The sequence below is a fragment of the Oncorhynchus masou genome, chromosome 27, assembly GCF_036934945.1.
Source record: "Oncorhynchus masou masou isolate Uvic2021 chromosome 27, UVic_Omas_1.1, whole genome shotgun sequence".
Lineage (NCBI taxonomy): Eukaryota > Metazoa > Chordata > Actinopteri > Salmoniformes > Salmonidae > Oncorhynchus > Oncorhynchus masou.
In genome coordinates, this window is record NC_088238.1 from 62,792,537 (window position 1) to 62,857,536 (window position 65,000).

Here is a 65,000-nt window from a genome sequence, read left to right on the forward strand (position 1 = left end):
AGGCACACCTGTTAATTGAAATGCATTCCAGGTGACTACCTCATGAAGCTGGTTGAGAGCATGCCAAGAATGTGCAAAGCTGTCATCAAGGCAAAGGGTGGCTACTTTGAAGAATCTAAAATCTAAAATAGATTTTCATTTGTTTAACACTTTTTTTTGGTTACTACTTGATTCCATATGTGTCATTTCATAGTGTTGATGTCTTCACTATTATTCTTCAATGTAGAAAATAGTAAAAATAAAGAAAAACCCTTTTGACTGGTACTGTACATATAGACAGTGCTGTCAGAAAGTCTTCACAACCCAGCCTGAATTTGTCACACACACACACACACACAACGGGCCAACTGCAGGAGGTTAAACGATGGTGACAGCGTTTGATTAAGCAGAAAGGTAATCTAATGTTACAGTCACTCCCAGGCACCGTACAGCTAGAGACTGTCTGTCTGTCTGTCTGTCTGTCTGCCTTCCAGCCTGTCTGTCTATCTGCCTTCCAGCCTGTCTGTCTGCCTTCCAGCCTGTCTGTCTGCCTTCCAGCCTGTCTGTCTGTCTGTCTGTCATCCAGCCTGTCTGTCTGCCATCCAGCCTGTCTGTCTGTCTGCCTTCCAGCCTGTCTGTCTGTCTGTCTGTCTTTCTGCCTTCCAGCCTGTCTGTCTGTCTGTTTTCCAGACTGTCAGTCAGCCTGTCTGTCAGTCTGCCTTCCAGCCTGTCTGTCTGTTTGTCTGTCTGTCTTCCAGCCTGTCTGTCTGTCTCTGTCAGCCTGTCTGTCTAGCTTGTCTCTCTACACTGACCTGATAGCAGCTAGCTTGTCTCTCTGCACTAATCTGATAGCAGCTAGCTGGTCTCTCTGCACTGACCTGAGAGCAGCTAGCTTGTCTCTCTGCACTGATCTGATAGCAGCTAGCTGGTCTCTCTGCACTGACCAGAGAGCAGCTAGCTTGTCTCTCTGCACTGACCTGATAGCAGCTAGCTTGTCTCTCTGCACTGATCTGATAGCAGCTAGCTGGTCTCTCTGCACTGACCAGAGAGCAGCTAGCTTGTCTCTCTGCACTGACCTGATTGCAGCTAGCTTGTCTCTCTGCACTGATCTGATAGCAGCTAGCTGGTCTCTCTGCACTGACCAGAGAGCAGCTAGCTTGTCTCTCTGCACTGACCTGATTGCAGCTTGCTTGTCTCTCTGTACTGACCTGATAGCAGCTAGCTTGTCTCTCTGCACTGATCTGATAGCAGCTAGCTTGTCTCTCTGCACTGACCAGAGAGCAGCTAGCTTGTCTCTCTGCACTGATCTGATAACAGCTAGCTTGTCTCTCTGCACTGATCTGATAACAGCTAACTTGTCTCTCTGCACTGACCTGATTACAGCTAGCTTGTCTCTCTACACTGACCTGATTACAGCTAGCTTGTCTCTCTACACTGACCTGATTACAGCTAGCTTGTCTCTCTGCACTGACCTGATTGCAACTAGCTCATCTCTCTGCACTGACCTGAGAGCAGCTAGCTTGTCTCTCTACACTGACCTGAGAGCAGCTAGCTTGTCTCTCTACACTGACCTGATTACAGCTAGCTTGTCTCTCTGCACTGACCCGATAGCAGCTAGCTTGTCTCTCTGCACTGATCTGATTACAGCTAGCTTGTCTCTCTAGTCGACCATTCCCCAAACAAATCCCATCCACACCCTATATAGCCCCCTCCCCCCATACAAAAGAAATTGGAAATACAGACATTGTCATCATACAAGAAACATGGTATAGAGGAGATGGTCCCACTGGTTGCCCTCTAGGTTACAGAGAGCTGGTAGTCCCATCCACCAAACTACCAGGTGTGAAACAGGGAAGAGACTCAGGTGGTAATATGCTAATTTGGTATAAAGCAGACCTAACCCACTCTATTAAATTATTTAAGACAGGAACATTTTACATCTGGCTAGAAATGAATAAGTAGATTATCTCAACAAAGAAAAATGTCCTTGTGTGCTACTTATAACCCCAATAGAATCCCCATACTTTAACTATGACAGATTCTCCAAGACAGAGGGGATATCAACAATTTCCAGGCAAACACCAACCTGGAGGTGATAGCCCCCCCCCTAGACACAACTATGGCAAAACAACCAAAAACGGGTCACAAAACGGGTCACAAAACGGGTCACAAAATGGCTCAAGCTACATTGGTGTTAACTTCTTGCACCTACCCCGTTAGCGGGATCCTTTTCATCAACACCCGCTGAATTGCAGAGCGCCAAATTCGAATTAAATCACTACAAATGTTTCATTTTCATGAAAAAGAAAGTGCAATATAGCAAAACACAGTTTAGCTTGTTGTTAATCCACCTGGCGTGTCAGATTTCAATAAAGCTTTTCGGTGAAAGCATTACAAGCGTTTATGTTAGGACATCTCTCTCAGTAGACAAAACATTACAAACAGCTAATAAGAAAAGCACTGAACACTATGAAACACAAAAACAATAAACGAATACGTGAAATAACCAAACCGAAACAGTACCGTGTGGCGACAAACACACACACGGAAACAAACACCCACAAACCAACAGTGAAACCCAGGCTACCTAAGTATGATTCTCAATCAGAGACAACTAACGACACTTGCCTCTGATTGAGAACCATACTAGGCCGAAACATAGAAATCCCAAATCATAGAAAAACAAACATAGACTGCCCACCCCAACTCACGCCCTGACCATACTAAATCAAGACAAAACAAAGGAAATAAAGGTCAGAACGTGACACACACACACACACACACACACACACACACACACACACACACACACACACACACACACACACACACACACACACACACACACAAACACACACAGCTGGTGTTCACCAACAGCTGGAAAAGGCAGTCTCATAGCCATCAGCTACATTTCATTGAGGATGTTTTAGGGAACCTTTTCCATTACCAGGAGACGGTTGATAGTACATTAGCATCATCGCTAACCGCTACACAAACTGGTAGACAGACACGCACACATTCCTGCAGGGCATTCCTGCAGGGCATTCCTGTGGGGCATTCCTGCAGGGCATTCCTGTGGGGCATTCCTGTGGGGCATTCCTGTGGGGCATTCCTACGGGGCATTCCTGTGGGGCATTCCTACGGGGCATTCCTGTGGGGCATTCCTATGGGGCATTCCTGTGGGGCATTCCTGTGGGGCATTCCTGTGGGGCATTCCTACGGGGCATTCCTACGGGGCATTCCTGTGGGGCATTCCTGTGCCGTGACCTCCAGAAAGTTTAAGGAAAATACGAATCACTGATGCATTCTGTCTTATGATTCACCTCGGCAAATAAATACATGTTATACTAAGTTCAATACATTTAGTTGATTCCCTACTAAGTTCAATACATTCAGTTGATTCCCTACTAAGTTCAATACATTTAGTTGATTCCCTACTAAGTTCAATACATTTAGTTGATGCCCTACTAAGTTCAATACATTTAGACGATTCCCTACTAAGTTCAATACATTTAGTTGATTCCCGACTGAGTTCAATACATTTAGTTGATTCCCTACTAAGTTCAATACATTCAGTTGATTCCCTACTAAGTTCAATACATTTAGTTGATGCCCTACTAAGTTCAATACATTTAGACGATTCCCTACTAAGTTCAATACATTTAGTTGATTCCCGACTGAGTTCAATACATTTAGTTGATTCCCTACTAAGTTCAATACATTTAGTTGATTCCCGACTGAGTTCAATACATTTAGTTGATTCCCTACTAAATGTAATACATTTAGTTGATTCCCTACTAAGTTCAATACATTTAGTTGATGCCCTACTAAGTTCAATACATTTAGACGATTCCCTACTGAGTTCAATACATTTAGTTGATTCCCGACTGAGTTCAATACATTTAGTTGATTCCCTACTAAGTTCAATACATTTAGTTGATGCCCGACTGAGTTCAATACATTTAGTTGATTCCCTACTAAATTCAATACATTTAGTTTATTCCCTACTAAATTCAATACATTTAGTTGATTCCCTACTAAATTCAATACATTTAGTTGATTCCCTACTAAATTCAATACATTTAGTTGATTCCCTACTAAATTCAATACATTTAGTTGATTCCCTACTAAATTCAATACATTTAGATGATTCCCTACTAAATTCAATACATTTAGTTGATTCCCTACTAAATTCAACACAATTTTGAATAATGTAGAATTCCGTTTAAAGTCTAGACTCCGTGATTCTGTCAGTTCTCATCAACACAGGTTTTACAGCAACCGAGCTATGGGGGACCATATCAAATGTTGAGTTTAAGCCCCCTCTAGAGTAAATAAGGTACTATTACAACTATAATGGTCGAAACCAAGTGGGCCGGTTTCCTGGACACAGATCAGTGTTTCTCCAGTCCCCTAGTCCACCCAACAGCCCAACTCCAGTCCTCTAGTCCCCCCAACAGCCCAACTCCAGTCCTCTAGTCCCCCCAACAGCCCAACTCCAGTCCTCTAGTCCCCCAACAGCCCAACTCCAGTCCTCTAGTCCCCCCAACAGCCCAACTCCAGTCCTCTAGTCCCCCCAACAGCCCAACTCCAGTCCTCTAGTCCCCCCAACAGCCCAACTCCAGTCCTCTAGTCCCCCAACAGCCCAACTCCAGTCCTCTAGTCCCCCCAACAGCCCAACTCCAGTCCTCTAATCCCCCAACAGCCAAACTCCAGTCCTCTAGTCCCCCCAACAGCCCAACTCCAGTCCCCCAACAGCCCAACTCCAGTCCTCCAGTCCCCCAACAGCCCAACTCCAGTCCTCCAGTCCCCCAACAGCCCAACTCCAGTCCTCCAGTCCCCCCAACAGCCCAACTCCAGTCCTCTAGTCCCCCAACAGCCCAACTCCAGTCCTCTAGTCCCCCCAACAGCCCAACTCCAGTCCTCTAGTCCCCCAACAGCCCAACTCCAGTCCTCCAGTCCCCCAACAGCCCAACTCCAGTCCTCCAGTCCCCCCAACAGCCCAACTCCAGTCCTCTAGTCCCCCCAACAGCCCAACTCCAGTCCTCTAGTTTCCCCAACAGCCCAACTCCAGTCCTCTAGTCCCCCAACAGCCCAACTCCAGTCCTCTAGTCCACCCAACAGCCCAACTCCAGTCCTCTAGTCCCCCAACAGCCCAACTCCAGTCCTCTAGTCCCCCAACAGCCTAACTCTAGTCCTCTAGTCCCCCAACAGCCCAACTCCAGTCCTCTAGTCCCCCAACAGCCCAACTCCAGTCCTCTAGTTTCCCCCAACAGCCCAACTCCAGTCCTCTAGTCCCCCAACAGCCCAACTCCAGTCCTCTAGTCCCCCAACAGCCCAACTCCAGTCCTCTAGTCCCCCAACAGCCCAACTCCAGTCCTCTAGTCCCCCAACAGCCCAACTCCAGTCCTCTAACAGCCCAACTCGTCGCCCAACAGCCCAACTCCAGTCCTCTAGTCCCCCAACAGCCCAACTCCAGTCCTCTAGTCCCCCAACAGCCCAACTCCAGTCCTCTAACAGCCTAACTCCTGTCCTCTAGTCCCCCCAACAGCCCAACTCAGTCCTCTAGTCCCCCAAGCCCAGTCCAACAGCCCAACTCCAGTCCCCCAACAGCCCAACTCCAGTCCTCTAGTCCCCCAACAGCCCAACTCCAGTCCTCTAGTCCCCCAACAGCCCAACTCCAGTCCTCTAGTCCCCCAACAGCCCAACTCCAGTCCTCTAGTCCCCCAACAGCCCAACTCCAGTCCTCTAGTCCCCCAACAGCCCAACTCCAGTCCTCTAGTCCCCCCAACAGCCCAACTCCAGTCCTCTAGTCCCCCAACAGCCCAACTCCAGTCCCCTAGTCCCCCCAACAGCCCAACTCCAGTCCTCTAGTCCCCCAACAGCCCAACTCCAGTCCCTAGTCCCCCAACAGCCCAACTCCAGTCCTCTAGTCCACCCAACAGCCCAACTCCAGTCCTCTAGTCCCCCCAACAGCCCAACTCCAGTCCTCTAGTCCCCCAACAGCCCAACTCCAGTCCTCTAGTCCCCCCAACAGCCCAACTCCAGTCCTCTAGTCCCCCCAACAGCCCAACTCCAGTCCTCTAGTCCCCCAACAGCCCAACTCCAGTCCTCTAGTCCCCCAACAGCCCAACTCCAGTCCTCCAGTCCCCCAACAGCCCAACTCCAGTCCTCTAGTTTTCCCAACAGCCCAACTCCAGTCCTCTAGTCCCCCAACAGCCCAACTCCAGTCCTCTAGTCCCCCAACAGCCCAACTCCAGTCCTCTAGTCCCCCAACAGCCCAACTCCAGTCCTCTAGTCCCCCCAACAGCCCAACTCCAGTCCTCCAGTCCCCCAACAGCCCAACTCCAGTCCTCTAGTCCCCCCAACAGCCCAACTCCAGTCCTCCAGTCCCCCAACAGCCCAACTCCAGTCCTCTAGTCCACCCAACAGCCCAACTCCAGTCCTCTAGTCCCCCAACAGCCCAACTCCAGTCCTCTAGTCCCCCAACAGCCCAACTCCAGTCCTCTAGTCCACCCAACAGCCCAACTCCAGTCCTCTAGTCCCCCCAACAGCCCAACTCCAGTCCTCCAACAGCCCAACTCCAGTCCTCTAACAGCCCAACTCCAGTCCTCCAACAGCCCAACTCCAGTCCTCTAACAGCCCAACTCCAGTCCTCCAACAGCCCAACTCCAGTCCTCTAACAGCCCAACTCCAGTCCTCCAACAGCCCAACTCCAGTCCTCTAACAGCCCAACTCCAGTCCTCCAACAGCCCAACTCCAGTCCTCTAGTTTTCCCAACAGCCCAACTCCAGTCCTCTAGTCCCCCAACAGCCCAACTCCAGTCCTCTAGTCCCCCCAACAGCCCAACTCCAGTCCTCTAGTCCCCCCAACAGCCCAACTCCAGTCCTCTAGTCCCCCTCAACAGCCCAACTCCAGTCCTCCAGTCCCCCAACAGCCCAACTCCAGTCCTCTAGTCCCCCCAACAGCCCAACTCCAGTCCTCCAGTCCCCCAACAGCCCAACTCCAGTCCTCTAGTCCCCCAACAGCCCAACTCCAGTCCTCTAGTCCACCCAACAGCCCAACTCCAGTCCTCTAGTCCCCCAACAGCCCAACTCCAGTCCTCTAGTCCACCCAACAGCCCAACTCCAGTCCTCTAGTCCACCCAACAGCCCAACTCCAGTCCTCTAGTCCACCCAACAGCCCAACTCCAGTCCTCTAGTCCCCCAACAGCCCAACTCCAGTCCTCTAGTCCCCCAACAGCCCAACTCCAGTCCTCTAGTCCCCCAACAGCCCAACTCCAGTCCTCCAACAGCCCAACTCCAGTCCTCTAACAGCCCAACTCCAGTCCTCCAACAGCCCAACTCCAGTCCTCTAACAGCCCAACTCCAGTCCTCCAACAGCCCAACTCCAGTCCTCTAACAGCCCAACTCCAGTCCTCCAACAGCCCAACTCCAGTCCTCTAACAGCCCAACTCCAGTCCTCCAACAGCCCAACTCCAGTCCTCCAACAGCCCAACTCCAGTCCCCCAACAGCCCAACTCCAGTCCTCTAACAGCCCAACTCCAGTCCTCCAACAGCCCAACTCCAGTCCTCTAACAGCCCAACTCCAGTCCTCCAACAGCCCAACTCCAGTCCTCCAACAGCCCAACTCCAGTCCTCTAACAGCCCAACTCCAGTCCTCCAACAGCCCAACTCCAGTCCCCCAACAGCCCAACTCCAGTCCTCTAGTCCCCCCAACAGCCCAACTCCAGTCCTCTAGTCCCCCAACAGCCCAACTCCAGTCCTCTAGTCCCCCCAACAGCCCAACTCCAGTCCTCTAGTCCCCAACAGCCCAACTCCAGTCCTCTAGTACCCCCAACAGCCCAACTCCAGTCCTCTAGTCCCCCAACAGCCCAACTCCAGTCCCCTAGTCCCCCAACAGCCCAACTCCAGTCCTCTAGTTCCCCCAACAGCCCAACTCCAGTCCTCTAGTCCCCCAACAGCCCAACTCCAGTCCTCTAGTCCCCCAACAGCCCAACTCCAGTCCTCTAGTCCCCCAACAGCCCAACTCCAGTCCTCTAATCCCCCAACAGCCCAACTCCAGTCCTCTAGTCCCCCAACAGCCCAACTCCAGTCCCCCAACAGCCCAACTCCAGTCCTCCAGTCCCCCAACAGCCCAACTCCAGTCCTCCAGTCCCCCCAACAGCCCAACTCCAGTCCTCTAGTCCCCCAACAGCCCAACTCCAGTCCTCTAGTCCCCCCAACAGCCCAACTCCAGTCCTCTAGTCCCCCCAACAGCCCAACTCCAGTCCTCCAGTCCCCAAACAGCCCAACTCCAGTCCTCCAGTCCCCCCAACAGCCCAACTCCAGTCCTCTAGTCCCCCAACAGCCCAACTCCAGTCCTCTAGTTTCCCCAACAGCCCAACTCCAGTCCTCTAGTCCCCCCAACAGCCCAACTCCAGTCCTCTAGTCCACCCAACAGCCCAACTCCAGTCCTCTAGTCCCCCAACAGCCCAACTCCAGTCCTCTAGTCCCCCAACAGCCTAACTCCAGTCCTCTAGTCCCCCCAACAGCCCAACTCCAGTCCTCTAGTCCCCCAACAGCCCAACTCCAGTCCTCTAGTTTCCCCTACAGCCCAACTCCAGTCCTCTAGTCCCCCAACAGCCCAACTCCAGTCCTCTAGTCCCCCAACAGCCCAACTCCAGTCCTCTAGTCCCCCAACAGCCCAACTCCAGTCCTCTAGTTTCCCCAACAGCCCAACTCCAGTCCTCTAGTCCCCCAACAGCCCAACTCCAGTCCTCTAGTCCCCCAACAGCTCAACTCCAGTCCTCTAGTCCCCCAACAGCCCAACTCCAGTCCTCTAACAGCCCAACTCGTCGCCCAACAGCCCAACTCCAGTCCTCTAGTCCCCCAACAGCCCAACTCCAGTCCTCTAGTCCCCCAACAGCCCAACTCCAGTCCTCTAACAGCCCAACTCCAGTCCTCTAGTCCCCCAACAGCCCAACTCCAGTCCTCTAGTCCCCCCAACAGCCCAACTCCAGTCCTCTAACAGCCCAACTCCAGTCCTCTAGTCCCCCAACAGCCTAACTCCAGTCCTCTAGTCCCCCAACAGCCCAACTCCAGTCCTCTAGTCCACCCAACAGCCCAACTCCAGTCCTCTAGTCCCCCAACAGCCCAACTCCAGTCCTCTAGTCCCCCCAACAGCCCAACTCCAGTCCTCTAGTCCCCCCAACAGCCCAACTCCAGTCCTCTAGTCCCCCAACAGCCCAACTCCAGTCCTCTAGTCCCCCAACAGCCCAACTCCAGTCCTCTAGTCCCCCCAACAGCCCAACTCCAGTCCTCTAGTCCCCCAACAGCCCAACTCCAGTCCTCTAGTCCCCCCAACAGCCCAACTCCAGTCCTCTAGTCCCCCCAACAGCCCAACTCCAGTCCTCTAGTCCCCCAACAGCCCAACTCCAGTCCTCTAGTCCCCCAACAGCCCAACTCCAGTCCTCCAGTCCCCCAACAGCCCAACTCCAGTCCTCTAGTTTTCCCAACAGCCCAACTCCAGTCCTCTAGTCCCCCAACAGCCCAACTCCAGTCCTCTAGTCCCCCCAACAGCCCAACTCCAGTCCTCTAGTCCCCCTCAACAGCCCAACTCCAGTCCCCTAGTCCCCCCAACAGCCCAACTCCAGTCCTCTAGTCCACCCAACAGCCCAACTCCAGTCCTCTAGTCCCCCCAACAGCCCAACTCCAGTCCTCTAGTCCCCCAACAGCCCAACTCCAGTCCTCTAGTCCCCCAACAGCCCAACTCCAGTCCTCTAGTCCCCCCAACAGCCCAACTCCAGTCCTCTAGTCCCCCAACAGCCCAACTCCAGTCCTCTAGTCCCCCAACAGCCCAACTCCAGTCCTCCAGTCCCCCAACAGCCCAACTCCAGTCCTCTAGTTTTCCCAACAGCCCAACTCCAGTCCTCTAGTCCCCCAACAGCCCAACTCCAGTCCTCTAGTCCCCCAACAGCCCAACTCCAGTCCTCTAGTCCCCCCAACAGCCCAACTCCAGTCCTCTAGTCCCCCAACAGCCCAACTCCAGTCCTCCAGTCCCCCAACAGCCCAACTCCAGTCCTCTAGTCCCCCCAACAGCCCAACTCCAGTCCTCCAGTCCCCCAACAGCCCAACTCCAGTCCTCTAGTCCACCCAACAGCCCAACTCCAGTCCTCTAGTCCACCCAACAGCCCAACTCCAGTCCTCTAGTCCACCCAACAGCCCAACTCCAGTCCTCTAGTCCACCCAACAGCCCAACTCCAGTCCTCTAGTCCACCCAACAGCCCAACTCCAGTCCTCTAGTCCCCCCAACAGCCCAACTCCAGTCCTCCAACAGCCCAACTCCAGTCCTCTAACAGCCCAACTCCAGTCCTCCAACAGCCCAACTCCAGTCCTCTAACAGCCCAACTCCAGTCCTCCAACAGCCCAACTCCAGTCCTCTAACAGCCCAACTCCAGTCCTCCAACAGCCCAACTCCAGTCCTCTAACAGCCCAACTCCAGTCCTCCAACAGCCCAACTCCAGTCCTCCAACAGCCCAACTCCAGTCCTCTACCAGCCCAACTCCAGTCCTCCAACAGCCCAACTCCAGTCCTCTAACAGCCCAACTCCAGTCCTCCAACAGCCCAACTCCAGTCCTCTAACAGCCCAACTCCAGTCCTCCAACAGCCCAACTCCAGTCCTCTAACAGCCCAACTCCAGTCCTCCAACAGCCCAACTCCAGTCCTCCAACAGCCCAACTCCAGTCCTCCAACAGCCCAACTCCAGTCCTCTAACAGCCCAACTCCAGTCCTCCAACAGCCCAACTCCAGTCCTCTAACAGCCCAACTCCAGTCCTCCAACAGCCCAACTCCAGTCCTCCAACAGCCCAACTCCAGTCCTCTAACAGCCCAACTCCAGTCCTCCAACAGCCCAACTCCAGTCCTCCAACAGCCCAACTCCAGTCCTCTAACAGCCCAACTCCAGTCCTCCAACAGCCCAACTCCAGTCCTCCAACAGCCCAACTCCAGTCCTCCAACAGCCCAACTCCAGTCCTCCAACAGCCCAACTCCAGTCCTCTAACAGCCCAACTCCAGTCCTCCAACAGCCCAACTCCAGTCCTCCAACAGCCCAACTCCAGTCCTCCAACAGCCCAACTCCAGTCCTCCAACAGCCCAACTCCAGTCCTCCAACAGCCCAACTCCAGTCCTCTAACAGCCCAACTCCAGTCCTCCAACAGCCCAACTCCAGTCCTCCAACAGCCCAACTCCAGTCCTCCAACAGCCCAACTCCAGTCCTCCAACAGCCCAACTCCAGTCCTCCAACAGCCCAACTCCAGTCCTCCAACAGCCCAACTCCAGTCCTCCAACAGCCCAACTCCAGTCCTCCAACAGCCCAACTCCAGTCCTCTAACAGCCCAACTCCAGTCCTCCAACAGCCCAACTCCAGTCCTCTAACAGCCCAACTCCAGTCCTCTAACAGCCCAACTCCAGTCCTCCAACAGCCCAACTCCAGTCCTCCAACAGCCCAACTCCAGTCCTCTAACAGCCCAACTCCAGTCCTCTAACAGCCCAACTCCAGTCCTCTAGTCCACCCAACAGCCCAACTCCAGTCCTCTAACAGCCCAACTCCAGTCCTCCAACAGCCCAACTCCAGTCCTCCAACAGCCCAACTCCAGTCCTCCAACAGCCCAACTCCAGTCCTCCAACAGCCCAACTCCAGTCCTCTAACAGCCCAACTCCAGTCCTCCAACAGCCCAACTCCAGTCCTCTAACAGCCCAACTCCAGTCCTCTAACAGCCCAACTCCAGTCCTCCAACAGCCCAACTCCAGTCCTCCAACAGCCCAACTCCAGTCCTCTAACAGCCCAACTCCAGTCCTCTAACAGCCCAACTCCAGTCCTCTAGTCCACCCAACAGCCCAACTCCAGTCCTCTAACAGCCCAACTCCAGTCCTCCAACAGCCCAACTCCAGTCCTCCAACAGCCCAACTCCAGTCCTCCAACAGCCCAACTCCAGTCCTCCAACAGCCCAACTCCAGTCCTCTAACAGCCCAACTCCAGTCCTCCAACAGCCCAACTCCAGTCCTCCAACAGCCCAACTCCAGTCCTCCAACAGCCCAACTCCAGTCCTCCAACAGCCCAACTCCAGTCCTCTAACAGCCCAACTCCAGTCCTCCAACAGCCCAACTCCAGTCCTCTAACAGCCCAACTCCAGTCCTCCAACAGCCCAACTCCAGTCCTCCAACAGCCCAACTCCAGTCCTCCAACAGCCCAACTCCAGTCCTCCAACAGCCCAACTCCAGTCCTCCAACAGCCCAACTCCAGTCCTCTAACAGCCCAACTCCAGTCCTCCAACAGCCCAACTCCAGTCCTCTAACAGCCCAACTCCAGTCCTCTAACAGCCCAACTCCAGTCCTCCAACAGCCCAACTCCAGTCCTCCAACAGCCCAACTCCAGTCCTCTAACAGCCCAACTCCAGTCCTCTAACAGCCCAACTCCAGTCCTCTAGTCCACCCAACAGCCCAACTCCAGTCCTCTAACAGCCCAACTCCAGTCCTCCAACAGCCCAACTCCAGTCCTCCAACAGCCCAACTCCAGTCCTCCAACAGCCCAACTCCAGTCCTCCAACAGCCCAACTCCAGTCCTCTAACAGCCCAACTCCAGTCCTCCAACAGCCCAACTCCAGTCCTCTAACAGCCCAACTCCAGTCCTCTAACAGCCCAACTCCAGTCCTCCAACAGCCCAACTCCAGTCCTCCAACAGCCCAACTCCAGTCCTCTAACAGCCCAACTCCAGTCCTCTAACAGCCCAACTCCAGTCCTCTAGTCCACCCAACAGCCCAACTCCAGTCCTCTAACAGCCCAACTCCAGTCCTCCAACAGCCCAACTCCAGTCCTCCAACAGCCCAACTCCAGTCCTCCAACAGCCCAACTCCAGTCCTCCAACAGCCCAACTCCAGTCCTCTAACAGCCCAACTCCAGTCCTCCAACAGCCCAACTCCAGTCCTCCAACAGCCCAACTCCAGTCCTCCAACAGCCCAACTCCAGTCCTCCAACAGCCCAACTCCAGTCCTCTAACAGCCCAACTCCAGTCCTCCAACAGCCCAACTCCAGTCCTCTAACAGCCCAACTCCAGTCCTCCAACAGCCCAACTCCAGTCCTCCAACAGCCCAACTCCAGTCCTCCAACAGCCCAACTCCAGTCCTCCAACAGCCCAACTCCAGTCCTCGTGCTGCTTTTTGATACTGAGTCGCAGCTTTAGCAAGCCGCACGTAACACCCTGGACCAGAGCTGGAGATTAGAGTGATGTGGACACTTTAGTCAATAACAAATAAAGTCTACATCCCAAATGGGCCCTGGTCTAAAGTAGTGCACTAGATAGGGAATAGGGTGCCAGCCCTGGTCTAAAGTAGTGCACTAGATAGGGAATAGGGTGCCAGCCCTAGTCTAAAATAGTGCACTAGATAGGGAATAGGGTGCCAGCCCTGGTCTAAAATAGTGCACGAGATAGGGAATAGGGTGCCAGCCCTGGTCTAAAGTAGTGCACTAGATAGGGAATAGGGTGCAAGCCCTAGTCTAAAATAGTGCAGTAGATAGGGAATAGGGTGCCACTTGCCTGGTCCCAGATCTGTTTGTGCTGTCTGGCCAACTCCTATGGTCATTGTCACACCTGAGTTGGCCAGACAGCACCAACAGGTCTGGGACCAGGCTAGACAGCATGTATATTTTAATTTCCCCATAACACAATATAATGGACCAGTAGTCTCTAGGGGCGGACTGGGACCAGAAATCGGACCGTGCATTTCTAAAACACCGGCCCATTTTCTTCATTAAGGCTCCCATTTTTAGACAAATGATGACACATTTGAACAAAACCCCCAAAAACTATTTAGACAGGCCCAACTGGGCTAAAAATGGACCAGCCCATCTTGCATTTGCCTGAACTGTCCTGTTCGACACTGGCCAGACTCAGGCCGCTGTGCATGCTGGGAGAAGAGACGAAGAATGAATCGGTGGCTTGTCTCTCCTCTCCAACTATCCTGACACAACAATGGTAGGTTATATAATCAATGATCACTGTGTGAAAAGGGCGGAAGACAGAAACAAATGGGTCAGGCTAAATTAATTAACACACACACACACACACACACACACACACACACACACACACACACACACACACACACACACACACACACAAATCAAATCAAATCAAATTTATTTATATAGCCCTTCGTACATCAGCTGATATCTCAAAGTGCTGTACAGAAACCCAGCCTAAAACCCCAAACAGCAAGCAATGCAGGTGTAGAAGCACGGTGGCTAGGAAAAACTCCCTAGAAAAGCCAAAACCTAGGAAGAAACCTAGAGAGGAACCAGGCTATGTGGGGTGGCCAGTCCTCTTCTGGCTGTGCCGGGTAGAGATTATAACAGAACATGGCCAAGATGTTCAAATGTTCATAAATGACCAGCATGGTCGAATAATAATAAGGCAGAACAGTTGAAACTGGAGCAGCAGCACGGCCAGGTGGACTGGGGACAGCAAGGAGTCATCATGTCAAGTAGTCCTGGGGCATGGTCCTAGGGCCGCGGTTCAGTTGAAACTGGAGCAGCAGCACGGCCAGGTGGACTGGGGACAGCAAGGAGTCATCATGTCAGGTAGTCCTGGGGCATGGTCCTAGGGCTCAGGTCCTCCGAGAGAGAGAAGGAGAGAATTAGAGAACGCACACTTAGATTCACACAGGACACCGAATTGGACAGGAGAAGTACTCCAGATATAACAAACTGACCCCAGCCCCCGACACATAAACTACTGCAGCATAAATACTGAAGGCTGAGACAGGAGGGGTCAGGAGACACTGTGGCCCCACCCGAGGACACCCCGGACAGGGCCAAACAGGAAGGATATAACCCCACCCACTATGCCAAAGCACAGCCCCCACACCACTGGAGGGATATCTTCAACCACCAACTTACCATCCTGAGACAAAGCTGAGTATAGCCCGCAAAGATCTCCGCCACGGCACAACCCAAGGGGGCGCCAACCCAGACAGGATGACCACATCAGTGAATCAACCCACTCAGGTGACGCACCCCCTCAGGGACGGCATGAGAGAGCCCCAGCAAGCCAGTGACTCAGCCCCTGTAATAGGGTTAGAGGCAGAGAATCCCAGTGGAAAGAGGGGAACCGGCCAGGCAGAGACAGCAAGGGTGGTTCGTTGCTCCAGAGCCTTTCCGTTCACCTTCCCACTCCTGGGCCAGACTACACTCAATCATATGACCCACTGAAGAGATGAGTCTTCAGTAAAGACTTAAAGGTTGAGACCGAGTTTGCGTCTCTGACATGGGTAGGCAGACCGTTCCATAAAAATGGAGCTCTATAGGAGAAAGCCCTGCCTCCAGCTGTTTGCTTAGAAATTCTAGGGACAATTAGGAGGCCTGCGTCTTGTGACCGTAGCGTACGTGTAGGTATGTACGGCAGGACCAAATCAGAGAGATAGGTAGGAGCAAGCCCATGCAATGCTTTGTAGGTTAGCAGTAAAACCTTGAAATCAGCCCTTGCTTTGACAGGAAGCCAGTGTAGGGAGGCTAGCACTGGAGTAATATGATCAAATTTTTGGTTCTAGTCAGGATTCTAGCAGCCGTATTTAGCACTAACTGAAGTTTATTTAGTGCTTTATCCGGGTAGCCGGAAAGTAGAGCATTGCAGTAGTCTAACCTAGAAGTGACAAAAGCATGGATTAATTTTTCTGCATCATTTTTGGACAGAAAGTTTCTGATTTTTGCAATGTTACGTAGATGGAAAAAGCTGTCCTTGAAATGGTCTTGATATGTTCTTCAAAAGAGAGATCAGGGTCCAGAGTAACGCCGAGGTCCTTCACAGTTTTATTTGAGATGACTGTACAACCATTAAGATTAATTGTCAGATTCAACAGAAGATCTCTTTGTTTCTTGGGACCTAGAACAAGCATCTCTGTTTTATCCGAGTTTAAAAGTAGAAAGTTTGCTGCCATCCACTTCCTTATGTCTGAAACACATGCTTCTAGCGAGGGCAATTTTGGGGCTTCACCATGTTTCATTGAAATGTACAGCTGTGTATCATCCGCATAGCAGTGAAAGTTAACATTATGTTTTCGAATAACATCCCCAAGAGGTAAAATATATAGTGAAAACAACAGCGGTCCTAAAACGGAACCTTGAGGAACACCGAAATTTACAGTTGATTTGTCAGAGGACAAACCATCCACAGAGACAAACTGATATCTTTCCGACAGATAAGATCTAAACCAGGCCAGAACTTGACCGTGTAGACCAATTTGGGTTTCCAATCTCTCCAAAAGAATGTGGTGATCGATGGTATCAAAAGCAGCACTAAGGTCTAGGAGCACGAGGACAGATGCAGAGCCTCGGTCCGATGCCATTAAAATGTCATTTACCACCTTCACAAGTGCCGTCTCAGTGCTATGATGGGGTCTAAAACCAGACTGAAGCATTTCATATACATTGTTTGTCTTCAGGAAGGCAGTGAGTTGCTGAGCAACAGCCTTTTCTAAGATTTTGAGAGGAATGGAAGATTCGATATAGGCCGATAGTTTTTTATATTTTCTGGGTCAAGGTTTGGCTTTTTCAAGAGAGGCTTTATTACTGCCACTTTTAGTGAGTTTGGTACACATCCGGTGGATAGAGAGCCGTTTATTATGTTCAACATAGGAGGGCCAAGCACAGGAAGCAGCTCTTTCAGTAGTTTAGTTGGAATAGGGTCCAGTAAGCAGCTTGAAGGTTTAGAGGCCATGATTATTTTCATCATTGTGTCAAGAGATATAGTACTAAAACACTTGAGCGTCTCTCTTGATCCTAGGTCCACGCAGAGTTGTGCAGACTCAGGACAACTGAGCTTTGAAGGAATACGCAGATTTAAGGAGGAGTCTGTAATTTGCTTTCTAATAATCATAATTTTTTCCTCAAAGAAGTTCATGAATTTATCACTGCTAAAGTGAAAGTCATCCTCTCTTGGGGAATGCTGCTTTTTAGTTAGCTTTGCGACCGTATCAAAAAGGAATTTTGGATTGTTCTTATTGTCCTCAATTAAGTTAGAAAAATAGGATGATCGAGCAGCAGTAAGGGCTCTTCGGTACTGCACGGTACTGTCTTTCCAAGCTAGACGGAAGACTTCCAGTTTGGTGTGGCGCCATTTCCGTTCCAATTTTCTGGAAGCTTGCTTCAGAGCTCGGGTATTTTCTGTGTACCAGGGAGCTAGTTTCTTATGAGAAATGTTTTTAGTTTTTAGGGGTGCAACTGCATCTAGGGTATTGCGCAAGGTTAAATTGAGTTCCTCAGTTAGGTGGTTAACTGATTTTTGTCCTCTGGTGTCATTGGGTAGACAGAGGGAATCTGGAAGGACATCAAGGAATCTTTGTGTTGTCTGTGAATTTATAGCACGACTTTTGATGTTCCTTGGTTGGGGTCTGAGCAGATTATTTGTTGCAATTGCAAACGTAATAAAATGGTGGTCCGATAGTCCTGGATTATGAGGAAAAACATTAAGATCCACAACATTTATTCCATGGGACAAAACTAGGTCCAGCGTATGACTGTGACAGTGAGTGGGTCCAGAGACATGTTGGACAAAACCCACTGAGTCGATGATGGCTCCGAAAGCCTTTTGGAGTGGGTCTGTGGACTTTTCCATGTGAATATTAAAGTCACCAAAGATTAGAATATTATCTGCTATGACTACAAGGTCCGATAGGAATTCAGGGAACTCAGTGAGGAACGCTGTATATGACCCAGGAGGCCTGTAAACAGTAGCTATAAAAAGTGATTGAGTAGGCTGCATAGATTTCATGACTAGAAGCTCAAAAGACGAAAACGTCATTTTTTTTTTTTGTAAATTGCAATTTGCTATCGTAAATGTTAGCAACACCTCCGCCTTTGCGGGATGCACGGGGGATATGGTCACTAGTGTAGCCAGGAGGTGAGGCCTCATTTAACACAGTAAATTCATCAGGCTTAAGCCATGTTTCAGTCAGGCCAATCACATCAAGATTATGATCAGTGATTAGTTCATTGACTATAATTGCCTTTGAAGTAAGGGATCTAACATTAAGTAGCCCTATTTTGAGATGTGAGGTATCATGATCTCTTTCAATAATGACAGGAATGGAGGTGGTCTTTATCCTAGTGAGATTGCTAAGGCGAACACCGCCATGTTTAGTTTTGCGCAACCTAGGTCGAGGCACAGACACGGTCTCAATGGTGATAGCTGAGCTGACTACACTGACTATGCTAGTGGCAGACTCCACTATGCTGGCAGGCTGGCTAACAGCCTGCTGCCTGGCCTGCACCCTATTTCATTGTGGAGCTAGAGGAGTTAGAGCCCTGTCTATGTTGGTAGATAAGATGAGAGCACCCCTCCAGCTAGGATGGAGTCCGTCACTCCTCAGCAGGTCAGGCTTGGTCCTGTTTGTGGGTGAGTCCCAAAAGAGGGCCAATTATCTACAAATTCTAACTTTTCGGAGGGGCAGAAAACAGTTTTCAACCAGCGATTGAGTTGTGAGACTCTGCTGTAGAGCTCATCACTCCCCCTAACTGGGAGGGGCCAGAGACAATTACTCGATGCCGACACATCTTTCTAGCTGATTTACACGCAGAAGCTATGTTGCGCTTGGTGATCTCTGACTGTTTCATCCTAACATCGTTGGTGCCGACGTGGATAACAATATCTCTATACTCTCTACACTCGCCAGTTTTAGCTTTAGCCAGCACCATCTTCAGATTAGCCTTAACGTCGGTAGCCCTGCCCCCCGGTAAACAATGTATGATCGCTGGATGATTCGTTTTAAGTCTAATACTGCGGGTAATGGAGTCGCCAATGACTAGAGTTTTCAATTTGTCAGAGCTAATGGTGGGAAGCTTCGGCGTCTCAGACCCCGTAACGGGAGGAGTATAGACCAGAGAAGGCTCGGCCTCTGACTCCGACTCGCTACTTAATGGGGAAAACCGGTTGAAAGTTTCTGTCGGCTGAATGAGCGACACCGGTTGAGCGTTCCTACAGCATTTCCTTCCAGAAACCGTGAGAAAGTTGTCCGGCTGCGGGGACTGTGCCAGGGGATTTATACTACTATCTGTACTTGCTGGTGGCACAGACGCTGTTTCATCCTTTCCTACACTGAAATTACCCTTGCCTAACGATTGCGTCTGAAGCCGGGCTTGTAGCACAGCTATCCTCGCCGTAAGGCGAGTACAGCGACTGCAATTAGAAGGCATCATGTTAATGTTACTACTTAGCTTCGGGTGTTGGAGGTCCTGACGAATCGTGTCCAGATAAAGCGTCCGGAGTGAAAAAGTTGTGGGTGGAAAAAAATATATATATATATATGTGTGTGTGTGTATAACAACAGTAATTAAAAAGTAAAAACCGTAAAATTGTCAGGTAGCAAAATAGGTTGGCAACAAAACGCACAGCACAGCAACTCGAAAACAGACACACACACACACACACACACACACACACACACACACACACACACACACACACGACCAGTCAGTACAATGTACAGGTATTTATTTACATAAAAAATACAGTATAAAGTTGTTACAATGTGAAAAATAAATTCTGTGCAAAGTGTTCATGGTTAGAGACGGGTACAGAAACTGTTAATGACCGGTATTTAAGTTTTCTGAAAAATGGAACATTATGCTGTCATTATGTTGTCATTATGCTGTCATTATGTTGTCATAATGTTGTCATTATGTTGTCATTATGTTGTCATTATGCTGTCATGGTGCTGTCATTATGTTGTCATTATGCTGTCATAATGTTGTCATAGTGCTGTCATTATGCTGTCATTATGCTGTCATAATGTTGTCATAGTGCTGTCATTATGTTGTCATTATGTTGTCATAGTGCTGTCATTATGCTGTCATTATGCTGTCATTATGCTGTCATTATGTTGTCATTATGTTGTCATAGTGCTGTCATTATGCTGTCATTATGCTGTCATTATGCTCTCATAGTGATGTCATAATGTTGTCATAATGCTGTCATTATGCTGTCATTATGCTGTCATTATGTTGTCGTTATGCTGTCATAGTGATGTCATAATGTTGTCATTATGTTGTCATTATGCTGTCATAGTGCTGTCATTATGCTGTCATTATGCTGTCATTATGCTCTCATAGTGATGTCATAATGTTGTCATAATGCTGTCATTATGCTCTCATAGTGATGTCATTATGTTGTCATAATGCTGTCATAGTGCTGTCATAGTGATGTCATAATACTGTCAAAATGTTGTCATTATGCTGTCATAATGTTGTCATAGTGCTGTCATTATGCTGTCATAGTGATGTCATAATGCTGTCATAGTGATGTCATAATGCTGTCATTGCTGCCCATTTCTGGAGCCGTTTAAAACACAGCACATACACTTCAATACATATTATAAAATTCCATCATTCCAAGTCCAATATTGAATTCCCAGAATCAGCCAGCCATCCAGAGGGTGAAGGGGATGAGGAGGGTGGGTATGGCGGTGTAGGACGACATTCCGAGATAGACCACAGACAGAATTCCCAGGAACGCCGTCAGCGGAACACTCCTGTGATCCCGGATGACAGATTTCAGCCAATCACAGAACTAAAACCAAAACAAGAGGAAAGATGAGAACTTTAGTTCATGGTTTATAATGAAGCAATAAGGCCAAAGGAGGTGTGGTATATGGCCAATATACCACGGCTAAGGGATGTTCTTAGGCACGACGCAACACGGAGTGCCTGAATACAGACCTGAGCCGTGGTATATTGGCCATATACCACAAACCCCCCGAGGAGCCTTATTGATGTTATAAACTGGTTATCAATGTAATTAGAGCAGTAAAAATACATGTTTTGTCATACCCGTGGTATACGGTCTGATATACCAAGGCTGTCAGCCAATCAGCATTCAGGGTTCGAACCACCCAGTTTATAATATAGTGATAGAGAGGGGAAGATGAGGATTTTAGGACACCTCGTGGTTTATATTATAGTGGTAGAGAGATGAGGACACCTCATGGTTTATATTATAGTGGTAGAGAGATGAGGACACCTCATGGTTTATATTATAGTGAGAGATGAGGACTCCTCGTGGTTTATATTATAGTGGTAGATGAGGACACCTCATGGTTTATATTATAGTGATAGATGAGGACACCTCATGGTTTATATTATAGTGGTAGATGAGGACACCTCATGGTTTATATTATAGTGATAGATGAGGACACCTCATGGTTTATATTATAGTGAGAGAGAGATGAGGACACCTCATGGTTTATATTATAGTGATAGAGAGATGAGGACAACTAATGGTTTATATTATAGTGATAGATGAGGACACCTCATGGTTTATATTATAGTGAGAGAGAGATGAGGACACCTCATGGTTTATATTATAGTGAGAGATGAGGACACCTCATGGTTTATATTATAGTGATAGAGAGATGAGGACACCTCATGGTTTATATTATAGTGAGAGATGAGGACACCTCATGGTTTATATTATAGTGGTAGAGAGATGAGGACACCTCATGGTTTATATTATAGTGGTAGATGAGGACACCTCATGGTTTATATTATAGTGGTAGATGAGGACACCTCATGGTTTATATTATAGTGAGAGATGAGGACACCTCATGGTTTATATTATAGTGGTAGAGAGATGAGGACACCTCATGGTTTATATTATAGTGGTAGATGAGGACACCTCATGGTTTATATTATAGTGAGAGATGAGGACACCTCATGGTTTATATTATAGTGAGAGATGAGGACACCTCATGGTTTATATTATATTGATAGATGAGGATACCTCATGGTTTATATTATAGTGGTAGATGAGGACACCTCATGGTTTATATTATAGTGAGAGATGAGGACACCTTGTGGTTTATATTATAGTGGTAGATGAGGACACCTCATGGTTTATATTATAGTGAGAGATGAGGACACCTCATGGTTTATATTATAGTGGTAGATGAGGACACCTCGTGGTTTATATTATAGTGAGAGATGAGGACACCTTGTGGTTTATATTATAGTGAGAGATGAGGACACCTCATGGTTTATATTATAGTGATAGATGAGGACACCTCATGGTTTATATTATAGTGAGAGATGAGGACACCTCATGGTTTATATTATAGTGAGAGATGAGGACACCTCATGGTTTATATTATAGTGATAGATGAGGACACCTCATGGTTTATATTATAGTTGTAGATGAGGACACCTCATGGTTTATATTATAGTGATAGATGAGGACACCTCATGGTTTATATTATAGTGATAGATGAGGACACCTCATGGTTTATATTATAGTTGAAGATGAGGACACCTCATGGTTTATATTATAGTGAGAGATGAGGACACCTCATGGTTTATATTATAGTGGTAGATGAGGACACCTCATGGTTTATATTATAGTGGTAGATGAGGACACCTCATGGTTTATATTATAGTGGTAGATGAGGACACCTCGTGGTTTATATTATAGTGAGAGATGAGGACACCTTGTGGTTTATATTATAGTGAGAGATGAGGACACCTCATGGTTTATATTATAGTGATAGATGAGGACACCTCATGGTTTATATTATAGTTGTAGATGAGGACACCTCATGGTTTATATTATAGTGATAGATGAGGACACCTCATGGTTTATATTATAGTGATAGATGAGGACACCTCATGGTTTATATTATAGTTGTAGATGAGGACACCTCATGGTTTATATTATAGTGAGAGATGAGGACACCTCATGGTTTATATTATAGTGGTAGATGAGGACACCTCATGGTTTATATTATAGTGATAGAGAGATGAGGACACCTCATGGTTTATATTATAGTGATAGAGAGATGAGGACACCTCATGGTTTATATTATAGTGGTAGATGAGGACACCTCATGGTTTATATTATAGTGATAGATGAGGACACCTCATGGTTTATATTATAGTGGTAGATGAGGACACCTCATGGTTTATATTATAGTGAGAGATGAGGACACCTCATGGTTTATATTATAGTGAGAGATGAGGACACCTCATGGTTTATATTATATTGATAGATGAGGATACCTCATGGTTTATATTATAGTGAGAGATGAGGACACCTCATGGTTTATATTATAGTGGTAGATGAGGACACCTCATGGTTTATATTATAGTGATAGAGAGATGAGGACACCTCATGGTTTATATTATAGTGATAGAGAGATGAGGACACCTCATGGTTTATATTATAGTGGTAGATGAGGACACCTCATGGTTTATATTATAGTGAGAGATGCGGACACCTCATGGTTTATATTATAGTGATAGATGAGGACACCTCATGGTTTATATTATAGTGAGAGATGAGGACACCTCATGGTTTATATTATAGTGAGAGATGAGGACACCTCATGGTTTATATTATATTGATAGATGAGGATACCTCATGGTTTATATTATAGTGGTAGATGAGGACACCTCATGGTTTATATTATAGTGAGAGATGAGGACACCTTGTGGTTTATATTATAGTGGTAGATGAGGACACCTCATGGTTTATATTATAGTGAGAGATGAGGACACCTCATGGTTTATATTATAGTGGTAGATGAGGACACCTCGTGGTTTATATTATAGTGAGAGATGAGGACACCTTGTGGTTTATATTATAGTGAGAGATGAGGACACCTCATGGTTTATATTATAGTGATAGATGAGGACACCTCATGGTTTATATTATAGTGAGAGATGAGGACACCTCATGGTTTATATTATAGTGAGAGATGAGGACACCTCATGGTTTATATTATAGTGATAGATGAGGACACCTCATGGTTTATATTATAGTTGTAGATGAGGACACCTCATGGTTTATATTATAGTGATAAATGAGGACACCTCATGGTTTATATTATAGTGATAGATGAGGACACCTCATGGTTTATATTATAGTTGAAGATGAGGACACCTCATGGTTTATATTATAGTGAGAGATGAGGACACCTCATGGTTTATATTATAGTGGTAGATGAGGACACCTCATGGTTTATATTATAGTGGTAGATGAGGACACCTCATGGTTTATATTATAGTGGTAGATGAGGACACCTCGTGGTTTATATTATAGTGAGAGATGAGGACACCTCATGGTTTATATTATAGTGATAGATGAGGACACCTCATGGTTTATATTATAGTGGTAGATGAGGACACCTCATGGTTTATATTATAGTGGTAGATGAGGACACCTCATGGTTTATATTATAGTGATAGATGAGGACACCTCATGGTTTATATTATAGTGATAGATGAGGACACCTCATGGTTTATATTATAGTTGTAGATGAGGACACCTCATGGTTTATATTATAGTGAGAGATGAGGACACCTCATGGTTTATATTATAGTGGTAGATGAGGACACCTCATGGTTTATATTATAGTGATAGAGAGATGAGGACACCTCATGGTTTATAGTATAGTGATAGAGAGATGAGGACACCTCATGGTTTATATTATAGTGGTAGATGAGGACACCTCATGGTTTATATTATAGTGATAGATGAGGACACCTCATGGTTTATATTATAGTGGTAGATGAGGACACCTCATGGTTTATATTATAGTGGTAGATGAGGACACCTCATGGTTTATATTATAGTGGTAGATGAGGACACCTCATGGTTTATATTATAGTGAGAGATGCGGACACCTCATGGTTTATATTATAGTGATAGATGAGGACACCTCATGGTTTATATTATAGTGGTAGATGAGGACACCTCATGGTTTATATTATAGTGAGAGATGAGGACACCTCATGGTTTATATTATAGTGGTAGAGAGATGAGGACACCTCATGGTTTATATTATAGTGATAGAGAGATGAGGACACCTCATGGTTTATATTATAGTGATAGAGAGATGAGGACACCTCATGGTTTATATTATAGTGGTAGATGAGGACACCTCATGGTTTATATTATAGTGGTAGATGAGGACACCTCATGGTTTATATTATAGTGATAGAGAGATGAGGACACCTCATGGTTTATATTATAGTGATAGATGAGGACACCTCATGGTTTATATTATAGTGGTAGATGAGGACACCTCATGGTTTATATTATAGTGGTAGATGAGGACACCTCATGGTTTATATTATAGTGATAGAGAGATGAGGACACCTCATGGTTTATATTATAGTGGTAGATGAGGATACCTCATGGTTTATATTATAGTGATAGATGAGGACACCTCATGGTTTATATTATAGTGGTAGATGAGGACACCTCATGGTTTATATTATAGTTGTAGATGAGGACACCTCATGGTTTATATTATAGTGATAGAGAGATGAGGACACCTCATGGTTTATATTATAGTGAGAGATGAGGACAACTCATGGTTTATATTATAGTGGTAGAGAGATGAGGACACCTCATGGTTTATATTATAGTGATAGATGAGGACACCTCATGGTTTATATTATAGTGAGAGATGAGGACACCTCATGGTTTATATTATATTGATAGATGAGGATACCTCATGGTTTATATTATAGTGGTAGATGAGGACACCTCATGGTTTATATTATAGTGAGAGATGAGGACACCTTGTGGTTTATATTATAGTGGTAGATGAGGACACCTCATGGTTTATATTATAGTGAGAGATGAGGACACCTCATGGTTTATATTATAGTGGTAGATGAGGACACCTCGTGGTTTATATTATAGTGAGAGATGAGGACACCTTGTGGTTTATATTATAGTGAGAGATGAGGACACCTCATGGTTTATATTATAGTGATAGATGAGGACACCTCATGGTTTATATTATAGTGAGAGATGAGGACACCTCATGGTTTATATTATAGTGAGAGATGAGGACACCTCATGGTTTATATTATAGTGATAGATGAGGACACCTCATGGTTTATATTATAGTTGTAGATGAGGACACCTCATGGTTTATATTATAGTGATAAATGAGGACACCTCATGGTTTATATTATAGTGATAGATGAGGACACCTCATGGTTTATATTATAGTTGAAGATGAGGACACCTCATGGTTTATATTATAGTGAGAGATGAGGACACCTCATGGTTTATATTATAGTGGTAGATGAGGACACCTCATGGTTTATATTATAGTGGTAGATGAGGACACCTCATGGTTTATATTATAGTGGTAGATGAGGACACCTCGTGGTTTATATTATAGTGAGAGATGAGGACACCTCATGGTTTATATTATAGTGATAGATGAGGACACCTCATGGTTTATATTATAGTGGTAGATGAGGACACCTCATGGTTTATATTAAAGTGGTAGATGAGGACACCTCATGGTTTATATTATAGTGATAGATGAGGACACCTCATGGTTTATATTATAGTGATAGATGAGGACACCTCATGGTTTATATTATAGTTGTAGATGAGGACACCTCATGGTTTATATTATAGTGAGAGATGAGGACACCTCATGGTTTATATTATAGTGGTAGATGAGGACACCTCATGGTTTATATTATAGTGATAGAGAGATGAGGACACCTCATGGTTTATAGTATAGTGATAGAGAGACACCTCATGGTTTATATTATAGTGGTAGAGAGATGAGGACACCTCATGGTTTATATTATAGTGGTAGATGAGGACACCTCATGGTTTATATTATAGTGATAGATGAGGACACCTCATGGTTTATATTATAGTGGTAGATGAGGACACCTCATGGTTTATATTATAGTGGTAGATGAGGACACCTCATGGTTTATATTATAGTGGTAGATGAGGACACCTCATGGTTTATATTATAGTGAGAGATGCGGACACCTCATGGTTTATATTATAGTGATAGATGAGGACACCTCATGGTTTATATTATAGTGGTAGATGAGGACACCTCATGGTTTATATTATAGTGAGAGATGAGGACACCTCATGGTTTATATTATAGTGGTAGAGAGATGAGGACACCTCATGGTTTATATTATAGTGATAGAGAGATGAGGACACCTCATGGTTTATATTATAGTGATAGAGAGATGAGGACACCTCATGGTTTATATTATAGTGGTAGATGAGGACACCTCATGGTTTATATTATAGTGGTAGATGAGGACACCTCATGGTTTATATTATAGTGATAGAGAGATGAGGACACCTCATGGTTTATATTATAGTGATAGATGAGGACACCTCATGGTTTATATTATAGTGGTAGATGAGGACACCTCATGGTTTATATTATAGTGGTAGATGAGGACACCTCATGGTTTATATTATAGTGATAGAGAGATGAGGACACCTCATGGTTTATATTATAGTGGTAGATGAGGACACCTCATGGTTTATATTATAGTGATAGATGAGGACACCTCATGGTTTATATTATAGTGGTAGATGAGGACACCTCATGGTTTATATTATAGTTGTAGATGAGGACACCTCATGGTTTATATTATAGTGATAGAGAGATGAGGACACCTCATGGTTTATATTATAGTGAGAGATGAGGACAACTCATGGTTTATATTATAGTGGTAGAGAGATGAGGACACCTCATGGTTTATATTATAGTGATAGATGAGGACACCTCATGGTTTATATTATAGTGATAGATGAGGACACCTCATGGTTTATATTATAGTGAGAGATGAGGACACCTCATGGTTTATATTATAGTGGTAGATGAGGACACCTCATGGTTTATAGTATAGTGAGAGATGAGGACACCTCATGGTTTATATTATAGTGATAGAGAGATGAGGACACCTCATGGTTTATATTATAGTGGTAGATGAGGACACCTCATGGTTTATATTATAGTTGTAGATGAGGACACCTCATGGTTTATATTATAGTGATAGATGAGGACACCTCATGGTTTATATTATAGTTGTAGATGAGGACACCTCATGGTTGATATTATAGTGATAGATGAGGACACCTCATGGTTTATATTATAGTTGTAGATGAGGACACCTCATGGTTTATATTATAGTGGTAGATGAGGACACCTCATGGTTTATATTATAGTGATAGAGAGATGAGGACACCTCATGGTTTATATTATAGTGATAGATGAGGACACCTCATGGTTTATATTATAGTGGTAGAGAGATGAGGACACCTCATGGTTTATATTATAGTGATAGATGAGGACACCTCATGGTTTATATTATAGTGATAGAGAGATGAGGACACCTCATGGTTTATATTATAGTGAGAGATGAGGACACCTCATGGTTTATATTATAGTGATAGATGAGGACACCTCATGGTTTATATTATAGTTGTAGATGAGGACACCTCATGGTTTATATTATAGTGATAGATGAGGACACCTCATGGTTTATATTATAGTGATAGATGAGGACACCTCATGGTTTATATTATAGTTGAAGATGAGGACACCTCATGGTTTATATTATAGTGAGAGATGAGGACACCTCATGGTTTATATTATAGTGGTAGATGAGGACACCTCATGGTTTATATTATAGTGGTAGATGAGGACACCTCATGGTTTATATTATAGTGATAGATGAGGACACCTCATGGTTTATATTATAGTGGTAGATGAGGACACCTCATGGTTTATATTATAGTGGTAGATGAGGACACCTCATGGTTTATATTGTAGTGGTAGATGAGGACACCTCATGGTTTATATTATAGTGAGAGATGCGGACACCTCATGGTTTATATTATAGTGATAGATGAGGACACCTCATGGTTTATATTATAGTGGTAGATGAGGACACCTCATGGTTTATATTATAGTGAGAGATGAGGACACCTCATGGTTTATATTATAGTGGTAGAGAGATGAGGACACCTCATGGTTTATATTATAGTGATAGAGAGATGAGGACACCTCATGGTTTATATTATAGTGATAGAGAGATGAGGACACCTCATGGTTTATATTATAGTGGTAGATGAGGACACCTCATGGTTTATATTATAGTGGTAGATGAGGACACCTCATGGTTTATATTATAGTGATAGAGAGATGAGGACACCTCATGGTTTATATTATAGTGATAGATGAGGACACCTCATGGTTTATATTATAGTGGTAGATGAGGACACCTCATGGTTTATATTATAGTGGTAGATGAGGACACCTCATGGTTTATATTATAGTGATAGAGAGATGAGGACACCTCATGGTTTATATTATAGTGGTAGATGAGGACACCTCATGGTTTATATTATAGTGATAGATGAGGACACCTCATGGTTTATATTATAGTGAGAGATGAGGATACCTCATGGTTTATATTATAGTGAGAGATGAGGACACCTCATGGTTTATATTATAGTGATAGATGAGGACACCTCATGGTTTATATTATAGTTGTAGATGAGGACACCTCATGGTTTATATTATAGTGATAGATGAGGACACCTCATGGTTTATATTATAGTGATAGATGAGGACACCTCATGGTTTATATTATAGTTGAAGATGAGGACACCTCATGGTTTATATTATAGTGAGAGATGAGGACACCTCATGGTTTATATTATAGTGGTAGATGAGGACACCTCATGGTTTATATTATAGTGGTAGATGAGGACACCTCATGGTTTATATTATAGTGGTAGATGAGGACACCTCATGGTTTATATTATAGTGGTAGATGAGGACACCTCATATTTATATTATAGTTGTAGATGAGGACACCTCATGGTTTATATTATAGTGATAGATGAGGACACCTCATGGTTTATATTATAGTTGTAGATGAGGACACCTCATGGTTGATATTATAGTGATAGATGAGGACACCTCATGGTTTATATTATAGTTGTAGATGAGGACACCTCATGGTTTATATTATAGTGGTAGATGAGGACACCTCATGGTTTATATTATAGTGATAGAGAGATGAGGACACCTCATGGTTTATATTATAGTGATAGATGAGGACACCTCATGGTTTATATTATAGTGGTAGAGAGATGAGGACACCTCATGGTTTATATTATAGTGATAGATGAGGACACCTCATGGTTTATATTATAGTGATAGATGAGGACACCTCATGGTTTATATTATAGTGAGAGATGAGGACACCTCATGGTTTATATTATAGTGATAGATGAGGACACCTCATGGTTTATATTATAGTTGTAGATGAGGACACCTCATGGTTTATATTATAGTGATAGATGAGGACACCTCATGGTTTATATTATAGTGATAGATGAGGACACCTCATGGTTTATATTATAGTTGAAGATGAGGACAGCTCATGGTTTATATTATAGTGGTAGATGAGGACACCTCATGGTTTATATTATAGTGAGAGATGCGGACACCTCATGGTTTATATTATAGTGATAGATGAGGACACCTCATGGTTTATATTATAGTGGTAGATGAGGACACCTCATGGTTTATATTATAGTGAGAGATGAGGACACCTCATGGTTTATATTATAGTGGTAGAGAGATGAGGACACCTCATGGTTTATATTATAGTGATAGAGAGATGAGGAAACCTCATGGTTTATATTATAGTGATAGAGAGATGAGGACACCTCATGGTTTATATTATAGTGGTAGATGAGGACACCTCATGGTTTATATTATAGTGGTAGATGAGGACACCTCATGGTTTATATTATAGTGATAGAGAGATGAGGACACCTCATGGTTTATATTATAGTGATAGATGAGGACACCTCATGGTTTATATTATAGTGGTAGATGAGGACACCTCATGGTTTATATTATAGTGGTAGATGAGGACACCTCATGGTTTATATTATAGTGATAGAGAGATGAGGACACCTCATGGTTTATATTATAGTGGTAGATGAGGACACCTCATGGTTTATATTATAGTGATAGATGAGGACACCTCATGGTTTATATTATAGTGGTAGATGAGGACACCTCATGGTTTATATTATAGTTGTAGATGAGGACACCTCATGGTTTATATTATAGTGATAGAGAGATGAGGACACCTCATGGTTTATATTATAGTGAGAGATGAGGACACCTCATGGTTTATATTATAGTGGTAGAGAGATGAGGACACCTCATGGTTTATATTATAGTGATAGATGAGGACACCTCATGGTTTATATTATAGTGATAGATGAGGACACCTCATGGTTTATATTATAGTGAGAGATGAGGACACCTCATGGTTTATATTATAGTGGTAGATGAGGACACCTCATGGTTTATAGTATAGTGAGAGATGAGGACACCTCATGGTTTATATTATAGTGATAGAGAGATGAGGACACCTCATGGTTTATATTATAGTGGTAGATGAGGACACCTCATGGTTTATATTATAGTTGTAGATGAGGACACCTCATGGTTTATATTATAGTGATAGATGAGGACACCTCATGGTTTATATTATAGTGGTAGATGAGGACACCTCATGGTTTATATTATAGTGAGAGATGAGGACACCTCATGGTTTATATTATAGTGGAGAGATGAGGACACCTCATGGTTTATATTATAGTGATAGAGAGATGAGGAAACCTCATGGTTTATATTATAGTGATAGAGAGATGAGGACACCTCATGGTTTATATTATAGTGGTAGATGAGGACACCTCATGGTTTATATAGTGGTAGATGAGGACACCTCATGGTTTATATTATAGTGATAGAGAGATGAGGACACCTCATGGTTTATATTATAGTGATAGATGAGGACACCTCATGGTTTATATTATAGTGGTAGATGAGGACACCTCATGGTTTATATTATAGTGGTAGATGAGGACACCTCATGGTTTATATTATAGTGATAGAGAGATGAGGACACCTCATGGTTTATATTATAGTGGTAGATGAGGACACCTCATGGTTTATATTATAGTGATAGATGAGGACACCTCATGGTTTATATTATAGTGGTAGATGAGGACACCTCATGGTTTATATTATAGTTGTAGATGAGGACACCTCATGGTTTATATTATAGTGATAGAGAGATGAGGACACCTCATGGTTTATATTATAGTGGTAGAGAGATGAGGACACCTCATGGTTTATATTATAGTTGAAGATGAGGACACCTCATGGTTTATATTATAGTGAGAGATGAGGACACCTCATGGTTTATATTATAGTGGTAGATGAGGACACCTCATGGTTTATATTATAGTGGTAGATGAGGACACCTCATGGTTTATATTATAGTGATAGATGAGGACACCTCATGGTTTATATTATAGTGGTAGATGAGGACACCTCATGGTTTATATTATAGTGGTAGATGAGGACACCTCATGGTTTATATTGTAGTGGTAGATGAGGACACCTCATGGTTTATATTATAGTGAGAGATGCGGACACCTCATGGTTTATATTATAGTGATAGATGAGGACACCTCATGGTTTATATTATAGTGGTAGATGAGGACACCTCATGGTTTATATTATAGTGAGAGATGAGGACACCTCATGGTTTATATTATAGTGGTAGAGAGATGAGGACACCTCATGGTTTATATTATAGTGATAGAGAGATGAGGACACCTCATGGTTTATATTATAGTGATAGAGAGATGAGGACACCTCATGGTTTATATTATAGTGGTAGATGAGGACACCTCATGGTTTATATTATAGTGGTAGATGAGGACACCTCATGGTTTATATTATAGTGATAGAGAGATGAGGACACCTCATGGTTTATATTATAGTGATAGATGAGGACACCTCATGGTTTATATTATAGTGGTAGATGAGGACACCTCATGGTTTATATTATAGTGGTAGATGAGGACACCTCATGGTTTATATTATAGTGATAGAGAGATGAGGACACCTCATGGTTTATATTATAGTGGTAGATGAGGACACCTCATGGTTTATATTATAGTGATAGATGAGGACACCTCATGGTTTATATTATAGTGAGAGATGAGGATACCTCATGGTTTATATTATAGTGAGAGATGAGGACACCTCATGGTTTATATTATAGTGATAGATGAGGACACCTCATGGTTTATATTATAGTTGTAGATGAGGACACCTCATGGTTTATATTATAGTGATAGATGAGGACACCTCATGGTTTATATTATAGTGATAGATGAGGACACCTCATGGTTTATATTATAGTTGAAGATGAGGACACCTCATGGTTTATATTATAGTGAGAGATGAGGACACCTCATGGTTTATATTATAGTGGTAGATGAGGACACCTCATGGTTTATATTATAGTGGTAGATGAGGACACCTCATGGTTTATATTATAGTGGTAGATGAGGACACCTCATGGTTTATATTATAGTGGTAGATGAGGACACCTCATATTTATATTATAGTTGTAGATGAGGACACCTCATGGTTTATATTATAGTGATAGATGAGGACACCTCATGGTTTATATTATAGTTGTAGATGAGGACACCTCATGGTTGATATTATAGTGATAGATGAGGACACCTCATGGTTTATATTATAGTTGTAGATGAGGACACCTCATGGTTTATATTATAGTGGTAGATGAGGACACCTCATGGTTTATATTATAGTGATAGAGAGATGAGGACACCTCATGGTTTATATTATAGTGATAGATGAGGACACCTCATGGTTTATATTATAGTGGTAGAGAGATGAGGACACCTCATGGTTTATATTATAGTGATAGATGAGGACACCTCATGGTTTATATTATAGTGATAGATGAGGACACCTCATGGTTTATATTATAGTGAGAGATGAGGACACCTCATGGTTTATATTATAGTGATAGATGAGGACACCTCATGGTTTATATTATAGTTGTAGATGAGGACACCTCATGGTTTATATTATAGTGATAGATGAGGACACCTCATGGTTTATATTATAGTGATAGATGAGGACACCTCATGGTTTATATTATAGTTGAAGATGAGGACAGCTCATGGTTTATATTATAGTGGTAGATGAGGACACCTCATGGTTTATATTATAGTGAGAGATGCGGACACCTCATGGTTTATATTATAGTGATAGATGAGGACACCTCATGGTTTATATTATAGTGGTAGATGAGGACACCTCATGGTTTATATTATAGTGAGAGATGAGGACACCTCATGGTTTATATTATAGTGGTAGAGAGATGAGGACACCTCATGGTTTATATTATAGTGATAGAGAGATGAGGAAACCTCATGGTTTATATTATAGTAGAGAGATAGGACACCTCATGGAGAGATGAGGACACCTCATGGTTTATATTATAGTGGTAGATGAGGACACCTCATGGTTTATATTATAGTGGTAGATGAGGACACCTCATGGTTTATATTATAGTGATAGAGAGATGAGGACACCTCATGGTTTATATTATAGTGATAGATGAGGACACCTCATGGTTTATATTATAGTGGTAGATGAGGACACCTCATGGTTTATATTATAGTGGTAGATGAGGACACCTCATGGTTTATATTATAGTGATAGAGAGATGAGGACACCTCATGGTTTATATTATAGTGGTAGATGAGGACACCTCATGGTTTATATTATAGTGATAGATGAGGACACCTCATGGTTTATATTATAGTGGTAGATGAGGACACCTCATGGTTTATATTATAGTTGTAGATGAGGACACCTCATGGTTTATATTATAGTGATAGAGAGATGAGGACACCTCATGGTTTATATTATAGTGAGAGATGAGGACACCTCATGGTTTATATTATAGTGGTAGAGAGATGAGGACACCTCATGGTTTATATTATAGTGATAGATGAGGACACCTCATGGTTTATATTATAGTGATAGATGAGGACACCTCATGGTTTATATTATAGTGAGAGATGAGGACACCTCATGGTTTATATTATAGTGGTAGATGAGGACACCTCATGGTTTATAGTATAGTGAGAGATGAGGACACCTCATGGTTTATATTATAGTGATAGAGAGATGAGGACACCTCATGGTTTATATTATAGTGGTAGATGAGGACACCTCATGGTTTATATTATAGTTGTAGATGAGGACACCTCATGGTTTATATTATAGTGATAGATGAGGACACCTCATGGTTTATATTATAGTGGTAGATGAGGACACCTCATGGTTTATATTATAGTGAGAGATGAGGACACCTCATGGTTTATATTATAGTGGTAGAGAGATGAGGACACCTCATGGTTTATATTATAGTGATAGAGAGATGAGGAAACCTCATGGTTTATATTATAGTGATAGAGAGATGAGGACACCTCATGGTTTATATTATAGTGGTAGATGAGGACACCTCATGGTTTATATTATAGTGGTAGATGAGGACACCTCATGGTTTATATTATAGTGATAGAGAGATGAGGACACCTCATGGTTTATATTATAGTGATAGATGAGGACACCTCATGGTTTATATTATAGTGGTAGATGAGGACACCTCATGGTTTATATTATAGTGGTAGATGAGGACACCTCATGGTTTATATTATAGTGATAGAGAGATGAGGACACCTCATGGTTTATATTATAGTGGTAGATGAGGACACCTCATGGTTTATATTATAGTGATAGATGAGGACACCTCATGGTTTATATTATAGTGGTAGATGAGGACACCTCATGGTTTATATTATAGTTGTAGATGAGGACACCTCATGGTTTATATTATAGTGATAGAGAGATGAGGACACCTCATGGTTTATATTATAGTGAGATGAGGACACCTCATGGTTTATATTATAGTGGTAGAGAGATGAGGACACCTCATGGTTTATATTATAGTGATAGATGAGGACACCTCATGGTTTATATTATAGTGATAGATGAGGACACCTCATGGTTTATATTATAGTGAGAGATGAGGACACCTCATGGTTTATATTATAGTGGTAGATGAGGACACCTCATGGTTTATAGTATAGTGAGAGATGAGGACACCTCATGGTTTATATTATAGTGATAGAGAGATGAGGACACCTCATGGTTTATATTATAGTGGTAGATGAGGACACCTCATGGTTTATATTATAGTTGTAGATGAGGACACCTCATGGTTTATATTATAGTGATAGATGAGGACACCTCATGGTTTATATTATAGTTGTAGATGAGGACACCTCATGGTTGATATTATAGTGATAGATGAGGACACCTCATGGTTTATATTATAGTTGTAGATGAGGACACCTCATGGTTTATATTATAGTGGTAGATGAGGACACCTCATGGTTTATATTATAGTGATAGAGAGATGAGGACACCTCATGGTTTATATTATAGTGATAGATGAGGACACCTCATGGTTTATATTATAGTGGTAGAGAGATGAGGACACCTCATGGTTTATATTATAGTGATAGATGAGGACACCTCATGGTTTATATTATAGTGATAGAGAGATGAGGACACCTCATGGTTTATATTATAGTGATAGATGAGGACACCTCATGGTTTATATTATAGTGGTAGAGAGATGAGGACACCTCATGGTTTATATTATAGTGAGAGATGAGGACACCTCATCGTTTATATTATAGTGGTAGAGAGATGAGGACACCTCATGGTTTATATTATAGTGATAGATGAGGACACCTCATGGTTTATATTATAGTGGTAGAGAGATGAGGACACCTCATGGTTTATATTATAGTGATAGATGAGGACACCTCATGGTTTATATTATAGTGATAGAGAGATGAGGACACCTCATGGATTATATTATAGTGATAGATGAGGACACCTCATGGTTTATATTATAGTGGTAGATGAGGACACCTCATGGTTTATATTATAGTGGTAGATGAGGACACTTCATGGTTTATATTATAGTGGTAGAGAGATGAGGACACCTCATGGTTTATATTATAGTGGTAGAGAGATGAGGACACCTCATGGTTTATATTATAGTGGTAGATGAGGACACCTCATGGTTTATATTATAGTGGTAGAGAGATGAGGACACCTCATGGTTTATATTATAGTGGTAGAGAGATGAGGACACCTAATGGTTTATATTATAGTGATAGATGAGGACACCTCATGGTTTATATTATAGTGGTAGATGAGGACACCTCATGGTTTATATTATAGTGGTAGATGAGGACACCTCATGGTTTATATTATAGTGGTAGATGAGGACACCTCATGGTTTATATTATAGTGGTAGAGAGATGAGGACACCTGATGGTTTATATTATAGTGGTAGATGAGGACACCTCATGGTTTATATTATAGTGGTAGAGAGATGAGGACACCTCATGGTTTATATTATAGTGGTAGATGAGGACACCTCATGGTTTATATTATAGTGGTAGAGAGATGAGGACACCTCATGGTTTATATTATAGTGAGAGATGAGGACACCTCATGGTTTATATTATATTGATAGATGAGGACACCTCATGGTTTATATTATAGTGGTAGAGAGATGAGGACACCTCATGGTTTATATTATAGTGAGAGATGAGGACACCTCATGGTTTATATTATAGTGGTAGAGAGATGAGGACACCTCATGGTTTATATTATAGTGATAGATGAGGACACCTCATGGTTTATATTATAGTGAGAGATGAGGACACCTCATGGTTTATATTATAGTGGTAGATGAGGACACCTCATGGTTTATATTATAGTGATAAATGAGGACACCTCATGGTTTATATTATAGTGAGAGATGAGGACACCTCATGGTTTATATTATATTGATAGATGAGGACACCTTGTGGTTTATATTATAGTGAGAGATGAGGACACCTCATGGTTTATATTATAGTAGTAGATGAGGACACCTCATGGTTTATATTATAGTGATAGATGAGGACACCTCATGGTTTATATTATAGTTGTAGATGAGGACACCTCATGGTTGATATTATAGTGATAGATGAGGACACCTCATGGTTTATATTATAGTTGTAGATGAGGACACCTCATGGTTTATATTATAGTGGTAGATGAGGACACCTCATGGTTTATATTATAGTGATAGAGAGATGAGGACACCTCATGGTTTATATTATAGTGATAGATGAGGACACCTCATGGTTTATATTATAGTGGTAGAGAGATGAGGACACCTCATGGTTTATATTATAGTGATAGATGAGGACACCTCATGGTTTATATTATAGTGATAGAGAGATGAGGACACCTCATGGTTTATATTATAGTGATAGATGAGGACACCTCATGGTTTATATTATAGTGGTAGAGAGATGAGGACACCTCATGGTTTATATTATAGTGAGAGATGAGGACACCTCATCGTTTATATTATAGTGGTAGAGAGATGAGGACACCTCATGGTTTATATTATAGTGATAGATGAGGACACCTCATGGTTTATATTATAGTGGTAGAGAGATGAGGACACCTCATGGTTTATATTATAGTGATAGATGAGGACACCTCATGGTTTATATTATAGTGATAGATGAGGACACCTCATGGTTTATATTATAGTGATAGATGAGGACACCTCATGGTTTATATTATAGTGGTAGATGAGGACACCTCATGGTTTATATTATAGTGGTAGATGAGGACACCTCATGGTTTATATTATAGTGGTAGAGAGATGAGGACACCTCATGGTTTATATTATAGTGGTAGAGAGATGAGGACACCTCATGGTTTATATTATAGTGGTAGATGAGGACACCTCATGGTTTATATTATAGTGGTAGAGAGATGAGGACACCTCATGGTTTATATTATAGTGGTAGAGAGATGAGGACACCTAATGGTTTATATTATAGTGATAGATGAGGACACCTCATGGTTTATATTATAGTGGTAGATGAGGACACCTCATGGTTTATATTATAGTGGTAGATGAGGACACCTCATGGTTTATATTATAGTGGTAGATGAGGACACCTCATGGTTTATATTATAGTGGTAGAGAGATGAGGACACCTCATGGTTTATATTATAGTGGTAGATGAGGACACCTCATGGTTTATATTATAGTGGTAGAGAGATGAGGACACCTCATGGTTTAAATTATAGTGATAGATGAGGACACCTCATGGTTTATATTATAGTGGTAGAGAGATGAGGACACCTCATGGTTTATATTATAGTGGTAGATGAGGACACCTCATGGTTTATATTATAGTGGTAGAGAGATGAGGACACCTCATGGTTTATATTATAGTGGTAGATGAGGACACCTCATGGTTTATATTATAGTGGTAGAGAGATGAGGACACCTCATGGTTTATATTATAGTGAGAGATGAGGACACCTCATGGTTTATATTATATTGATAGATGAGGACACCTCATGGTTTATATTATAGTGGTAGAGAGATGAGGACACCTCATGGTTTATATTATAGTGAGAGATGAGGACACCTCATGGTTTATATTATAGTGGTAGAGAGATGAGGACACCTCATGGTTTATATTATAGTGATAGATGAGGACACCTCATGGTTTATATTATAGTGAGAGATGAGGACACCTCATGGTTTATATTATAGTGGTAGATGAGGACACCTCATGGTTTATATTATAGTGATAAATGAGGACACCTCATGGTTTATATTATAGTGAGAGATGAGGACACCTCATGGTTTATATTATATTGATAGATGAGGACACCTTGTGGTTTATATTATAGTGAGAGATGAGGACACCTCATGGTTTATATTATAGTGGTAGATGAGGACACCTCATGGTTTATATTATAGTGATAGATGAGGACACCTCATGGTTTATATTATAGTGGTAGATGAGGACACCTCATGGTTTATATTATAGTGGTAGATGAGGACACCTCATGGTTTATATTATAGTGGTAGATGAGGACACCTCATGGTTTATATTATAGTGAGAGATGAGGACACCTCATGGTTTATATTATAGTGATAGATGAGGACACCTCATGGTTTATATTATAGTGGTAGAGAGATGAGGACACCTCATGGTTTATATTATAGTGGTAGAGAGATGAGGACACCTCATGGTTTATATTATAGTGAGAGATGAGGACACCTTGTGGTTTATATTATAGTGGTAGATGAGGACACCTCATGGTTTATATTATAGTGAGAGATGAGGACACCTCATGGTTTATATTATAGTGATAGATGAGGACACCTCATGGTTTATATTATAGTGGTAGATGAGGACACCTCATGGTTTATATTATAGTGGTAGAGAGATGAGGATACCTCATGGTTTATATTATAGTGGTAGAGAGATGAGGACACCTCATGGTTTATATTATAGTGGTAGATGAGGACACCTCATGGTTTATATTATAGTGGTAGATGAGGACACCTCATGGTTTATATTATAGTGGTAGATGAGGACACCTCATGGTTTATATTATAGTGAGAGATGAGGACACCTCATGGTTTATATTATAGTGATAGATGAGGACACCTCATGGTTTATATTATAGTGATAGATGAGGACACCTCGTGGTTTATATTATAGTGATAGATGAGGACACCTTGTGGTTTATATTATAGTGGTAGAGAGATGAGGACACCTCATGGTTTATATTATAGTGATAGATGAGGACACCTCATGGTTTATATTATAGTGATAGATGAGGACACCTCATGGTTTATATTATAGTGGTAGATGAGGACACCTTGTGGTTTATATTATAGTGATAGATGAGGACACCTCGTGGTTTATATTATAGTGGTAGAGAGATGAGGACACCTCATGGTTTATATTATAGTGAGAGATGAGGACACCTCATGGTTTATATTATAGTGGTAGAGAGATGAGGACACCTCATGGTTTATATTATAGTGAGAGATGAGGACACCTTGTGGTTTATATTATAGTGGTAGATGAGGACACCTCATGGTTTATATTATAGTGAGAGATGAGGACACCTCATGGTTTATATTATAGTGATAGATGAGGACACCTCATGGTTTATATTATAGTGATAGATGAGGACACCTCATGGTTTATATTATAGTGATAGATGAGGACACCTCATGGTTTATATTATAGTGGTAGAGAGATGAGGACACCTCATGGTTTATATTATAGTGGTAGATGAGGACACCTCATGGTTTATATTATAGTGGTAGATGAGGACACCTCATGGTTTATATTATAGTGGTAGATGAGGACACCTCATGGTTTATATTATAGTGAGAGATGAGGACACCTCATGGTTTATATTATAGTGGTAGAGAGATGAGGACACCTCATGGTTTATATTATAGTGGTAGATGAGGACACCTCATGGTTTATATTATAGTGATAGATGAGGACACCTTGTGGTTTATATTATAGTGAGAGATGAGGACACCTCATGGTTTATATTATAGTGGTAGAGAGATGAGGACACCTCATGGTTTATATTATAGTGAGAGATGAGGACACCTCATGGTTTATATTATAGTGAGAGATGAGGACACCTCATGGTTTATATTATAGTGGTAGATGAGGACACCTCATGGTTTATATTATAGTGGTAGATGAGGACACCTCATGGTTTATATTATAGTGGTAGAGAGATGAGGACACCTCATGGTTTATATTATAGTGGTAGATGAGGACACCTCATGGTTTATATTATAGTGATAGATGAGGACACCTCATGGTTTATATTATAGTGGTGTCCTCAACACCGGCTTACAGAGAGGAGAATATCATCAGTGTTAAACGTTGTGTCCTGTTGTAGACAAGGTCTCCCGAGTGGCACAGAGGTCTAAGGCACTGCATCTTAGTGGTAGAGGCATCACTACAGTCCCTGGTTCGATTTCAGGCTGTGTCAGAACCAGCCGTGATTGGGAGTCCCATAGGGCAGGCTGACAATTGGCCCAGCGCCGTTAGGGTTTGGCTGGGAGTCATTGTAAATAAGAATTTGTTCATAACTAGTTAAACCAAATAAAAAAATGAAGACTATCTTTGTACATTGGGTCAGTATCAGTTAAAGTACAGTTTAATTTGACTCTTGGTCCTTTGGCCAAGATAAAACTTTACTTTAAGACAAAAGCACATTTCTGTGGTTATGAGGACATCTTCAAGTATGTCTTAGTCTCTCACTGGATCTGAAGTATTAAGTGCTACAGTATGTTATTCTGTCTCTGCTTCTGCTCTGCGGTAGCCGGTCTGTATAAGTTACACTCCAATATTTTACGTCTAAAGTCATTGAATAAGTTTCCATCCAATCCAAACCATTTTGGGGGGCGATCATGGTTAGTCTATGAAGGTGGAGAAAACCTTAGCTCCTCTCAGCCACGCTGCCGCCAGGCCTCAACTCTGAAATCACCTCCGCTAATACTGTCGTGATTTGATGTGTTGAAAAGGATTCAATGGGTTCGTTGTTCTCTCTGTGTGTGTGTGTGGGTGTGTCTCTCTCTGTGTGTGTGTGTGTGTGTGTGTGTGTGTGTGTCTCTCTCTCTGTGTGTGTGTGTGTGTGTCTCTCTCTCTGTGTGTGTGTGTGTGTGTGTGTGTGTGTGTGTGTGTGTGTGTGTGTGTGTGTGTGTGTGTGTGTGTGTGTGTGTGTGTGTGTGTGTGTCTCTCTCTCTGTGTGTGTGTGTGTGTCTCTCTCTGTGTGTGTGTGTGTGTGTCTCTCTCTGTGTGTGTGTGTGTGTGTGTGTGTGTGTGTCTCTCTCTCTCTGTGTCTCTCTGTGTGTCTCTCTCTCTCTCTGTGTCTCTCTCTCTCTCTGTGTGTGTCTCTCTCTCTGTGTGTGTGTCTCTCTCTCTCTCTGTGTGTGTCTCTCTCTCTCTGTGTGTCTCTCTCTGTGTGTGTCTCTCTCTGTGTGTGTCTCTCTCTCTGTGTGTGTCTCTCTCTCTGTGTGTGTCTCTCTCTCTGTGTGCGTCTCTCTCTCTGTGTGTGTCTCTCTCTCTGTGTCTCTCTCTCTCTCTCTCTCTCTAACGAGACAGATGTCCCACTACCAGTGAGCCAGTGAAGTAACATTGTTTTTCCACATCATTAACCAATGTGGAATAGACGATGAATTCTGAAAAGTGTTGGTTAAAATTATCTTCAACTCCTTTCTGTGCCTTCTATTAAATTCTGTGCTACATTTGTATCCTAGTTTATTTACTTATTATTACTCTTGTATTCATTTGTTGTTGTTGTTGACCTGCAAGTAAGCTTTTCATTGCCCTGTGTACATCATGTCCGTATGAGGAATAAACAAACTGAGTGTTGGCCTCAGATCGGGTTGTTCTCTTGCCAGCTCCATTGGGCCCTGGTCTAAAGTAGTTCACTACATTAGGAATAGGTGTAGTTTGGGATTTAAGTAGGCAAGTCGTTTAAAGGACAAATTATTATTTAGAACGACAGCCTACGCCATCCAAACCCGGTCCAATTACGCACCACCCTATGGGACTCCCCAAGCACAGCCAGACCTGACGCAGCCTGGATTTCAATCAGGTACTGCAGGGGCACCTCTTACACCGAGATGCAGTGTCTTAGACCACTGTGCCACTCAGGAGACCTACATTGCTCGGGTTAGGCTCTTTATGTAGGAAAAAATGCCTATAACATTGTAGATATCTTATTTTTTAGATTCCAACCTGCGTTTCATAATCACATGGCAACATGTAGGCAATGTTTTAACGTTAGCTAACCCTGAAATCTACACTGCAGACGTTAGCACACATCCCTGGGTCTCTCCCTCATCCTCCACATACAACACCCGTTCTGCCAGTCCCATTCTGTTAAAGGTCCCTGGGTCTCTCCCTCATCCTCCACATACAACACCCGTTCTGCCAGTCCCATTCTGTTAAAGGTCCCCAAAGCACACACATCCCTGGGTCGCTCCTCATCCTCCACATACAACACCCGTTCTGCCAGTCCCATTCTGTTAAAGGTCCCCAAAGCACACACATCCCTGGGTCTCTCCCTCATCCTCCACATACAACACCCGTTCTGCCAGTCCCATTCTGTTAAAGGTCCCCAAAGCGCACACATCCCTGGGTCGCTCCTCATCCTCCACATACAACACCCATTCTGCCAGTCCCATTCTGTTAAAGGTCCCCAAAGCGCACACATCCCTGGGTCGCTCCCTCATCCTCCACATACAACACCCGTTCTGCCAGTCCCATTCTGTTAAAGGTCCCTGGGTCACTCCCTCATCCTCCACATTCAACACCCGTTCTACCAGTCCCATTCTGTTAAAGGTCCCCAAAGAACACACAGCCCTGGGTCGCTCATCTTTTCAGTTCTCTGCAGCTAGCGACTGGAACGAGCTGCAACAAACACTCAAACTGGACAGTTTTATCTCCATCTCTTCATTCAAAGACTCAATCATGGACACTCTTACTGACAGTTGTGGCTGCTTCTCGTGATGTATTGTTGTCTCTAACTTCTTGCCCTTTGTGCTGTTGCCTGTGCCCAATAATGTTTGTATCATGTTTTGTGTTGCTACCATGTTCTTGTGATGTTGTGTTACTACCATGTTGTGTTGCTACCATGTTGTGTTGCTACCATGTTGTGTTGCTACCATGTTGTGTTGCTACCATATTCTTGTTATGTTGTGTTGCTACCATGTTGTGTTGCTACCATGTTGTGTTGCTACCATATTCTTGTTATGTTGTGTTGCTACCATGTTGTGTTGCTACCATATTCTTGTTATGTTGTGTTGCTACCATGTTGTGTTGCTACCATGTTGTGTTGCTACCATGTTGTGTTGCTACCATATTCTTGTTATGTTGTGTTGCTACCATGTTGTGTTGCTACCATGTTCTTGTGATGTTGTGTTGCTACCATGCTGTTGTCTTAGGTCTCTCTTTATGTAGTTGTGTTGTCTCTCTTGTCATGATGTGTATTTTTAATGTGCGTTTTAAATTATTCTCTATGTTTTTTATCCCAGCCTCCGGTCCCCGCAGGAAGCCTTTCGGTAGGCCGTCATTGTGAATAATAAGTGGTTCTGAACTGACTTGCCTAGTTAAATAAATAATAAAATGAAAAAACGATGTAGGCAGCCTGGTCCACCACCAATGGAACTATTTAGGGACCGTCAACAAAGTGCATGATCACAATATTCATATTTAAATAGCTCTCCAACCATGTGACTGAGCAACTGCATTTCAGCTGTCCATTATTCCTTACATAGAGAGGCATGTTGCACACCTTTAGTTTTCTTATAAAAACGATAATTTTTTTATATAAATAAATACTGTATATACAGTACTAGTTAAAAGTTTGGACACACCTACTCATTCAAGGGTTATTCTTTATTTTTACTATTTTCTACATTGTAAAGAAGACATCAAAACTATGAAATAACACATATGGAATCATGTAGTAACAAAAAAGTTTTAAACAAATCAAAATATATTTTACATTTGAGATTCTTCAAAGTAGCCACCCTTTGCCTTGACGACAGCTTTGCACACTGTTGGACTCTTTTGCCTTGGGGTCTCAGAGTCTTTCACGTGCCTTTTTGCAAACTCCAGGCGTCTGTCATGTGCCTTGTTCTCAGAAGAGGCTTCTGTCTGGCCACTCTCCCATGAAGCCCAGATTGGTGAAGTGCTGTAGAGACTTCTGTCCTTCTGGCAGCTTCTCCCATCTCAGCCAAAGAACGCTGTAGTTCTGTCAGAGTGGTCATTGGGTTCTTGGTCACCTACCTGACCAAGGTCCTTCTTGCCCGGTTTCTCAGGTTGGTTGGACTGTCAGCTCTAGGCAGAGAGTCTGGGTAGTTCAATATTTTTTCTATTTCCCAATGATGGAGAACACTGTGGGTACACTCAAAATGGCTGCCAGTCCACTCATTATACCATCATTGACTTGAATGGAGAGATCATTTCTATTCATTCTATTTCTATGGTCCCTACCCCGTGAACAATACAAAAGTTAGTTTCAGGTGCCTAGGTCATGTGATCAAGGAGCTATTGAATTGTAAGTTATTTGTAATAAATATATATATATATTTTTCAAAACACGTTGAAATAATTTCATGAGAAAACCAAAGGGTGTGCAGCATGTCTCTCTGTGTAAGGAATAATAGACAGCGGACATTAGATTTGAATATTGTGATCATGCACTTTGTTGACTGTCCAAGGCTGTCTTCACAGTTGCCATGTAATTATGTACACATTGTTTTCCTTCGTGAAGAACCTGAGGTAGCTATTGGTTGATAGCTATCTCAAATCATTTGACAGGGTCTCCCAAGTGGCGCAGAGGTATAAGGCAATGCATCTCAGTGCTAGAGGCGTCACTACAAACCCTGGTTCAATTCCAGACTGTATCACAGCCAGCCATGATTGGGAGTCCCATAGTGCAGTGAACAATTGGCCCAGGATCATCAGGGTTTGGCTGGGATAGGCAGTCATTGTAAATCACAATTGGATCTTAACTGACTTGCCTAGTAAAATAAATATTGAAGTTCAAATACCAAACTAATTTCACAAAGGTCCAAACCTCAATTCACTCTTATAGTAGAGCCAATGGAACAGAACCCACTTCTCTAGAACAGTTAAAGAAATGAAATGAAGAAATGAAAGCTCTTTTCAAAAGGACTTCTTTCTGCCTTGTGTTCCATGAACAACTGTTAAAAGCAACAGACAGGGACATTAAAATTGGAATGGGCTCCTTTAAAACAAACTCAGGCTCCTTTAAAACAAACTCAGGCTCTCACCAGACCCGTAGACTCCGAAGCCTTGTCAGCCAAAGTAGCGCAAATTGCCTATTTTAAATACTGCGATGATACATTGTCTTGCCATAGTTCTCTACGTCTGGTCCTAATTTACATGTCGGCCTATTTTTGGGGCAAGGAGGAGTTTGATCCTGTTTTGCCCCCCAGCTTACACGGCCAAATCATTGTCTGCGTGAAAAAATGGCACCCTAATCACCTTGGGGCACAACTTTAGACCAGAGCAGGGCACTACAGTAGACCAGAGCAGTGACCTACATTAGACCAGAGCCCGACAATAGACCAGAGCAGGGCCCTATAGTAGACCAGAGCAGGGCCCTACTTTAGATCAGAGCAGTGCCCTACTTTAGACCAGAGCTGTGCCCTACATTAGACCAGAGCAGTGCCCTACATTAGACCAGAGCAGTGCCCTACATTAGACCAGAGCAGTGCCCTACATTAGACCAGAGCAGGACACTAATTTACACCAGAGCGGGGCCCTACTTTAGACCAGAGCAGTGCACTACATTAGACCAGAGCAGTGCCCTACTTTAGACCAGAGCAGTGCCCTACATTAGACCAGAGCAGTGCCCTACATTAGACCAGAGCAGTGCCCTACATTAGACCAGAGCAGGACACTAATTTAGACCAGAGCGGGGCCCTACTAGACCAGAGCGGGGCCCTACATCAGACCAGAGCGGTACCCTACAGTAGACAAGAGCGGGGCCCTACATTAGACAAGAACAGGACACTAATTTAGACCAGAGTAGGGCCCTACATTAGACCAGAGCAGGGCCCTACAGTAGACCAGAGCAGGGCCCTACAGTAGACCAGAGCGGGGCCCTACATTAGACCAGAGCAGGGCCCTACAGTAGACCAGAGCAGGGCCCTAATTTAGACCAGAGCGGGGCCCTAATTTAGACCAGAGCGGGGCCCTACATTAGACCAGAGCAGGGCCCTACAGTAGACCAGAGCAGGGCCCTACAGTAGACCAGAGCGGGGCCCTACATTAGACCAGAGCAGGGCCCTACAGTAGACCAGAGCAGGGCCCTAATTTAGACCAGAGCGGGGCCCTACATTAGACCAGAGCAGGGCCCTACAGTAGACCAGAGCAGGGCCCTAATTTAGACCAGAGCGGGGCCCTACATTAGACCAGAGTAGGGCCCTACAGTAGACCAGAGCAGGGCCCTACAGTAGACCAGAGCGGGGCCCTACATTAGACCAGAGCAGGGCCCTACAGTAGACCAGAGCAGGACCCTACAGTAGACCAGAGCGGGGCCCTACATTAGACCAGAGCAGGGCCCTACAGTAGACCAGAGCAGGGCCCTACAGTAGACCAGAGCGGGGCCCTACATTAGACCAGAGCAGGGCCCTACAGTAGACCAGAGCAGGGCCCTAATTTAGACCAGAGCGGGGCCCTACATTAGACCAGAGCAGGGCCCTACAGTAGACCAGAGCAGGGCCCTAATTTAGACCAGAGCGGGGCCCTACATTAGACCAGAGTAGGGCCCTACATTAGACCAGAGCAGGACACTAATTTAGACCAGAGCGGGGCCCTACATTAGACCAGAGCAGTGCCCTACATTAGACCAGAGCAGTGCCCTACATTAGACCAGAGCAGTGCCCTACATTAGACCAGAGCAGGACACTAATTTAGACCAGAGCGGGGCCCTACATTAGACCAGAGCAGGGCCCTACAGTAGACCAGAGCAGGGCCCTAATTTAGACCAGAGCGGGGCCCTACATTAGACCAGAGCAGGGCTCTACAGTAGACCAGAGCACGGCCCTACAGTAGACCAGAGCAGGGCCACACAGTAGACCAGAGCAGGGCCCTACAGTAGACCACAGCAGGGCCCTACAGTAGACCAAAGCGGGACCCTACAGTAGACAAGAGCGGGGCCCTACATTAGACAAGAACAGGACACTAATTTAGACCAGAGTAGGGCCCTACATTAGACCAGAGCAGGACACTAATTTAGACCAGAGCGGGGCCCTACATTAGACCAGAGCAGGGCCCTACAGTAGACCAGAGCAGGGCCCTAATTTAGACCAGAGCGGGGCCCTACATTAGACCAGAGCAGGGCTCTACAGTAGACCAGAGCACGGCCCTACAGTAGACCAGAGCAGGGCCACACAGTAGACCAGAGCAGGGCCCTACAGTAGACCACAGCAGGGCCCTACAGTAGACCAAAGCAGGGCCCTAATTTAGACCAGAGCAGGGCCCTACAGTAGACCAGAGCGGGGCCCTACAGTAGACCAGAGCGGGGCCCTACAGTAGACCAGAGCAGGGCCCTACAGTAGACCAGAGCAGAGCCCTGCAGTAGCCCAGAGCGGGGCAATACAGTAGACCAGAGCGGGGCCCTACATTAGACCAGAGCAGGGCCCTACAGTAGACCAGAGCAGGGCCCTACATTAGACCAGAGCAGGGCCCTAATTTAGACCAGAGCAGGGCCCTACATTAGACCAGAGCAGGTCCCTACAGTAGACCAGAGCAGGGCCCTACAGTAGACCAGAGCAGGGCCCTACAGTAGACCAGAGCAGGGCCCTACAGTAGACCACAGCAGGGCCCTACAGTAGACCACAGCAGGGCCCTACAGTAGACCAGAGCAGGGCCCTAATTTAGACCAGAGCAGGGCCCTACAGTAGACCAGAGCAGAGCCCTACAGTAGACCAGAGCGGGGCCCTACAGTAGACCAGAGCAGGGCCCTACATTAGACCAGAGCGGGGCCCTACAGTAGACCAGAGCAGGGCCCTACAGTAGACCAGAGCAGGGCCCTAATTTAGACCAGAGCAGGGCCCTACATTAGACCAGAGCAGGGCCCTACATTAGACCAGAGCAGGGCCCTAATTTAGACCAGAGCAGGGCCCTACATTAGACCAAAGCAGGGCCCTACATTAGACCAGAGCAGGGCCCTACATTAGACCAAAGCAGGGCCCTACATTAGACCAGAGCAGGGCCCTACATTAGACCAAAGCAGGGCCCTACATTAGACCAGAGCGGGGCCCTACTTCAGACTCTGACCAAAATGTGTGCACCATAATAGCCCTGTCTACACTGTTAGAAAAAAAAGGTGCAATCTAGAACCTAAAATGGCTATTTGGCTGTCTCCATAGGATAACCCTTTGAATAACCCCTTTTGGTTCTAGGTAGAACCTTTCGAGGTTCCACATAGAACCCTTTCCGAAAGAGGTTTCTACAAAAGAGTTCTATTTGGAACCCAAAACGGTGCTCCTATGGGGACAGCCCAAAGAACCTTTTTGGAACCCTTTTTTCCCCAAACAGTTTAGATAATAGGGTCCCATTTGGGAAGGACCATTGTCTGCTCTATAAACCTATTGGTCCATATTGACGCGCATCATTTAGCATTGCTCACTGAGTAAAATAGGCTAATGACCACGTTTAACCTATTTGGCTTGAGATTAATCAAATTCTAAGTAAACTAATTTTTTTAATCAAGGCAGATAGGCCTATCACCTAAACCAGCAATTACTAGTTCACAGCATTCAATTCATCTATAAATTAATATTTTAATGTTTTAATTCTGCTTGTTACAGAGTCCTGCAGCGTCGCTCTGTGAAAACTCACCAGCGCGCAACAGTACCAATCGCGTACACAGGACGCGCACCAAATAGGTAATCAACACTTTAGGCATCTTTTAAATGTCCCACTGGGCACACACTGGTTGAATCAGCGTTGTTTACACGTAATTTCAATGATGTTACGTTAAACCAACGTAGAATAGAAGTTGAATTGACGTCTGTGACCAGCGCGGTGGGACTATTTAGGAAAACTCCGTTATCATTTTGCAGCTAGTTTAACATTGGAATATATAGCTTTCAGAGAGATAGCCTCTTCAATATGTCCGTGCGTAAAAAAACAAGAAATAGCCTCGTCTAGGCCAATATCAATATGTTACCTTGTCAGTCTGAATGCTGATTGCAATGCCATACCGGCAATAAGTAACGAAATGTTCACAGTTATTCCAAAGCAAGCTGTACGGTATCTTCCCAACAAGTTTCTCCGCTCTACTCGCGATCTCTTCGCCATCAAACGGTCGTTTCTGCACGGTAGTGTCCATAGCGTTCAGTAGAATTGATGCTCCATACGCAAAGTCCTCAACAGTATCCACCCGAATGCTGGCGCTCTTGGATAAAACTCCGAGAACTAAGCGTGTGTTTGTTACCATCACCTGGATTGAACGCTTGTCCGTTGTAAAGAGTGGCAAAATATCCGGAATCAGATGGGCCACCCGGTTGTCTCCTAAATAGATGCCAAAATGAGTGAATAAAGTCCGGGGCACTTCTAGCAAGTCGCCCCGTTGGTATATGGACTCTGGGAGTGCGGCCCCGGCGGAGGTATCCGGGACTCTCTCTCTCCACCCCTCATTCTCGCAGTGATGTGTAACTCTCTTCTTCTCCCTCGCTCTGTCTGTGTCTGAAAACAACAAACTGGGCCTGAAGGCATTGAGGTGAGTGAGGAAGAACACTTTTTCCAGGAGTAATGTGAGCGAATTCAACATTTTTATTGGAGGAGATTCCTTGTCCTTGTTTTTCGGGACGTTGTCCTCCTCGCCTCAAGCTCCTCTATCATCTTCAGGTCGCGGTCAGTTTCAACGAGGGGCCCTCCGTGACGTCGTGAGGGAACCGAGGAACCGATTGGCTGCTGTTTGAGAGCAGACTAGTCACGTAGTAGGTGTTCTGAGTGACACTTGTAGGGCTAAAGGCTTGTTGACTTCTCACTGTGGACATGCAGATCACAACTAGTTACGGTTAGCATAGCTGCCATTTTGCAGCGTTGTGTCAGTGTCGAATAGTCAAATAGGCCAATCGCATAATCTGTGTAGGGAAAAATTGTTTGAATCAACATTGTTTCCACATCATTTAAAAAACAAACATTTTTTTAACTAGGCAAGTCAGTTAAAGTACTTAAAACAGTCCTATGGCTGGGGGGGGGGGTAGAAGCTGTTCAGGGTCCTGTTGGTGCATTGGTAACTTACCGTAACGTAGCTTCATTGGACCACTTCTGTATTAAACGCGTCGCTGGTACTTCCTGTTTGTGTCTCTGTGTGAGGAGTTAAGATGATCTAGGTCCTACAGTTACACAAGTGGCATGCTGGTAGAAATGAGGTAAAAACGGATTTAAGTTTCCTTGAATTAAAACCCGCCAGCAAACTAGGAGCGCCATCTCGATGTGCATTTTCTTGTTTGCCTATGGCCCTATATAGCTCGTTGAGTGCTGTCTTGGTGTAAAAGAGACTCACACACTTCCCACTTACCATTTCTTTCCTTTTTCCTTACCTTACCCCGAGCTGCCGTTCGGTCTTGCCGATGCATAGATCTATGTCATCCATGTCTTTTCCTTACCTTACCCCGAGCTGCCGTTCGGTCTTGCCGATGCATAGATCTATGTTCTCCATGTCTTTCCCTTACCTTACCCCGAGCTGCCGTTCGGTCTTGCCGATGCATAGATCTATGTCATCCATGTCTTTGTTCAGCCACGACAGGATATTACAGTTCTTCAGGTCCTGTTGATATCTTACACGTCCTATAATTCTGTCCCGAAAGAGTTCTGTTATATTCTTTGGGGTGATATGTTCTATAATTCTGTCCCACAGCGTCCTGTTCTTTGGTGTGATATGTTCTATAATTCTGTCCCGCAGAGTTCTGTTCTTTGGTCTGATATGTCCTATAATTCTGTCCCGCAGAGTTCTGTTCTTTGGTGTGATATGTTCTATAATTCTGTCCCGCAGAGTTCTATTCTGTTCTTTGGTGTGATATGTTCTATAATTCTGTCCCGCAGAGTTCTGTTCTGTTCTTTGGTCTGATATGTTCTATAATTCTGTCCCGCAGAGTTCTGTTCTTTGGTGTGATATGTTCTATAATTCTGTCCCACAGCGTGCTGTTCTTTGGTCTGATATGTTCTATAATTCTGTCCCACAGCGTTCTGTTCTTTGGTCTGATATGTCCTATAATTCTGTCCCGCAGAGTTCTGTTCTGTTCTTTGGTGTGATATGTTCTATAATTCTGTCCCACAGCGTCCCGTTCTTTGGTGTGATATGTTCTATAATTCTGTCCCGCAGAGTTCTGTTCTTTGGTCTGATATGTCCTATAATTCTGTCCCGCAGCGTGCTGTTCTTTGGTGTGATATGTTCTATAATTCTGTCCCGCAGAGTTCTGTTCTGTTCTTTGGTCTGATATGTTCTATAATTCTGTCCCGCAGCGTCCTGTTCTTTGGTCTGATATGTCCTATAATTCTGTCCCGCAGAGTTCTGTTCTTTGGTCTGATATGTTCTATAATTCTGTCCCACAGAGTTCTGTTCTTTGGTGTGATATGTCCTATAATTCTGTCCCGCAGAGTTCTGTTCTGTTCTTTGGTCTGATATGTCCTATAATTCTGTCCCGCAGAGTTCTGTTCTTTGGTCTGATATGTTCTATAATTCTGTCCCGCAGAGTTCTGTTCTGTTCTTTGGTCTGATATGTTCTATAATTCTGTCCCGCAGAGTTCTGTTCTTTGGTCTGATATGTTCTATAATTCTGTCCCGCAGAGTTCTGTTCTGTTCTTTGGTCTGATATGTTCTATAATTCTGTCCCGCAGAGTTCTGTTCTTTGGTCTGATATGTCCTATAATTCTGTCCCGCAGAGTTCTGTTCTGTTCTTTGGTGTGATATGTTCTATAATTCTGTCCCACAGCGTCCCGTTCTTTGGTGTGATATGTTCTATAATTCTGTCCCGCAGAGTTCTGTTCTTTGGTCTGATATGTCCTATAATTCTGTCCCGCAGCGTGCTGTTCTTTGGTGTGATATGTTCTATAATTCTGTCCCGCAGAGTTCTGTTCTGTTCTTTGGTCTGATATGTTCTATAATTCTGTCCCGCAGCGTCCTGTTCTTTGGTCTGATATGTCCTATAATTCTGTCCCGCAGAGTTCTGTTCTTTGGTCTGATATGTTCTATAATTCTGTCCCACAGAGTTCTGTTCTTTGGTGTGATATGTCCTATAATTCTGTCCCGCAGAGTTCTGTTCTGTTCTTTGGTCTGATATGTCCTATAATTCTGTCCCGCAGAGTTCTGTTCTTTGGTCTGATATGTTCTATAATTCTGTCCCGCAGAGTTCTGTTCTGTTCTTTGGTCTGATATGTTCTATAATTCTGTCCCGCAGAGTTCTGTTCTTTGGTCTGATATGTTCTATAATTCTGTCCCGCAGAGTTCTGTTCTGTTCTTTGGTCTGATATGTTCTATAATTCTGTCCCGCAGAGTTCTGTTCTTTGGTCTGATATGTCCTATAATTCTGTCCCGCAGAGTTCTGTTCTGTTCTTTGGTGTGATATGTTCTATAATTCTGTCCCACAGCGTCCCGTTCTTTGGTGTGATATGTTCTATAATTCTGTCCCGCAGAGTTCTGTTCTTTGGTCTGATATGTCCTATAATTCTGTCCCGCAGCGTGCTGTTCTTTGGTGTGATATGTTCTATAATTCTGTCCCGCAGAGTTCTGTTCTTTGGTCTGATATGTCCTATAATTCTGTCCCGCAGAGTTCTGTTCTTTGGTCTGATATGTCCTATAATTCTGTCCCGCAGCGTGCTGTTCTTTGGTCTGATATGTCCTATAATTCTGTCCCGCAGAGTTCTGTTCTGTTCTTTGGTGTGATATGTTCTATAATTCTGTCCCGCAGAGTTCTGTTCTTTGGTCTGATATGTCCTATAATTCTGTCCCGCAGAGTTCTGTTCTTTGGTCTGATATGTCCTATAATTCTGTCCCGCAGAGTTCTGTTCTGTTCTTTGGTGTGATATGTTCTATAATTCTGTCCCGCAGAGTTCTGTTCTGTTCTTTGGTCTGATATGTCCTATAATTCTGTCCCGCAGAGTTCTGTTCTTTGGTCTGATATGTCCTATAATTCTGTCCCGCAGAGTTCTGTTCTGTTCTTTGGTGTGATAGGTTCTATAATTCTGTCCCACAGCGTCCCGGTCTTTGGTGTGATATGTTCTATAATTCTGTCCCGCAGAGTTCTGTTCTTTGGTCTGATATGTCCTATAATTCTGTCCCGCAGCGTGCTGTTCTTTGGTGTGATATGTTCTATAATTCTGTCCCGCAGAGTTCTGTTCTGTTCTTTGGTCTGATATGTTCTATAATTCTGTCCCGCAGAGTTCTGTTCTGTTCTTTGGTCTGATATGTTCTATAAATCTGTCCCGCAGAGTTCTGTTCTGTTCTTTGGTGTGATATGTTCTATAATTCTGTCTCGCAGAGTTCTGTTCTGTTCTTTGGTGTGATATGTTCTATAATTCTGTCCCGCAGCGTGCTGTTCTTTGGTCTGATATGTTCTATAATTCTGTCCCGCAGCGTCCTGTTCTTTGGTGTGATATGTCCTATAATTCTGTCCCACAGCGTCCTGTTCTTTGGTCTGATATGTTCTATAATTCTGTCCCGCAGAGTTCTGTTCTGTTCTTTGGTCTGATATGTTCTATAATTCTGTCCCGCAGAGTTCTGTTCTTTGGTCTGATACGTTCTATGATTCTGTCCCGCAGCGTTCTGTTCTTTGGTCTGATATGTCCTATAATTCTGTCCCGCAGAGTTCTGTTCTGTTCTTTGGTGTGATATGTTCTATAATTCTGTCCCACAGCGTGCTGTTCTTTGGTGTGATATGTTCTATAATTCTGTCCCGCAGCGTTCTGTTCTTTGGTCTGATATGTTCTATAATTCTGTCCCGCAGCGTCCTGTTCTTTGGTGTGATATGTTCTATAATTCTGTCCCGCAGAGTTCTGTTCTGTTCTTTGGTCTGATATGTCCTATAATTCTGTCCCACAGCGTTCTGTTCTTTGGTCTAATATGTTCTATAATTCTGTCCCGCAGCGTGCTGTTCTTTCGTCTGATATGTTCTATAATTCTGTCCCGCAGCGTCCTGTTCTTTGGTCTAATATGTTCTATAATTCTGTCCCGCAGCGTCCTGTTCTTTGGTGTGATATGTTCTATAATTCTGTCCCGCAGCGTCCTGTTCTTTGGTGTGATATGTTCTATAGCATTTTGAATGAATTATTTTGTGGAGTGAACATCCTCAGCCGCCAACTCGTCGAAGTAGAATTCTTTATCCAAACCCGAGGTTAGTGATCACTGATGTCCAGAAGTTGTTTTTGTTCTTAGGAAATTATGGGGGAAAATGTATCTATACAAAAAAACTAAAAGTTAAGATCAGCGTTAAAACACAAAATTGGTAAGGAACCTGTAGCATGGCAACTATCCTTCCCTGCAGCGCAAGAATGCAATGTATTAAAGTATTCACATCTGAGGTGTGTGTGTGTGTGTGTGTGTGTGTGTGTGTTTGAGGTTAGTGTAATGTCAGACATGGCTGTGCAAAGTTTTGAGCTCGTTTTGGCTAAAGAATGGAAAGGGGGTGTGTGTGTTTGTGTGTGTGTGGTTTGGCTAAAGAGTCTGTGGAAAAGAGGAAGCTAAGGCCATATGGCAATCATTAGATCCCTGGAGAACTGGGACAACCAGCCCATTCATTCACTCACTCACTCACTCACTCACTCACTCACTCACTCACTCACTCACTCACTCACACACACACACGTACCAGCCTGCACGCGCACACACCATATTTCACATTCATGGGAAAAAAATATGGGCAGGAACGTTAACCCTGTAAATATGACCATCTGGGAACTTTAACCCTGTAAATATGACCATTTGAGAACTTTAACCCTATAAATATGTCCATCTGGGACTTTAACCCTGTAAATATGTCCATTTGAGAACTTTAACCCTGTAAATATGACCATTTGAGAACTTTAACCCTGTAAATATGTCCATTTGAGAACTTTAACCCTATAAATATGTCCATCTGGGACTTTAACCCTGTAAATATGTCCATTTGAGAACTTTAACCCTGTAAATATGTCCATTTGAGAACTTTAACCCTATAAATATGTCCATCTGGGACTTTAACCCTGTAAATATGTCCATTTGAGAACTTTAACCCTGTAAATATGTCCATTTGAGAACTTTAGCCCTGTAAATATGACCATTTGAGAACGTTAACCCTGTAAATATGTCCATTTGAGAACTTTAACCCTGTAAATATGTCCATTTGAGAACTTTAACCCTGTAAATATGTCCATTTGAGAACTTTAACCCTGTAAATATGTCCATTTGAGAACTTTAACCCTGTAAATATGTCCATTTGAGAACTTTAACCCTGTAAATATGTCCATTTGAGAACTTTAACCCTGTAAATATGTCCATTTGAGAACTTTAACCCTGTAAATATGTCCATTTGAGAACTTTAACCCTGTAAATATGTCCATTTGAGAACTTTAACCCTGTAAATATGTCCATTTGAGAACTTTAGCCCTGTAAATATGACCATTTGAGAACGTTAACCCTGTAAATATGTCCATTTGAGAACTTTAACCCTGTAAATATGTCCATTTGAGAACTTTAACCCTGTAAATATGTCCATTTGAGAACTTTAACCCTGTAAATATGTCCATTTGAGAACTTTAACCCTGTAAATATGTCCATTTGAGAACTTTAACCCTGTAAATATGTCCATTTGAGAACTTTAACCCTGTAAATATGTCCATTTGAGAACTTTAACCCTGTAAATATGTCCATTTGAGAACTTTAACCCTGTAAATATGTCCATTTGGGAACTTTAACCCTGTAAATATGTCCATTTGAGAACTTTAAACCCTGTAAATATGTCCATTTGGGAACTTTAACCCTGTAAATATGTCCATCTGGGAACTTTAACCCTGTAAATATGTCCATTTGAGAACTTTAACCCTGTAAATATGTCCATTTGAGAACTTTAACCCTGTAAATATGTCCATTTGAGAACTTTAACCCTGTAAATATGTCCATTTGGGAACTTTAACCCTGTAAATATGTCCATTTGAGAACTTTAACCATGTAAATATGTCCATTTGAGAACTTTAACCCTGTAAATATGTCCATTTGGGAACTTTAACCCTGTAAATATGTCCATTTGGGAACTTTAACCCTATAAATATGTCCATTTGAGAACTTTAACCCTGTAAATATGTCCATTTGGGAACTTTAACCCTGTAAATATGTCCATTTGAGAACTTTAACCATGTAAATATGTCCATTTGAGAACTTTAACCCTGTAAATATGTCCATTTGAGAACTTTAACCCTGTAAATATGTCCATTTGGGAACTTTAACCCTGTAAATATGTCCATTTGGGAACTTTAACCCTGTAAATATGTCCATTTGGGAACTTTAACACTGTAAATATGTCCATCTGGGAACTTTAATCCCTGTAAATATGTCCATTTGGGAACTTTAACCCTATAAATATGTCCATTTGGGAACTTTAACCCTGTAAATATGTCCATTTGGGAACTTTAACCCTGTAAAATGTTCCAGTAATGTTGTTTTTAGAACAGTTATTTGTCGCTGATATGAAAGTTATGTTCCTTATGTCTCCAAGCGATGTGTGTTAACGTTCCAAGCAAGAGTCGGATCTCCTAGTGTAATCGACGTGAAATGGCTCGGAGCTTGTCAGCAGTGGTGCGCGCTAATAGCGTTTCAATCGGGTGACGTGACTCGCTCTGAGACCTTGAAGTAGTGGTTCCCCTTTGCTCTGCAAGAGCCGCGGCTTTTGTAGCGCGATGGGTAACGATGCTTCGAGCGTGGCAGTTGTTGATGTGTGCCAAGCGTCCCTGGTTCGGGCCCAGGTATGGGCGAGGAGACGGACGGAAGCTACACTGTTACACTAAAACTCCCCCAGGCAGAAGATATTATTGTCAATAGGCGCTAAAGCAGTTAGCAGCTATGAATGTGTTAGTTAGCCTTCCATTTTAACTCAAAAGCAGGTCTTAATTTGCATATAAAACAAGTGCAACAACAACGTGTCAATTGCCATCTACATGGAGCGTCAAGAAAACTGCCCAATGAATCACAAATGGCTATTTGAGTCTTGACTTAATTAGCATTAGCATCCAAAATGCTACACAAACAAAATGTTCTTATTGAGTGAATTCCTTTTCTGTTTCCTTCTTCAATGTGATAACATTTTGTTCTCAAGATTTCATTGAGGCATACTTTCTTGGATCATTTTTGGAGTTTGTTCCACTAACCATAGAGTTTACTAGAGGGGACACATGGTACAAATGTCCTCACCATAGACTTTACTAGAGGTGGCACCTGGTACGAATGTCCTCACCATAGAGTTTACTAGAGGGGACACCTGGTAGGAATGTCCTCACCATAGAGTTTACTAGAGGTGACACCTGGTACGAATGTCCACACCATAGAGTTTAATAGAGGGGACGCCTGGTACGAATGTCCCAACCATAGAGTTTACACCTGGTACAAATGTCCTCTCTATAGAGTTTACTAGAGGGGATACCTGGTACAAATGTCCTCTCCATAGAGTTTACTAGAGGGGGTACCTGGTACGAATGTCATCACCATAGAGTTTAATAGAGGGGACGCCTGATACGAATGTCCCAACCATAGAGTTTACTAGAGGGGATACCTGGTACGAATGTCCTCACCATAGAGTTTACTAGAGGGGGTACCTGGTACGAATGTCATCACCATGGAGTTTACTAGAGGGGATACTTGGTATGAAACTCCTCACCATAGAGTTTTACTAGAGGGGACACCTGGTACGAATGTCCTCGCCATAGAGTTTACTAGAGGGGATACCTGGTACGAATGTCCTCACCATAGACTTTACTAGAGGGGACACCTGGTACGAATGTCCTCACCATAGAGTTTACTAGAGGGGACACCTGGTACGAATGTCCTCGCCATAGAGTTTACTAGAGGGCACCTGGTACGAATGTCCTCACCATAGAGTTTACTAGAGGAGACACCAGGTACGAATGTCCCAACCATAGAGTTTACTAGAGGGGACACCTGGTACGACTGTCCCAACCATAGAGTTTACTAGAGGAGACACCTGGTACGAATGTCCCAACCATAGAGTTTACTAGAGGGGATACCTGGTACGAATGTCATCTCCATAGATTTTACTAGAGGGGTTACCTGGTACGAATGTCCCAACCATAGAGTTTACTAGAGGAGACACCTGGTACGAATGTCCCAACCATAGAGTTTACTAGAGGGGATACCTGGTATGAATGTCCCAACCATAGAGTTTACTAGAGGAGACACCTGGTACGAATGTCCCAACCATAGAGTTTACTAGAGGGGACACCTGGTACGACTGTCCCAACCATAGAGTTTACTAGAGGAGACACCTGGTACGAATGTCCCAACCATAGAGTTTACTAGAGGGGATACCTGGTACGAATGTCATCTCCATAGAGTTTACTAGAGGGGATACCTGGTACGAATGTCCCAACCATAGAGTTTACTAGAGGAGACACCTGGTACAAATGTCCCAACCATAGAGTTTACTAGAGGGGATACCTGGTATGAATGTCCCAACCATAGAGTTTACTAGAGGAGACACCAGGTTCGAATGTCCCAACCATAGAGTTTACTAGAGGGGACACGTGGTACGAATGTCCCAACCATAGAGTTTACTAGAGGAGACACCAGGTTCGAATGTCCCAACCATAGAGTTTACTAGAGGGGACACCTGGTACGAATGTCCCAACCATAGAGTTTACTAGAGGAGACACCTGGTACGAATGTCCCAACCATAGAGTTTACTAGAGGAGACACCTGGTACTCCACCTCAATGCCTCAGACCGGGGAAATTAATTAAAATTAACATATCTCAAGTCTGAATCGGGGCCCGATGTGTTATTGTAACAATGGTCCAGTAAGATTGGCACGTGTCTGATTGGCTGAGTGAAGAGCTCTATTCAATCTGCATCCAGGAAGTTCAGCTTCACAGCGTGATTGAAATGTGAAGGCAACGTCCCAGCTTCAGTGGAGACTACACTCACAGTAAACGCTGCATATACTCCACCTGCAACGGTTGAATAGAGCCCCAAGGCAATGTTCTGACAAGACTCGCATCAATACCAGTGTGATAAAGGCCTCCTCTTGCCCCACATCTCCGCTATATCTCACATTGGGGCGGCAGGGTAGCCTAGTGGTTAGAGTGTAGAGGTGGCAGGTAGCCTAGTGGTTAGAGTGTAGAGGTGGCAGGTAGCCTAGTGGTTAGAGTGTAGAGGTGGCAGGTAGCCTAGTGGTTAGAGTGTAGAGGAGGCAGGTAGCCTAGTGGTTAGAGTGTAGAGGAGGTAGGGTAGCCTAGTGGTTAGAGTGTAGAGGCGGCAGGGTAGCCTAGTGGTTAGAGTGTAGAGGTGGCAGGTAGCCTAGTGGTTAGAGTGTAGAGGTGGCAGGGTATCCTAGTGGTTAGAGCGTTGAACTAGTAACCGAAAGGTTGCAAGTTCAAATCCCTGAGCTGACAAGGTACAAATCTGTTGTTCTGCCCCTGAACAAGCAGTTAACCCACTGTTCCTAGGCCGTCATTGAAAATAATAATTTGTTTGTAACTGACTTGCCTAGTAAAATAAAGGTAATATAGCCCTAAACATTTTGTTGGTAACAAATTATTGTGTCGTTTTTATAATCTCAAAATGGGCCTGGCGACTGTAGACTATAGTTAGTATCAAAGTATTCAATTCCCAGTGTCTCAATTAAAATGTTAGACAAAATATTGACTGAAAATCATCATCAATCAATATTTATGCTTTTAAACATTTGCAATTTAAAACCATTTGATTGTATGAGAGACACAGTTTGCCAAAATATGATTTTTGTGTATTGATGCTGACTTGTACATGCACTGAAACACCAACACATGTTTTCACAACACTCTGTGGGTATTTGAGTACTTCCATTCTGTTCTGAGATCCATTCAGTGTATCATATGACGAACATTGGGATGCACTTCTTTTTAAACAATGATGGTGTTTTGAGTCTTTCTAATTAAAACAATTCTGATATTTTTAATTGTTCTAAACGTTCCAGTTCTGATAGTCCTAAACATTCCAGTTCTGATACGTTCTGATAGTTCTAAACGTTTTAGTTCTGATATGTTCTAATTCTGATAGTTTTAATAGTTCTAAACGTTCTAATTCTGATACGTTCTATTTCTAAACATTCTACTTCTTATAGTTCTAAACGTTTTAGTTCTGATACGTTCTAATTCTGATAGTTTTAATAGTTCTAAACGTTCTACATCTGATAGTTCTTAACATTCTAACTGTTCTATTTATCATAATTATAAACTTTCTAGTTTTGAAAGTTCTGTGGGCGAATCTCATTGTGGTTGAAGACGGATGGAAGCCACAGTATATACACACACACACTGAAACAAACACACACACACATACTGAGACAAACACACACACACACATACTGAAACAAACACACACACACATACTGAAACAAACACACACACACATACTGAGACAAACACACACACACATACTGAAACAAACACACACACATACTGAAACAAACACACACACACATACTGAAACAAACACACACACACATACTGAGACAAACACACACACACATACTGAGACAAACACACACACACATACTGAAACAAACACACACACACATACTGAAACAAACACACACACACATACTGAGACAAACACACACACACATACTGAGACAAACACACACACACATACTGAAACAAACACACACACACATACTGAGACAAACACACACACACATACTGAGACAAACACACAAACACACACACACATACTGAGACAAACACACACACACATACTGAAACAAACACACACACATACTGAGACAAACACACACACACATACTGAGACAAACACACACACACACATACTGAACCAAACACACACACACATACTGAGACAAACACACACACACATACTGAAACAAACACACACACACACATACTGAAACAAACACACACACACATACTGAGACAAACACACACACACACACATACTGAGACAAACACACACACACACACATACTGAGACAAACACACACACACATACTGAAACAAACACACACACACACACACACACACTAAAACAAACACACACCCCCACACCCACACGTGCATGCACGCAAACATCCCACGTGCGCGCATGCAAACACACACACCACAGAATGTCCTAGCCGAGTTGAGAACTAATCTATGGGGTCGTTCCCGTGAAAATAAAAAGACTGATGTCTCATTTAAAGGAGAAAATAAGAACATAACAAATGAAAGAAGGAATTAATTTCACCAAAACTTTGTCTCATTTATGTAAACCGGATCACCGTTGTCTTCAGCTTGTGCCTCAACACCAACAACGTTTCCGTATCTATAGTTATGTGATAAAGACTATTTAAAAATGCGAAACGACCAAATGTCGGCCATTATACTTTCATAACTGATAAAAATTCTGTGTCCCCCCGTGTGATATTCTTAAAAAAAATATTAATTTATATTAGGCCATAGCCCAAGAACAGCTATACATGATTTCATGAATAGCAACAAATAGACACAACACTGTTTCACACTCTTTAATAAAATACTCAAAAACACATTATCGACACGAGCTGTGTTTACACAGGCAGCCCAAAACCTGCCCGCGGATACCGCACCTCCCCCGCCACACCCCGGAGACGCACGCACCTACACACACCACACCCTACGACCACCACCTAGCTGCATCACAGCTACTGCACACTAATGCAGTACTATTGTGAGTTAGAGTTCTACAGAACACACTCTGTTCACTGTTAGTAGAGTTCTACAGAACACACTCTGTTCACTGTTAGTAGAGTTCTACAGAACACACTCTGTTCACTGATAGAGCTCTACAGAACACACTCTGTTCACTGATAGAGCTCTACAGAACACACTCTGTTCACTGTTAGTAGAGTTCTACAGAACACACTCTGTTCACTGATAGAGCTCTACAGAACACACTCTGTTCACTGTTAGTAGAGTTCTACAGAACACACTCTGTTCACTGTTAGTAGAGTTCTACAGAACACACTCTGTTCACTGATAGAGCTCTACAGAACACACTCTGTTCACTGTTAGTAGAGTTCTACAGAACACACTCTGTTCACTGATAGAGCTCTACAGAACACACTCTGTTCACTGATAGAGCTCTACAGAACACACTCTGTTCACTGTTAGTAGAGTTCTACAGAACACACTCTGTTCACTGTTAGTAGAGTTCTACAGAACACACTCTGTTCACTGTTAGTAGAGTTCTACAGAACACACTCTGTTCACTGATAGAGCTATACAGAACACACTGTTCACTGTTAGAGCTCTACAGAACACACTGTTCACTGTTAGTAGAGCTCTACAGAACACACTCTGTTCACTGTTAGAGCTCTACAGAACACACTGTTCACTGCTAGTAGAGTTCTACAGAACACACTCTGTTCACTGTTAGAGTTCTACAGAACACACTGTTCACTGCTAGTAGAGTTCTACAGAACACACTGTTCACTGTTAGAGCTCTACAGAACACACTGTTCACTGTTAGAGTTCTACAGAACACACTCTGTTCACTGTTAGAGCTCTACAGGACACACTGTTCACTGTTAGAGCTCTATAGAACACACTGAATTGTCATGATTGGACGACATCCCGTCATCTGAAGCCTATAATATAACAGAGAAGGTATAACAGCTGGAACACTAGAATACTAGAGAACTAGAACACTAGAACACTAGAGTACTAGAACACTAGAGTACTAGAACACTGGAATACTAGAGTACTAGAACACTAGAATACTAGAGTACTAGAACACTAGAGTACTAGAACACTAGAACACCAGAATACAAGAGTACTAGAACACTACTAGAGCACTGTCTAGCTGCTTCTCAGGGAGCGCTGGCTGGCTTCACTCTGTTAAAGAAGCAGTGGGTACTTAGTCCCACAGTAAAGTAGCAGCAGTACTTAGTCCCACAGTAAAGTAGCAGCAGTACTTAGTCCCACAGTAAAGTAGCAGCAGTACTTAGTCCCACAGTAAAGTAGCAGCAGTACTTAGTCCCACAGTAAAGTAGCAGCAGTACTTAGTCCCACAGTAAAGTAGCAGCAGTACTTAGTCCCACAGTAAAGTAGCAGCAGTACTTAGTCCCACAGTAAAGTAGCAGCAGTACTTAGTCCCACAGTAAAGTAGAAGCAGTACTTAGTCCCACAGTAAAGTAGCAGCAGTACTTAGTCCCACAGTAAAGTAGCAGCAGTACTTAGTCCCACAGTAAAGTAGCAACAGTACTTAGTCCCACAGTAAAGTAGAAGCAGTACTTAGTCCCACAGTAAAGTAGCAGCAGTACTTATCCCACAGTAAAGTAGCAGCAGTACTTAGTCCCACAGTAAAGTAGCAGCAGTACTTAGTCCCACAGTAAAGTAGCAGCAGTACTTAGTCCCACAGTAAAGTAGCAGCAGTACTTAGTCCCACAGTAAAGTAGCAACAGTACTTAGTCCCACAGTAAAGTAGCAGCAGTACTTAGTCCCACAGTAAAGTAGCAGCAGTACTTAATCCCACAGTAAAGTAGCAGCAGTACTTAGTCCCACAGT

General features: G+C 43.5%; 1 protein-coding gene across 1 annotated transcript; it reads right to left on the reverse strand.

The window, feature by feature from the left end:
- Positions 1-19,522: 19,522 nt before the first annotated feature.
- Positions 19,523-51,139, reverse strand: LOC135515396 (lecithin retinol acyltransferase-like). Its single transcript, XM_064939070.1, has 2 exons — positions 50,444-51,139; positions 19,523-20,574 (listed from the first exon to the last, which is right to left on the reverse strand). Exons 1-2 carry the CDS (start codon positions 51,044-51,046, stop codon positions 20,422-20,424), a joined length of 756 nt encoding a protein of 251 aa, XP_064795142.1. The 5' UTR covers positions 51,047-51,139; the 3' UTR covers positions 19,523-20,421.
- Positions 51,140-65,000: the final 13,861 nt, after the last annotated feature.

What these genes read in the sequence shown, in the direction of transcription:
- LOC135515396 (XM_064939070.1), bottom strand. Translation starts at nt 51,046, where the DNA reads ATGTTGAATTCGCTCACATTACTCCTGGAAAAAGTGTTCTTCCTCACT. An exon ending in TCAGCATTCAGACTGACAAG is followed by an intron (nt 20,575 to 50,443) that starts GTAACATATTGA and finishes TTTTGGTTTTAG; the next exon opens with TTCTGTGATTGGCTGAAATC.